The 72,089-nt window shown below is 46.1% G+C and overlaps 1 protein-coding gene across 1 annotated transcript; it reads left to right on the top strand.

Annotated features, from left to right (window-relative positions):
- Nucleotides 1-13,032: 13,032 nt before the first annotated feature.
- Nucleotides 13,033-56,660, top strand: COX6C (cytochrome c oxidase subunit 6C). The gene is made up of 4 exons (XM_069621431.1): nucleotides 13,033-13,167; nucleotides 18,820-18,950; nucleotides 43,920-44,056; nucleotides 56,562-56,660. The coding sequence occupies exons 2-3, from the start codon at nucleotides 18,837-18,839 to the stop codon at nucleotides 44,043-44,045; spliced, it is 240 nt and encodes a 79-aa protein (XP_069477532.1). The 5' UTR covers nucleotides 13,033-13,167; nucleotides 18,820-18,836; the 3' UTR covers nucleotides 44,046-44,056; nucleotides 56,562-56,660.
- Nucleotides 56,661-72,089: the final 15,429 nt, after the last annotated feature.

The following is a 72,089-nucleotide window of genomic DNA, read 5'->3' as shown; positions in this document are numbered from 1 at the left end:
GGTTGAGGTGGGGGAGCTTGGCTCATCCTCTACAGCGGTGTGAGGGAGGCAGCCCAACATGGGCTGGTATTGCCCATGTGTTTGTGCCCTTCGTGAGGGACAGATGGTAGCGGAAGCGAGTCTGCCTTTCCTCTCTCTGTGACTAGAGGTAGGAGTGGGAAGTTTTACGGAGCGGGCAGCAGAGTGCAGTACTTTGAAGTAGAAAAGTATATTGTCTGACCGCTTTCAGCTGTAGCAGCGCTGTCAGTTTCTAGTTACCGCTTGAGGAAGAGAATGCTGAGGAGTGTAGTGGAATATGTATTAGCAGTGTTGGTTGCTGCTATGACAGCCAGCTACTTGTGCAAGTAAGCCTAGTCGGAGAAAAGGGATTTTGTGGGGACTCACTGAAGTGACCACCCTCGGGCTGATCTGCTGCAAAGAGTCAAGGGGTGCTGGTAGGAGCGCCTCAGTAAGGTGCCAGTTATTTATTTATCAAAATGTGAATAAGCTTGCTCACAACGGCTCCCCATAAGGTGAAAGAGTTATTGATTTATCAAATGTGAATGATCTAGCTCACAAATGCTCCCCTTGAGTTGAAAGAGTTATTTATTTATCAAAATGTGAATGATCTAGCTCACAAAGGCTCCCCATAAGGTGACCGTTATTTATTTATCAAAATGTGAATAAGCTTGCTCACAACGGCTCCCCATAAGGTGAAAGAGTTATTTATTTATCAAGTGTGAATGATCAAGCTCATAAGTGCTCCCCATCCATGTGAAACAGTTGGTTACTTACCAGATCTATTCTAACGTGAGGGGGAGCCCTACTGGCGTAACCTTGGGCTGTGTATAACAGTATGTAACTGGGGGTGTGGTAGCCGCCGGTTTAGAGTTGGAACATATCTAAAGTGTAGTATGTAGTATAATTCTAATATAACTAGGATCGGTGTTACTAACAATCACCAGGAGCCCAACATTCAAGTGTTTTGAATAGTGCTGCTCATACAAAGAGATTCTGGGACTAGTTTGGAATAAATCACAAATCTATTTGTAGTCCCATAAGTCTCAAAAACAAGAGGTTTGCGTTTATTTACATGTGATCTGAGTAAAGGTAAAAGTCTAGTAGATTGACATCAGAGCAACTAAGTTAATATATTTGAATATGCAAACAAAAAAGATTGAAGGCAGTGTGCATATACATTTCCACATTCAAACTAAAGAGTAGTCTCAGAGTCATGTGGTACATATTATATACATAGAAAAGGACATTACTGTTGCCTAGAGAGACAAAACTTTGATCCTTTTGAGAAACAAATCAATAAACAATTAATTGTCTTGTCATTCTTATGGTCCAATGGTAGATTCCAATGAAAACAGTATGTACAAAAGCAGATTCAGTGGACACAGCAACAATATTTCAAGTGTATAAGTTCTGGAGAAAAAAGGTTGCTGTATAGTAGTGGGTTAGACATATGTATGAAAATATACTGAATCTATGTGGTCTTTAAAATCCACTGTCCTGAACAAACATCACTTGCATTGATTGATAGAAGCGTTGGAAACCTTCTTATTCCAAAAGGTGAAGTAAGAAGGTTGAGGAGCAAGTAAAATAGATGTTGCACATTAAATGGGTAATGGCCAATCCTTGGTCTACGTCGGGAAGAGAACTTCCCTGCTATTGGGCTGTGTGCAGGTTTGTAGTGGGGCCTGCTACAGAGATGTTTCGGCTTGCAGATGTGGAGCCTTCTCTGGGCCAGAAGGATGGTGGTGGCCTGCATAATGTGAAAAAAAAGCAGAACAAGGTCTACTTAATATAAGGTCTTGTAGTGTGGGATCATATAATAAGATATGTTTGGGCAAATAAGAAAATTAAAAATGCAAAACACCAGTAATCTGTGTTTTGATGCAAGAAAGGGAGACCCTCTGACCTTGAACTTGTGAAACCGGGCTGGGGGAGAAGGAATGGAAAGGCAGCGTGCAGTAGTCACGTAGTTCTTGACACCCCCCGTTGCCGTCTATTGGGAGTACTGTGTAGGTGGAGTGGTCCACGAAGGCTCTTGCTGTAGGGGGGCCATGATGTAAACTAGAAACAAGCACAATAAGGTTTGTCAGTTGGAGTGTGAGAAACCCGATATGAGGCAACTTATCTGTAACTAGTATAGTTTATACTTACTCGTGTTTTAATCACTGAGAGGGTAGGCTGGTGGATGGATCCGTGATGGACTTAAGATGTCTGCACGACTAGCGACCGAAATCAGAAGCGGCGTCTTCTCACAACTACTGGGTATTCTATTATGAGACGGAACAATACAGTGGGAGTCAGCTCAGAAGAAGAGCTGTGTGCGTGCGGCTTTACAAAAGAACATCAGTGTCGGGTTTGAGACGTGCCTATGGAGGACTCCTTATGAAAGAGACCTACCTGTAGGTATAGGAGAGAGCCGTCAGGAATGCGATTCTGCGATGGTAGCAGTGTGTAGCCGTAACCACTCCGAGTCTAGTTTGCAGAGCGGTTTAGCGTTCTACGTGTGCATGAGTGCGCGATCAATGTATATCTTGGTGCACGTAGGGGCTTCAGCTGTGCGCATGCGTGGTGGGGCAGTGCGCGTCCTGTGTTGGGTTCACTGTGAATGCCAGTAGGGAGGCTGGCACTCGGCATGGTAAGTGCACATGCGTGGGGGGAGCAGTGCAGCGTGTTGCCGTGGTCATGGCAACAAGATGGTTGTTTGGAAGTTAACGGGGGGCCTAGCCCTCCGGTCATCAGTAAAGCAAAATGCCTGCTGGATGAAGGAGAAGCCTTACGTGAAGAAGCATAGTTAGCAGGTATGCAGATGTAGTGTGCCCGTTTCTGGAGGAATAAAAGACTGGTATTTGTGTAACTACTCTAAATTGTCCTGCATACAGTAGGGGTTACCATACGTTGCCACTTGACTTTTACCTTTACTCAGATCACATGGAAATAAACACATGAAACTCTTGTTTTTGAGACTTATGGGACTACAAATAGTTTTGTGATTTATTCCAAACTAGCCCCAAAATCTCTTTGTATGAGCAGCACTATTCAAAACACTTGAATATTGGGCGCCTGGTGATTGTTAGTAACACCAATCCTAGTTATATTATAATTATACTACATACTACACTTTAGATATGTTCCAATTCTAAACCGGTGGCTACCACACCCCCAGTTACATGCTGTTATACACAGCCCAAGGTTCCGCCAGTAGGGCTCCCCCCACCTGGTGGCAGCGTATGGTAACCCCTACTGTATGCAGGACAATTTAGAGTGGTTACACCAATACAAGTCTTTTACTCCTCCAGACACGGGCACACTACATCTGCGTACCTGCTAACTATGCTTCTTCACGGAAGGCTTCTCCTTCGTCGAGCAGGCATTTTGCTTTACTGATGACCGGAGGGCTAGGTCCCCCGTTAACTTCCAAACAACCATCCTGTTGCCATGACCACAGCAACACGCTGCACTGCTCCCCCCACGCATGTGCACTTACCATGCCAAGTGCCAGCCTCCCTACTGGCATTCACAGCGGACGCAACACAAGACACGCACTGCCCCACCAAGCATGCGCACAGGTGAAGCCCCTACGTGCTCCAAAATATACACTGATTGCGCACTAATGCGCATGTAGCACGCTAAACCGCTCTGCAAACTAGACTCGGAGTGGTTACAACTACACACTGCTACCATTACAGAATCACATTCCTGACGGCTCTCTCCTGTAACTACAGGTAGGTCTCTTTCATAAGGAGTCCTCCATAGGCACTTCTCAAACCCGACACTGATGTTCTTTTGTAAAGCCCCACGCACACAGCTCTTCTTCTGAGCTGACTCGCACTGTATTGTTCTCTCATAATAGAATACCCAGTAGTTGTGAGAAGACGCCGCTTCTGATTTCAGTCGCTAGCCGTCCAGACATCTTAAGTCCACACGGATCCATCCACCAGCCTACCCTCTCAGTGATTAAAACACGAGTAAGTATAAACTATACTAGTCACAAATAAGTTGCCTCATATCGGGTTTTTCACACTCCAACTGACAAACCTTATTGTGCTTGTTTCTAGTTTACATCATGGCCCCCCTACACCAAGACCCTTCGTGGACCACTCCACCTATACAGTACTCCCAATAGTCGGCAACGGGGGTGTCAAGAACTACGTGACTACTGCACGCTGCCTTCCCATTCCTTCTCCCCCAGACCGGATTCACAAGTTCAAGGTCAGAGGGTCTCCCTTTCTTGTATCAAAACACAGATTACTGGTGTTTTGCATTTTTAATTTTCTTATTTGCCCAAACATATCTTATTATATGGTCCCACACTACAAGACCTTATATTAAGTAGACCTTTTTCTGCTTTTTGTTCACATTATGCAGGGTGCCACCATCCTTCTGGCCCAGAAGAAGGATCCACATCTGCAAGCCGAAACGTCTCTGTAGCAGGCTCCACTACACACCTGCAAACAGCCCAATAGCAGGAAAGTTCTCTTCCCGACGTAGACCAAGGATTGGCCATTACCCATTTAATGTGCAACATCTATTTTACTTGTTCCTCAACCTTCTTACTTCACCTTTTGGAATAATAAGAAGGTTTCCAGCGCTTCTGTCAATCAATGAAAGTGATGTTTGTTCAGGACAGTGGATCTTAAAGACCACATAGATTCAGTATTTTGTCATACGTCCAACCCACTAATAGACAACAATCTTTTTCTCCAGAAATTATAAACTTTGAATATTGTTGCTGTGTCTGATTTATTTGCTTTTGTAAATACTGTTTTCATGGAATCTACCATTGGACCATAAGAATTAAAGGACAATGAATTGTTTATTGATTTGTTTCTCAAAAGGATCAAAGTTCTGTCTCTCTAGGCAAAAGTAATGTCCTTTTCTATGTATATAATATGTTCCACATGACTCTGAGACTACTGTTTAGTTTGAATGTGGAAATGTATATGCACACTGTCTTCAATCTTTTTTGTTTGCATATTCAAATATGTTAACTTAGTTGCGCTCATGTCAATCTACTTGACTTTTACCTTTACTCAGATCACATGTAAATAAACACATGAACCTCTTGTTTTTGAGAATTATGGGACTACAAATAGATTTGTGATTTATTCCAAATTAGCCCCAGAATCTCTTTGTATGAGTAGCACTATTCAAAACACTTGAAAGTTGGGCTCCTGGTGATTGTTAGTAACACTGATCCTAGTTATATTAGAATTATACTAAATACTACCCTTTAGATATGTTCCAATTCTAAACCGGCGGCTACCACACCCCCAGTTACATACTGTACCAGATGTGACAGATGTTGTGCAAAGGTGTTCCCACTAAAGGGCAAACAGTTATTTAGTTATCAAATGTGAATGACCTCGCTCACAAGTGCTCCCACTGAGCTAGTTATTTATTAGTTTATCAACTGTGAATGGTTTTGTTCCCCATAAGTGACCACACAGGGATTAATTTGTAGTATAACTATTGGAGGAAAATGCATGAAGGACTTCTAAATGTTAAGACGGTACCTGAACTATGGGACATTGTAAATGAAATATTACTGGGGCATACCGAGGAGCTAATCTGTTTTCTAACACGGTTATATAAATAAGGAGTTTTACTCTTACCAAATCACATGAGGCTCTGACTGTTTATTTAACCTGGTTCAACTAAAGGACATCTAGCCCCCAGGGCTGGGCTGAAGGAAAACAAGGTAAAGGCCTAAACCATACCCACTCCCCTGGGTTCCCATTCGCACATGTGTGCGGTAAGGTGTAGTATCCCTGACTCAGGACTCCTACAGGATGCTGCTTTTCCCCCGCCATATGGAGAAATACCTTGCATATAGTACCTCTTAGTTGGTAGGAGGGTGCAGGTTCTATCCCTTGCATGGGTGTTTTCTGCCATCCTTTGAAAGCTTCTCCAGAGGGCGTGGCAGCTGCACTTGGTGCACCAAAGCTAGCAGTGGCCTTCCAGGGTCCCTGAAGGTCCTTCCTTCTTTGGTTCTGTGTACATTTTTGGTGTTCTATCAAAGCAAAAGCTGGAACCATGCTTCTTTTCATCCTAGAATTATTATGGAGGATATTCAACTTGGATCTTGCCATTTCCACTTTCGGTGCTCAGCTGGAAGCCTTCAGAACCTTATGGGTGCTGCAGTATAGGATTGGAGAATAGGAGGACTACACAGGCTTCCGTGTAGTGACATGTTGGCTCTTCCATCCTCCCACTGGGATCTCATGTTACAACAGGTGTTCCAGTTGTTAGTGATGATCATTTTGGCTTTATGTAAGAATCTCTGTGGGCGGATTTCATTGGAACATCTCTCATACAAGTCTCAGAAGAGTTTCCTTCTCGCCCCATGATCTCTTAGCTGGCGTTTACCTTGGCCATCAAACTTGCGTAGTTGGAGTCTCTTGTTTGGCTGCCTTCTAGGCTCCTTCCGCATGGACTGGAGCGGCACCCGTCACCTTGTTTCTGTCCTTAGGTTATTTTCCTCTCTTCGTGACAGGGTAATGGCTGTTCCCATATGACCTGGGTCAGGATCGGTATGTTTAGATGATTCGATCAGGACTCGAGGTAGGCATGATAGCAAATTGTGGGTGTATACAGACGCCGTTGGGTCATGTGACTCTCTCCTGTTTACCTGCGACAGGTCACACAGGGTCTAATTCTATTTTTGCAACTGTTTTCCAGTAGCTTTAATAGTCTTTCCCATTATTTGAGTTCTTCTGGACTCTCTGTCGCTGTGCTACCCAGGGTAGTCACCATGGTGAGGCTTACTTCTGAACCTCTTTTAGGGGGTCTCATGAACTGATATTTAGCGTACCACTGTGTCCTTATTGATTCATTTCAATTTCTCTCGAATGTCTGATCACCTTTTGTTTCTGTCCTCCTGAGGGCACTTTAATGTGGTATGTTGTTTTGTGCTCTACTAAATAACTTCACAGGTTGGCATCCTTTCGAGCTGATGTTTATTTCTGTGTGGCGTGCCCAGTCCCAGCACGCTATGTCCTCATTTCTTGAGGACTGGGATGAGGAAGAGGGACAGGGGCTAATGGTTGGATTACATACCAGTAATCTTCATTACCCTGAGTTTTTCTCTTCTGCGCAACAGTTCAACTTCACAACCATGCCATCCAGGAGAATTGGATCTGGACACCAGCTAAGGGATAACAGGTGGTGTTCTTTGTAGAGCAACCTTTTATCCATCCAGGGGGCAGAGGTAGGGGCCCCTGCATAGAAGTGCAAGTTATTTTTTTGGGCTACTTCACAACATTGTTGCTTGTCGAGTAGGTAGGGGCTATACATGCCAACCCTCCCGATTTAGGTGTGAGATTCCTGATTTTTGGATTTAAAAAATGCTTTTTGTTTACTTACTCCCGCCTAAAATATTTGTATCCCCAATGCAAACTTATTATGAAAATTCCTTTCTCCCGCAAACTCTCCCTCCCAAGTGCTCGATAATGTTGGCGTGTATGGGGGAGCCACCTCGATTGTTGACAATTGTATTGAGGAAGAGTAGTGTTAATGACACAGAAGATTACTGGTAAGTAATCCAGGCATTCTACACTGACGTCGTAGATGTGGTGCTGCCCCTTTAGGGGCGTACACAAGCGGTAGAGTGACGTTGCACTCCGCCACATGTGGTATTAATAAAGGGGGCGTTCCCGGCCGCAGCAGAGGGACCGGGGAGCCTGAACTGTACACACATGTGTGTGTGTGTGTTACTCTGTGTGCGGGAGGGGGCTCACGGGGGGTACCAGAAGTGACCGGAGCACTACAACAGTGGCGACGAGGTGGGACACCAGCAACCCGGGCGCAGGTGGTGCGTGGCGGTGAATTTATTTTTTTTTCTCAGTTCCCGAATGCTGCAGAGACGGTGGTGTCCATGTGGTTTGGCTGCTATTTTGCACACATGTTTGGAAGGGTCACGGCTCTGATCCAGAGTGCCTGTGCGCCCATCTGAGCATCATTTTTTGATTCCCTGATGGGGGAGCAGCTGATGCTATATATTCTTCAAGTTTTACGTGTTTTACACACTTATTCACATTGTGTGTGAGGTGAGGAGCTAGGGGAGGCCTACCATCTCTTTGTTCTAATCCCCTAGGCCCACCCAACTCAATTTGTGGGGCCACTGGTGTGGCAAGGAAGTTCCTTCTGTGCAATTCCTACCTGATCTGAACATTGCTGGACTGGAGTTTACTGGGTGCATGCCTGGTGCACTATAACACATTTTTGGACATATTAAATAATTTTGGACTTTTAAAAGAGGTGCCTGGGAGGGCATTTTGGCTGGTTGTGTGGTGGTGGAGGAGGTCATCAGAAGCATTCTGGAAATGGGTGCCTGACCAACATCATCACACTCATCATCTGTTGGCAGCAATACCAAAGGAGCAGTGCCTGATCAACATCATCACACTCATCATCTGGGTGCAGCCACACCAAAGGAGCAAACCAGAACAGACCAGTGAGTTGTGGCCCCACTGACTTTGTGTGGGGGGCCTGTGCGCTCACTGCCATGAGTGCTAACGACCAGGGTGCTGCAGCGCTTCCTGTCCCCCAAGCTCCACTGGTACTGAGACAGCAAGGGGTACTGACGCCAATGCTCGAATTTCTAGATCTCGGGTGCCCCATCCAGTCTGGGTCCGAGATGGAGGATGTGGATAGACAGACTAGACATGTACTTCAGGGCCACAGGAGAAAACTATGATGACACCAAGGTGGCGATGCTATTGTACTCGGCAGGTCTGGCAGTCCATGAGGTATTCCAGTCTCTGCAGCCTGCCAACGCCACCTATGATGCAGCCAAGGATGCACTGTGGGAGTACTTCATGCCACTGGCCAATGCTGATTATGTATGGTTCATCATGTGCAGCGCCCGCCAGAAGGATGACGAGTCATCGGACAACTTCTACGGCAAGCTGTGCTGAATGGCTCTGCCATGTGCCTCGGAAAATGCGGACACAATGATTTGAAACCAGCTGATTCAAGGGTGTTCGTCCGACAAGCTACACAGGCAGGTTCTGCATGAACGCTACCTCGCATCTTAGAACTTGGACTTTGCCACAAGGTATCTGAGGTGAGGGCGTCCAGAATGGAGGCAGCTATGCACCCGGGGAAGGTGGAAGACATGTGCGCGGTAGGCCGTGGCCAAGGCGGCAGAGGGGCGAGACGTCCAAGCGGCTATCAACGAGATTGTGGCACAAGAGTGATTGACTCCTGCATGAAATGTGGGTATAATCTCCCACGCCGCGCTGAGTGCCCAGCACAAGGGAAGTTGTGTGGCTGTTGCGGGGCATCAGATCATTATACCCGGATGTGCAGAGCTCTGATGCCGGTAGTGGTCCCAAGGGGGCCAGTAAGAGCAAGATTTTTAAGACTACAGCGCCCGCCCAACATTGCCAAATCGATCAAGTTGACGATGGTGCCCCTCAGGAGGAGGATGATGAAGAAGAAGAGGAGGAGAACATTTTCTTCATTTCAAGTGTCGGCGCACTGTGGCCCAATAACAGAAGACAGCCACGGTGTCTAGTAAAAGTGAACAAATCCACGGTCCTGGTCAATACAGGGGCATCTGTCAACGTCATGGCGTGGGTACACTATGGTGCCATGGAAGTGCTGCCAAGGCTACAGAAACCTAAAGCACGCTTCTTTACGTTTGGCGGTAAACAACCCATCCTGCTGGCTGGAGCATTTGTGGCCAATGTGGAACACGGAGGGTCGTCCATCAGGGCCCGCTTTTATGTCACAACGGTCAGTAGCAAAAGCTTGTTGAGTTGTGCCACAACGGAGGCACTGGGCATTGCGAGCTTTACCTACGTCGTCTACGTGGAGGATGTGCAGGAGCTCCTGACTAAGTACAGTCGACTGTTTCAGGGCATCGGCCGCATGGCAGGTGATCCAGTTAGGCTCCACATTGACAAGTCCATCCAACCAATCGCCCTGAAAAACCGCCGGATCCCATTCCATCTGCAGGACCTGGTAGATAAAGAGCTGGAAAGCCTGGTCGGGTTGGATATCATTGAGAAGGTTGAGGGCCTGTCACGTCATTGCCAGAAAACCTAAACAACCAGATTCTGTGCGTAAATGCGTGGACATGCGGCTCCCAAATAAGGCAATCAAGCGGGAGCGGCACATTACCCCCACAATAGACAATATTATCACTGAGCTACAAGGAACCCTCTTCTTCTCTAAATTTGACCAGAGGGCCGGATACCATCAGGTGGTGCTGCACCCTGACTAGCAATACATAACGACTCTTACCACCCACAGCGGCCTCTACCGTTACAAGCGCCTGAGCTTTGGGGTGTCGTCGGCTGCTGAAGTTTTTCAAAACATCATTTGTGGTGCCCTTACAGACTTGGATGGCGCATTAAATATAAGTGACGACATCCTGGTGTTTGTGGGGTCAGAGGCTGAGCACTTGGACAGACTGGCCAAAATGCTGGAGTGACTCCAATCTCTTGGGTTGACACTGCACAGACACAAATGTGAATTCCTGAAGAAAACGATCAAGTTCTTTGGCTTTGTGTTCAAGGAAGGGGGCCTGTCGCTTGATCCTCGGAAAGTAAAGGACATGGTGGAGGCGCAGCCCCCGGAGAACGTGTCGGAAGTCTGGAGTTTCTTAGGAATGGTCACATATTGTGGCCGGTTCATCAAGAACGTCTCGTCCCGGTCGGAGCCTTTACGGGTGCTGACTAAGAAAGATGTCGCATGGCAGTGGGGACGCCTGGAGCAGGCCGCATTTGAAGAAGTAAAGGGGGCTTTAACAGTGGAGGACACTATGGCCTTCTTTGACCCATCACTACAATCAGTTATTGTGGTCCATGGCAGCCCGTTTAGCCTAGGTGCAGTGCTCACGCAGACTGATGCCAACAATGAGGTCCGGCGGGTTGCCTATGCCAGCAAAGCGCTGTCTGAGACGGAACAATGGTACTCACAAATCGAAAGGGAGGCCCTGGCGGTCCTGTGGGGATGTCGTCATTTCTGTCTCTATGTGCTTGGAAGACCGGTAATGGTGGTCACGGACCACAAGCCCCTGCTGCCCATATTGGCGAGATCGACATCTAAGCCGCCTGCTCGAATTGAAAAGTGGATGCTGGCACTGCTCGAGTATGGTGTCTCCCTCGTATACCGGCCTCACAGCAACAATGCAGCCGACTATCTGTCCAGACATCCGCGGCGTGATCCTGAGGGACGAAATAACATCAGTGGAGAGGAGGCCGATGAGCATGTCAGACTGGTGGTGGAGGCGGCTGCTCCCAACTCAGTACCAAATCATGAGCTAGAACAGGCGGCAGCTTAGGATGCATGCTTTATCATCTTGAAGGGTTCCTGGAAGTCTGTGGTGGAGACGTTGGCTCTGAGGACCCAAGAAGTGAAGTCGGTGATGGAAGAATTATGGAGGGGTAAGGCCGAGCTGGCGTTCATCGAGTCAGGGCTGTTGCTCCGAGGTGACCGGATCGTGATCCCACAGTGTAAGGTCACAAAGGTGATTGAGCTAGCACACCAAGGGCATCAAGGAACCACCAACAGCAAAGCTCGCCTGCAACAGAAGGTGTGGTTTCCAGACCTTGAAAGGCTGGTCAAGGAGTTCATTGCGGCCTGTGTATGGTGCCAGGTGGTGTCCCCTGCTCAGAGGGAACCCATCATCGAGACCATGCCGAGAGGAACCAAGCCCTGGCAGATCGTCCACACAGACTTTGGGTCCACAGGGCGGGACACACACTTCTTGGTGGCTGTGAATGAATGGTCTAGGTATCCAGAAGTGGAATTAATCAAGTCTGTGTCCTTCGATTAGGTGGCCGTCGTAATGGAGAAGATATTCGCTACTCATGGCCTGCCCCAGATTCTGTGCTCAGACAATCGTCCACCCTTCCAAGGGGATAGTTTCGCCAAGGGGATGGCGGAGTATGGCGCCCATCACCGTAAAGTCACTCCTCAGTGGCCTCGGGTGAACGGCGAAGCAGAGCGTTTTATGAGAACACTGAACGCGGTCTTCCACATCACTCATGGCCAGGGACACAACCTGCAGAGGGCCCTATACCAATTCCTACGGGAATACTGGGCCACTCCACACTCATCTACTGGAGTGGCCCCCGATGAAGCTATGTTCAGGCGGTGTCCCAGGGGCCTTATCCCGAAAGTGGGTGAGAGAGAGTGGACCGCCATCTACAATGGTGGAAAGGGAGAGGAAGATCAGGATGGAGCAAGAAAACATCAGAAGAGGGCTCTGACCCCAGCACTTCATCCCCAGAGATGAGGTACTCATCAAGAACAGACAAGGAACGTTGTCCTTAACGTATGAGCCTGGTCCGCTGGATGTGGTGGGAGTGCATGGCTCCATGGTAACAGCATCAGATGGGACTGCCTCTGTCACCCGCAATGCCAGCTTCTTCAAAGAAAGTTGGGGAAGCCAGATCAGAGGTGTTGCAGAGAAGAGCACATCTGAGGAGGGCCCTATCCTGGAGGCGGGCCGCAGGTATCCCCAAAGGGTCGGGTGATGAGTGGGGGGGGGGGTGTGTGAGAGACTCTCTGTGTGGGAGGTGGCTCACGGTATATACTTAAAGGGGTGTTATATGATTGAAGAGAGGTGTTCTACCTACAGGAGCGAGGGAAAGAACAATTGGTTGGTTAGAGGGTTTCTGCTATGGAGGGCGCTTTCAAGGCTACACCTCAAAGGTACTGGGACGAAGAAGAGGGTGGCGGAAATAATGATACGGGTTAGCGATTGTAAGAAATTATGTATTTTTTATGTTTAGCAGGCCTTCACCAGAAATTCTGAATGATTCTAATTTCCTACGGTATTTAACTCGGCATTTTGTACGTTTTTTACCATTCCTCCACATTTTAAATAATATATATAAATTAAACTGTTAAAAAGAATAGAATTCGAGTTAATAAATAGTGTGTATTAACAGATCCAATATAATAGTATTTTCCAAAAGAAAGTTTTGAGCGGACGGTTGGTAATAGTCGTTAGAAGCTGGGTATTTTGGTCCTACTTCTATTTCCGCCAACAAATATTTCTCGTGACTTTGGTACGACTCCGAGAGTATTTTGTCCCTTCTTGGCTTCCATGACACACTGCTCGGTGTTCTTGCGCCTGCGCGGGTTCCATTCTTCCTTGATCTCATTGAGAAAGGGCACAGAGAGTCAGCGACCGCTACGAAGCTGTGAGAGGTGAGGCGACTTGTGTCATGTAAGCCCTTGATCCATGGGCTTTGTGTTGTTCGTTGATTCTAGTTAGGCGCGTGTTACACAGGGTGAGGGTCCCATCCTGTGGAGGTGGAGGCGATTTTGCTTGCGCCAGGACACTGGCCTAAGTCGTAGGTGACTGATGCTGTCACCCATGGGTGAGATATGAGAGAGGGAGTTTTACGAACAACAATGCTAGTCGACTTCTTCGACCGTAAGCGTGCGCGCATAATAGCGCGCGGGGCTCTTTACCCTCTGAACAAGCTACTGAGGCCGTTCTAATGTGCCCGTGCGTCTTTTCTGCCGTGTTTGGTCTCTCTCAAACGCATTGCGGATATGGTTGCGCTAGGGGGACAACGGGCATAACGAGAGTAATCGGTTTTGGGAGTGAGCAGCTTGCGCAAACTCGTGTTGACATGCGAATGTGCCGGTAAGGTATAGTTCCCGTGCAATGTCTCCTTTTTGCCAACCTCAAGGTCAAAGTTCGTTCTGCCTCTAGAATCCATTACGGCTCCCCGAAAAATATCATCATGCTCCAATACCATAATTTGACAGCTCTATATTTCATGACAGTAGAACACGAATTTCACACAATGTTGGTGTGGCTGTTCCACCAGGTTACTTATTGGACAGGACATTGACAGTTCTCCCCAGATAATATTTATTTTTGTGACCTCTAACTGGGACGGGGAAAGCGGAGGGAGCAAAAAAGGCGGTTGGGGAGAGGCTAGGCGGGCAGGGGGAGGGAGTAAGATGCCAGCATCTCAGTCATGAAATCTCACGTGGTCTACTGGCCCACTTGGGGGATCAGATCTGCCACCCTTTAGCATTTTGGGGGGGGGTGGTCTTTTTAACTCGGCACTCCATTCTCATTCTTGCAATGCCATTCACTTTGGTCTAAGGCTATTCCTTACAAGGGTGGAGTAGTAGGGATGGTGACTCTGCCACAATCCTATAATTCCCACTATGGTAAATCGCCTATCCTACAATTCCTAATATCAGGGTTCCCTGATGGGAGATGCAAGGGTGCTCTCGCTAAATGTACAATTTCACGCCCCTATTGTAATTCCTTATGGTCCTGTCATCCAGTCTTATATGCATAGGGTAGAACATCAAAAATACTCTTTAGGTCTGAACATTTGGAGTCAGCCTTGACTGTGGCTCTACCCATCTTCATTCTGACAAACTCGACACGGGAAAGGTAATTCACCACTAGATTTAGCCCTTTAATTGGATTTTATGTACATCTCCTGTGCAATGTTAATGCCCTCGCTGTGCTCTAGGGATGAGACCGCTTTACTTAATAACGTGGTGTTAATGCTGTAATTGAAGTCCCTTCCTTGCATGAAGCAAATTACTATATCCCTGTGATCCTGTGACCTTATGCTCCAAATCAGGTTGAGGGATTCCCTGACCATGTTTTGTCCACAATGCCTGTTCAGTCGTCACTGCTATCATTCTGTTAAACCATTTGACCAACCAGTTGGTTTGAGGGTGATCATTCTTACTAGCATACCTAGCTACTTCTGTGCCTCTTAATTGAGGTCCATGGGTTGCTTGCCATTTCAATGAGGTACCTTTCCCACCTAAAACCGTATTAGTGGTAATACTAGACTTGTTTCACCTCTTGCCATTTGGAGTAAACATCAATTGTCACAATTATGAAAGCTTTCTCTGGGCCTAACGTGTGGTAAGGACCCAAGATGGCTATGCCCAAACAGTTACAAGTGCTCCGCAACGGGAGGAATGGGGGATAACCTATATTTGCAACTTAATGCTCTTGTCTGAATTCAGACATGGCTAGCACTCTCAACATGCACTCTACTGGGAGATGTACCCACTTCCACCAGTACCTCTCATTGACTAGGTAGTTCCGGAATACCCTTCATGGGGATGAACTTCTCCCTGTACAACTTGGTGACCACACAGCAAGTGCCCTTCCAGCGACGCTTCAACTTGACCCTCACAATAGGGCGGGTGCACTACCAAGCTATTTCTTGTCTAGCCACCATTCCTGTGTTCCAACATAAAACTTTGCTCAATATGGTGTCCAATTTGTCCCTCCACTCTTCTTTGTTGGCTAAAGCATCTGGGTGCTGGGAAAGCTTGTTATGGATGTTTGCTTCAACTTCCTCGCTATTTTTTCGATGACACCCGTTTGTGTTATGTACACCAGGCACATAATAACACAATCATACTCTGCTATCTCAGATTTAATTGTGCTATTCTTGGTGTCGCCCTCGACATGCCTATAACAGTACTCCCCGCAAGTAAGAGGTTGTGGTCTGTACAGATAATGAAGGGTTTCACCCAAATATACTGCCAAATATACACCACTCCCCATACGCAAGCAACATTGTTTTTCATGCCTGAGCATCTACACTTTGTTTTGTGCAGCCCTCAAGGCGTGACAATCGTAGACACTACACTCTGGCTTTCACTGATGGTGGCAACTTTCCGAAGACCATATCCTCCTAAATTAGAAGCTTTTAAAGCGCCTCCTTTATCCTTTTCGCTGACTCCTCACACTGAGCCCTCAGTACAAACTGTCTGTTTTGAGCAATATGTAGAATGGGTGGCAAAATTAACAAATGTACTGTTTACACAGCTCTACTAAGAAAAGAGCGCCCCTCATCTTTTCTAGTGGGCATCGACTCATTACTAATGACCTTCATCGTATCCTCTTTAGGCTTGTGCCACTGATCAGATTTCCCATGTATTCTACTTCCTTTGCCCTAAACTTATAATACTTCGCTTGTTTGGTCAACCCCTTGGCCTTTAACCTACTTAGGACAGCATGCAGCCTACCATCATGTTCGTTTTAACCACTCCCACCAGGATATCATCCTAGGAAACGGGGATTCCTGGAATTTTTTAAGAGCATAGCTCATTACACTCTGGAACACCGCTGCTGCCAATGAGAGTACAAAAGGAATCCAGCATTGGTGATAGAAGCTAAAGAATGTAAAGAGTGTTTACTCTCCACTGCCAGTGGTTTTGGATGGTAGGCTGCTGGTGAGTCCAAGGTTCTTATCTTGCCCTTCTGTTGAGCTACTACACTAGGGTTCACCCACTCGTCTGACCTCTGTTGGCTTGGTGTCTTCTTGCACAAGCCATTTAAGTTCTGTTCCTTCTTTTCTGCTCTCGAGGCTTGTGACCGAACCGTCCAGCCTACATCAAATTATTTTATGTACATACAATGTATAAAACGGGTTTGTCCTTGTTGGGGTCAAGTTTATACCCTAGGATAGCTAATAGTTCCCTCCACCCTAGTACCTTAACCTCCTTTTTTTTACCACATAGATACCACATCCACCCTGTCCTTGAAGTCAACGGGGGGCTATCATGTTAATTGGTGAGCCCTCAAACCCTCCGGTGACCTTAATGCTGACCTTTCGCTTCTGTCAGCCCCATCTCTACTAGGCTCTCCGACGTCTGTTTAGAAAGCAACAGTGGAGTATACTGAACATCTTGCCACCATCATTTAGACCAGAATCTGGCTGATTTGTACCATGCAACTGGGGCATCTCACTGAAGAATGGTAGTCTGCGAATTCCAGGTGACTATTACATATTCCTCATCGGACCTTGCATCAACTTGTGCAAAAAGCAACCCTTTTCGTGTGTTGGGAGATTGCCGCAAAGTGTCCTCCTGGCTCTGCAATTGGAACACTTTTGGTTGATTGCCGCGAAGGAGCAGGAATTGTCTAGATGAACGGATCTGCCATATCGGAAGTATTTGCACTTTTCAGTCTCGTTGGGTGACCAGGATGTTCATTTGTCTTATTTTTTTTTCTTTCCCTCCTGTTTCTTCCCTCTGTCTAACTTGTGAGTGGTTAGGAATGTTGGGGACTACCTGCACCTCCTTTAGCCATCTCCTTCTTCTCCTTGATGACCTTTTGAGCAAAGTTTTGTTAGCTATGGCCATAGTCTCGAGTGTGGGGTCCATGCACACCCAGAGCCGTTCCCGGATCATGGGGTTGTTGGTGTGGATGATAATCTGCTCTCTTAATTAGTTCATCCCTTCCCATACCAGCAGCTTCATTATATGTATCTAATCTATGTGCGTGCTCTCTGCCACAAATTAACGAGAACATGTTACAACTATGGGTCTTTAAGACGCACACAGTGTCTTAAAATGGGACCCTTCACTTGGGGGGGGGGGGGGGGGATTTTGGAGCACATAAAGTTGGTGATGCGCCACAGATAAAACATTTGTGGCAGTGTGCAAACACTGTTGAAAGATCTAAAAAGAAATGGTGCAACCCCTCCTTTATTACTATATTCTTGTTGCGCAATTATGTGCAGCTCTGTGATCTCTTTGCCTGTAGAATTACTGAATCCAGTCTTCAATTTCAAATGCCCCACTTCAGTGGCAGGTGTCTAGCGAGCTAGTGTCTGGAAAAGCACAACATTACACTGCTTTCACACTGAAGTTAGCTGGTGGCACAAGACTTGAGCCTTCATTCTGTGGAGGTCAAAGATAACATAGATTTCTGTAGATCCAAGTCTAATATGGCACATGCCCAAAATGGCAGCTTACTTGCAGTTATATTTAATGAAATGATAAATTGATGGCGACTCAGTAAATAAAATTAGCCAAATTATTGTTGGATTTGAAAAACAATTGATTTCTGCCAAATCAACTGTATTTCGACACAAAATTTAATGATCTATCTGAAGTCAATCCTATAAAAGACTAGATGAGAGGGGAGATTACCCTTCACCTAGGGACATGGTCTAATAGTTACCAAGTCCAAACAAAACGTTCTGTGGCTGACGCATGTCAGGAAGATCTTACCTAGCACATAATGATCAAAATTCATGGTTTTCTAAATTGTTTATGGTTGAAGTATTTTGATACACCATTTCAGGAGTGCAACCTCTAGGTTGGTGTGGTACTCCGTCATCCCATTAGTTCTATAGTTTGTTGCATGGTAATGGTTGCAAAGCTGTATATACATTTTGTTCCTCCTGTACATTGAATTCAGCCTGGATTCGTTTATATTTCAGCATAGCATGCTAGATTTAATAATCGTATGTCATTTGTCACATTATGTGTACTCGCATGTTGGATTAGTAAACCTTGCCTGTACCTCTTGTAAAACATCTTTTCAGCTTGATGTGCTAATAGTTCCACGTTTTCAAGGATATGTTCTGTTTACTGAAAATTGAATACACCGGATGCACTTGGGGTTTGCTAGGTCATTCTAGCAAATGTATCTATGGGTCCACTTGGTACACACTTTATCCACTTCTTATGAATGGTCTTCGCAATTCAACGAGGCTCGCAACTTGTGAATGGGCCGTCCAGTATTTTCAAATTTGTCATACAATTTGTAACCTCTTGCAAGCTTTAGTTCAGTGGAGGGGTTTGTAGTCTGTTATCCTGAATAGTTACCCTTATAGTTGGCCAGTTTGATAGCACATTGAGTAGAGTGCTAGCTTCAATACCTGTTCAGGAAATTAACGTAGTAGTATAATATTGCAGTATTTCATTGTGTATTTTCACGTTCTTCTTGGGTAGAACAAAAATGATGATGTCCAGGATGCTTAATATCTCATGCTGGCAGTGTCTTTACTGTTTTACTAATTGGTCATGACCGATCCTTTTGCTTTTTTGTGTTTTTATTCATAGATCTCTATTAAATCACCATGTCTGCAGGCCTGTTAGCCAAACCGCAGATGAGGGGCCTTTTGGCCAAACGCCTTAGAGTCCACATCATTGGTGCGTTTGCTGTTTCCCTTAGTGTGGTTGCACTTTACAAGGTAAGTAGTCTCTGGTTGTAGGTCTGTGGCCAAGAGGCGCCAATCGCAGGATGTAATGAGGAATTGTGGCAAATGTGTTCATGTTGCAATGATTCACAGAAGCAACATTGCTCGTACAAATTAACAAATTTACACAGATTGGTGTTTGCAGTATGTAATGTATGCTTGAATGCCACAACGACACTTTGTTCTTTTCTTTTTTTATATAAAATGACTTTCATAACGACCGGGCGCTAGCAGTGTAGCATCTGTTGAAGCCAGAAATGAAACTGGTTATCTTATTGAGAGATGCCTAATTTACTAAATAGCTCTGCTGTCAAGTCGTGGGTGAAGTGCATGTTATGGAGATGCCTTTGAACGCCATCTTTGTAATGCTGTATATTTTACATGGGTTATACGCTTTTTGCACCCCAGATAAAGTGTTGTTTTCTCACAGTATTGTCGGTTTAAAGGATTCAGTCTAGTGTCTGGATATTGTCAGCACTTGCGCCTTTATCCTTTTTACTGCAATTTTTTAACCCCATCTCGAAAATCCCTTTTTTAAAAGCCTATTTTCATCTGCTTGTTTATTTACAAAGTGTAGGCTTGTTCCACCTCTTTTTAAAACCACATACAGAATATTACCTCTTCGTGTTGGCGTCTGAACCTTCATGAACTCTTAGTTCAGTGGCTGGATGCTGCTTTTCTGAACCATCATGCCTGGTTTCGAGCAATACACGCAATTTATTTTATTAATTTAAAAAAGGTTTTATGAGCTATCTGGCCTTGGAACAATGTTTGTGTAGAATTGGTGCTTCTGTACTGAGGGGGGGGGGGAGGGAGGTGGTCTTTCAAACCCACCATATAAAACTTAAGGAACGCACAGCCGACAAGAAGCAACACTGTTTATTACTGCTGGGCGAGCACAAACCGAACAGTGAACTGGAAGCTGACCATCTGTACATACAGTGCTATACTATGAATATAATGGTCAAGGCATTAGACACTGTTAAAGCTTGAAGGTTTGTAGTTTCTACTGTTGCCAAGAAAATCATTGGCTACGCTACATATCCCTTGAGCGAACGCATGTTAGTAAAACATGATTGGAATAGAGAAACAGTATCCCAACTCCTCACCTCCCCGTGTGGTGCTGCATCGATTATCACCCCACCCCGGCACAATTTGCAATTAGAACACCATTTGTGCTGACCACAGGAACTTTAATATACTGCCATTGGTTAGTACCATTGAGAAAAGAACACGAGAGACCCTGCTTCTGGTGGGAAGGGAGACATTCACATGGTACCTGCTAGATATTGGCCATAGCAAACTGTAGTGGACACCCTGAAGGCTAGCCACCTCCCAGGGGCAGTGAAATGTGCCGTTTGATGGGTCCTTTCCTGGGACGCCACTTTGCTCAGCTTCCCGTTCCCATAACCACCTGCCAATAAATAGGCACTCGTAGCACATGACCGATTTGCTGGCTTGGATCCACTTCCCTTCACCTCATGTGCCAGCAGGATTGTCTTGCTGCCTTGCTTTTACATCAACTAGTGTTTTTAGCTGCTTCATTCTGCCAGTGACGTGCAGCTTGGGCTCTGTCCTACTCCTACCTGGCCCGCGCACTGGCGATCATGCGTCCAGAGCAGGGCTCCCCACGACATCCCTGCTGAATGCTTTTGCTGGGTTTATTGGTGGGGGGGTGGTCCCGTGAACCAATAATACACATTCATGCATTCGTACCCCTGTGGTTTCCAACTGAGTCTTTGTTCATGGCGTGACTGCAATTTGGCTGTTTCTTCACCCTGCGAGGGTGCCCTGTTCTCTCCCCCCGACCCCACCGCCGGCTTACTTTCAAAAGTGGTAGGTGTGCCCCTCACCCACTCCCCGAAACCCCTATTGGTGCTGAATCAGCTCCTTTAATACACTTACATGCGTATTCGAAAATGCTAATGAATGAGGCAGGTGTTGGACGGTGTTCCAGACTGCACTAGGGATTTCAGCTGTTCTTGGTTTTGTGTTTTGAATCGGAATACTTTCTAGCAGGGAAGTTGTAGAAGACACTTGAACAATTGGAATTGTCACATCTTTAAAATTAAATTGTGCCTGTCTTGTTTCACTTGATTACTGGGAAGCCATAGTGTCACTGAGGCGTGAAATAGATGGCACCTGTTTGAATAGTGGAATACATTCTGCACTGAGTGAGGTCTTATATCTAAATAATGGTGGGCAAGTAGTAATTTGGGGTTCTTCCCTATTGGAAATGCAGGAGAGCTGTAGCCAATCCCAAAGTGGAATTGTCTGCCTTTAGAGGGAAAGGCAATCCGCACTTAAAGGGAAGGGTGTCCTTTCCTTTTACTCATCACTTGGGACTGATGGGCTAATGAAGAGCCCACCAGTTATGAAAGGAATTGGTGGCAATGATGAATAAAATTGCTGGAATCCTCTTCGTAGATTGCAGTGAGGGCATCTATTACATTAACCCCTTATTCCCTGTTTTACATTCCCCGTTTGACTTCCAAAAGCAAGGTCACTTGATCACTTTTGCTTGTTCCTTGCTAGTTATGAGTTGCTGTTGGGGCATGTGCATATGCATCTGATTAAGCCAACTCTAGCGTTGCGCTACCATAGGATTTCAAAATGCGCTGCCTTTTTGTCCTTGATGGGCTGAGGAATCACTGCTGTTTGATTATCGCCTGTGCGCAATTAACAGCTTGGTTTACAGCATTGCTTTCTGTGCTGCTTGGTTGGTAAGGCTTCTGTGAGGAAAATTTGATGACTGTTGGAAGTAACAACTTCTAAGCTTAGTCGTACATATTTACTCTCCTAGACCTGGTCCTCCTAATTTTTTATAGAATAGAATCCCAACCATTCCAATTAGTTTACCATTTCTAGTGTCATCCCATCTTTTGGATCCTAATAACACGTAAACATTGCATCTTTACAACCTATACACTTATTGGGAGAACCGTGTACAATATCCTACTTAGTGAGTGTGACAGCTTTGTAGTAATTATAAAAGGAGCCATCCAACAAATTCTAGGATGTTCTCATCTCAAAAGGTCGAACATTTTCTACAAAACCTTTTTTTATTTTGTAGTTGTATTATTCAAGACCAGGGGCCCCTTTTATGCAGCGTACTAAGTCACGCGGTCATGTTTGTCTTCATGCAAACATTTATTTTCTCTCTCCATCCTCATTTAACTTTTAAAAAAAGTAAATGACTCGTTAGTTCCTCCTGGATATGTCAACACTATTTCTGAGGCACATGCAATGCAAATATTGTACCATTTGCTCGTAAATGGAGTTTCTCATTATCTCTCTCATAGGAGCGCCACTGACGCACTGCTTTTAAATTATTTGCGATTTCCTAGTGCACAAATATTTTCCTGTATTCTATTCTTACCTCAAACCGCCACTGTTAAAATGGCGAGTGTGCTCGCAACGAGCCAGTGAAAGCAGAGAAACTTATCCGCAGGCTATGGGTGCTTAGACTTTTAGGCGACCGGTCTGGCATCGGACTTCATTCCTAAAACAGCTAGACAAACTTGGGTGGCTAGAGGGCACCAAGTGAAATGACTTGGAGGGTGTCTAGGGATTGAGTTTACAACACAGCTTTCTGTAACTTCTCAAAGCAAACTGCATCACAGAAACTGCGTGTGTTTGTGGGGGGAGAGGGCAGGGGAAGTGAGGCCATCTGGGGAGTGGGGCACTTGATGAGGGCAGTATTTTTTTTCAGCCGTTTTTCTGATAATCACGGCTATATTCGGGGCTACAAAGGACTACGGATAGCCGCGGGTAAGTAGTTCTGTGCCTGTTGTTTTAAAAAATATATATATTTTGACTGCTATAGTTACGTGGAGGGGTGAAAAATCACTGGCCAGCCAGGTCTCCAATCATACAGTAACCAGGACGGACCCTGCTTAGCAAGTGAGGAAGGGGCCAGCCTCCTCAGGCCATGTTGCCCGAAAGAGCCAATGTTACAAGACCACGGGCCGACCCTTTTCTTGCTTTGAAACTAAGCATGGTCAGTCCTGGTTACTGCATGGCTGGGAGAGTCCACAGTCCCGAATTATGTGTGCTTTTAGTGTTACATACCTCGTAACACCGGGCATCCACACTACTTTTTTTTAAAAAAATTTTTAAACCGTGCTACTGTCAATCCTTACTCGGAGACCAATGCCTTTTGCTGAATTGTAAAGCAGAAAGCCACAATGTACACTTCTGCCTAATCTGGTTCTATAAGGATTTATAAATTTGAGCGACACTATGGTATATGTAATTTAGTATTGTTGAAAACCAGACATGGGGGGGGGGGGGAGAGGAGGGGAAATGAGGGCAAGCAAGTCATGAGTATTTGCCCACGATGCAGCAAGAGTTTGCAATCCTGGACGCTGTTGCAGTTATTTTCCCCTAATTGCTGCTTTTCAGGGCACAAATACAGCATGTGGGTGGACAGCGTAACCTTTCTTCAGAGGGCAAACTCTACTTATTTTTTTTATTTTTTTTTTTAGGTTGGCAGGATGCTCAAATATTTGGTTATCAGGATTTTACTCGGGTTGTCATGTTCCCAGTGCAGACGTTTAATCACAAGACCACAAGCAGTTTTGTATTGGGATTTAGTTTTTCAGGGAATATTTCACGACAGATGGCTGGGTTTAAAGGGTGAGCACCTTTTATGCATTGGCAGCATAATCATTTGAACATTTCGTGTCTCGAGTTATTTTTCTGGTATTTTTTACTTTTAAAAGTCCAATGCTATTTTGTCTTGCGCACTTTCTAAGGAGTAGGTCTATTGAACTGCATTTGTATAATTTCACTTTTAAGATTATGTCCACTTCACTTAATGTGCATATAATCGTGGGTGACAGCTTTTGATTTTCCCTATGGGGGCAAAAGTACTTGGGCATAGCTTATTCTTGCAGCTGGTAATCTATTTTTTTTTCCCCTTTTTTACGCTGCTTGAATGCTTTATTTGGGGTTGTGCGATGCACACTGCTTAACCAGTCTGTGATCCTCGGCAAGTAATTTAATCGCACAGGGAATAAACTAAAAACATTGGGAGTTCTCAAAGCCTGCCAAAAAAAAAAAAAATTATATATATATATATATATATATATGTGAAAAATCAATGGTGACCCTGTCTCCCATTCGTCCAATAACGGGACTGACCCTGCTTAGCTTCAAAGGGAGGAAAATGCCAGCCTCCTCAGGCCATGGTGCCTAATCAGTGAGGCAAAGTTAGAAGACCACTTGGAGCAACATGACTGAGGGGACCGGACCCTTCCTCACTTCGAAGCTAAGCCGGGTTGGCCCCGGTTACTCCATGGATAGGAGACAGTCCAGTCTGCTGCCGTGTGTTCTGTTATGTATCTCATAACATACTAAAAACACATGGCATCCTCCTTTTTTTTTTTTTTTTTTTTTAAATGTAAACTGTGCTACTACACTTTTGCTGAATTGTATTCTGGTATTTGTAATCTGCCGGTCAAGAGAGGGTCAGTAATGGCACAATTCTACACTTTTTGCCTAACCTAGTTCAATAATTTATATATTTGAGTGACAATATGTAACGTTAACTTTTCAGTTAAAGCAGATTATTGTTCAAAGCCAGACATGAGTGTGAGGAAGGGAAATGATGAGGGAAAGTAAGTCATGAGTATTTGCCCGCAATGTGGCAAGGGTTTCTGATCGTGGATCTAATCCTGGACTCTGGTGCAGTTATTCTCCCCTGATAGTGGCTTACTTTTGTGACCTAAGAGGGTGGACCCACCACATGTGTGTTTTTTGAGGTTGGCAAGCCTGCTCAAGTATTTGGTTACCAGGATAGTACTCTTGGTTGTCATGTTCCCAGTGCAGACTCTTACCCCCAAGACCATGTGCTTGTTTTGTATTGGGATTTTGTTCAGGAAATATTTCACGACAGATTGCTGGGTTTAAATGGTGAGCACCTACTTTGCTTGCATATTTATTGGAACATTTCCTCTCAGGTTATTTTCTGGTGTTCATTACTTTATTTTATAAAGTACAATGCTCTTTTGTCTTGCGCACTTTCTTCTAAAGGGAAGGTCAAATGAACTACATTTGTATATCTCACTTTAAGATATATGTTCACTTACTGTGCCATATACTCATGGCTGCCGGCTTTTGATTTTTCGCAATGGGTGCAGGAAGTATCTGGGCATATGTTCTAGCAGCCGGTCATTTTAAAAAAAAAAAAATCCCCAGTTTCCGTGCTGCTTAAATGTGGCTAGTGGAGTCGTGCGATAGACCGGCCATAAAACAAGGGGCTTCAAGCAAGCTGCTTAAGTGTGTGGTCCATGACAAATAAAATCTCACTGCATTGTTCTCAAAGCCGAAGTCCATGGTAGTGATCTGGAAGTGTTCTAAAAATGTATGGAATAACAAAACCCCTGAGATTCAAGGAAGAAACAGTTGCAGGGACGTCAAGGTGAGAATCTAATGCAATCTAAACCCCTGAAATAAAAAATGTAGCTAAAGCCACTTTGTGCCCCCACGGTTGCACAGTCTATGACCACAATGATGACCTCACTGATCACATTACTGATAATGGAATTGGGGAGAACATAATTTGTAATTTTGCTCAAACTTTGATTACCTTAATAGCTGTGGACTTGGCCATGACAAAGGCTTGGGTCACTGGCCAGCACCAAAGCCATAGCTAGTGGTTGGTTAGTGTTAAAAATACCAATGAACATGGTTAAAAGCCATGATTAGGAGCCCATCACTATTTTAAGATATAATGTGGGAATGTTGAAAGCTATCGGTGGCCAAGGCCATAGCTAGTGTCCATTAATATGCTACAATATATAGTCTGCACAGCCAAAATCCGTGGCCACTCACTAGTATTGTGTTTGAAGACCATGGCTAGTGCCTTGTTGGTGTTTATAATATACAGTGGGCATGGCCGAAGGCCATCACTTATTGCAGTTTATTTTAAAATCTACAGTGGACATGGCCATAAGATATGCAAACTGCTCAAGGTCAAAGGCCATGGCTAGTGGCCATTTATGTGACGATATATAGTGGGTACAGACCAAGATTGTGGCCACTTGCCAGTACTGATCAGTGTATATAATCTACAGTGGACATGGTTGCAAGCTGTATCCACTGGTAAAGGCCAAAACCAATGGTTGGTAGCCTGCTAGTGTTTTAAAATATTCAGTGCACATGAGTGAAGGTTGTGACCACTGTCCATAACTGAAGGCCATGACTAGTACCCATTCATGTCTATTTTGGCATTGACACTGACAATTGCTGAAGGCCATGCTTTTAATGCCAATTACTGTTGTATTGTAATTGGTGAGGTCATCAGTGATGTGATGGGCTGTGCAACAGGGGGTGCAAAAATGTATTTGGCTGAATTTCAGGAGTTTTGTTGCGTTTCCTCACCTTACGTTTTCCCGTGTGTGTGTGTGTGTATAATATATATATATATTTCTGAGGCTTGTGGAAAATGCTTAGATAACCTGCTGTGCGTAGGCCGGAATCTAGTGGAAGCTGCAGAGTATTACAGTTCTTGTTTTGGAAACTCAACGGGATGTCGACAGGGTGTGCCTATCCCTAGTGACGTCCACTGTACCCATGATCCCTCACGCGTGTAAGTCCCTCAGATTGTTTTTTTTTTTCCCGACATTCTAGACGTACACGTATAGAAGTTTCTTTCGGCATAAAGCCATTGACTATTTAAAATTAGCAATAGTATTTCTATCGTTTCACCTGACATCTGAAACACCATGTCGGTGAAGACAGAGAAACTGCCCGTTGGAGACTACCACGACGGACCGTTCGGCCTTGGAAGGCCGCCCCGGGCCTCGGGCCAGACATTCGGGAGAGGGTGGTGGGGGGACCATTTTAGGCTGCATATACTCCTCTTCCTACACTGTTCGCCCAGCTGCTGTAAACTGTAACTATGGAAAATACACCTTTTTTAAAATTCTGCCACAAAGTGTAGTCGCAAGTTCCTGTGGTTAGACAAACACTTAGTTTGTAACTTGTGTCTTCCAAGAGACCACGTTGAAACGTCTTGTCGAGCGTGCAGGCTCTTCAAGCCAAAGACGTTAAAGGACTGCTCCACGAAACGCTGGGCCCACTAAGCCAGGCAGCTCAAGTCCATGGAGGTGAAGGGAGCCTTTAGAGATGGCAGCAACGCCATCCTTTCGGATGGCGAGGGCGTCTGAGTAGCTCCAGCTACTCAAGCGCAGGCCCCTGACCCCCGTAGGACAGGCCGGTGACCATGTTTTGGGCACTACACCCGGCGGAGGTAGAGCTACAAAAACACACACCACTAAGCACATAAGCCCAGTTCGAGACTCGACACATGGGTCGAGTGACCGACATTGATCAACACCCAGGAAAAGGTACGCTGAGTCCTGGTCCTCTGGGCATTCTCGCTCAATCGCCACATGACTGGGCCAAACAGTCGAAAGACGGCACGGGTATCGCTTGCGAAACTCTATCGTCGGTGGACAAGGCCTCAACCCTACCAGCAGCCGAAATCCGATGCTCTGCGTCGGATAAGGTGGCAGGCCCCAAGGAGTCTGTAAAACACTCTGGGCCCAAGGGGGGGAAAACGATCACAAAAAGACCACATTGGGACAAGAGCCCTCAGAAGGAAAAGTCTAAATCATCCAAGCCCATAGAAAAACCTAGAGAATCTAGGCCGAAGGTGGTACCGTCCCACATGAGGATTTAGAATCTCCCCCCCCCCTCCCTTTCAATCTGTGATAATTCCAAAGAATGGTCTCCACAGGACATTGACAGAGTGAAAAGAATGACCTTTATGGACAATTGAAGAACCCTGATTACCTTCAGAGCTCCTCCCACCGCACCTCCAATCTGTCTCTCAAGCCTCTGCCTTATCCACTCAACCCCCTTCTAAAAGGTCTCCTTCTAATGTTCCTTTACAGAGTACAGTCCTAGATCTCTGACCCTAAATCAGACCAAGAAGATCTCTCCTTTGTAGTAGAGGCATCTGACCCTAAGCTTATTGATGAGGATACATACATACATATTATGGGCAGGACCAAGAGGCTAATATGTACTCTAGAGATTCCCCTCTTAACCAAGACACTCCAGTTTTCCCCTGTCAACCCCTCCTCAATGAAGTATTAGCCAAGGCGGCTGAGCACTTCCAAATTGACACCCAGGAGGTACAGGAGAATAGAGACTTAGCAGAACAAATCCTTGGGGACCAGAAGACAGTGGCCCAGTTTAGTCAGCTACTGAAAATCAGTGCAGCGCAGAATACAGCCATCTTTAGAAGCCCCTAATCTCACATGGGCCGTAAACCCACATGTGGAAAAATGATTCAGACCCGCACCTTCAGACCATCATATATTAGAGGGCAACTGAAACCAGACTCCTTAGTTGGCACTACAACTAGAAGGAGAGCAGGCAAACCCCTTGCTTCCTCCGAGGCTCCACCTGATAGAGCACAAAAGATCTATGCCATGGGAAGAAAAGTCGCCTCCTCTGCAGCCGATCGAACCAGGATAGTGAACAATGCAACTCTCTTGGCTAGTTACAACTGCCACAAGTGGGAGGAAATTTCTGCTTTACTTTCGTCTGCCCCAGAGCCACTCAAATCCCAAATAGCACAAGTGGCTGCAGATGGGACTCTCCAATTTCGACGCAGAGGACAATGCCAGGAGAGTAATTGCCGAAGGGGCCATTATTAAAAGCCATGCGCGCCAGTCCTTTTTTTAGACCGGAAACACAGGCCACTCTAAACATGCATGCCAGTGTAACCTAACGTGCTCTTGGGTAAGGCTGTTGAAGACACACTTAAGATAGGAAAGGACACGTATGACACACTTAAATCTTTAGGTCAACTCACTAACAAGCCTTCAGGACAAAGGGGTAACAGTCATTTTCACCATTTTCAAGTCCGAAACTCCCAACGAGGATCCAGCTACAATCAAGGCCAGAATCCCTACTGGAGAAATAATCAAGGACTATCCCAGAGGACAATGCAGTGGTTGGGGCAGAGGCCCTGCTCGAGGTGGCACTCCACGTCAGAGCAAGTGACATTCTGCTTCAGGTGCCCTCCCAGGCTTATCCAGTAGGATGCATTTCCAGCTTAACCCACGCATGGGAGGGTATAACCTCAGAAAGGTGGGTGCTGTCAACAGTTGCAGGCAGATACTGTATAGAACTACTCCCAACGTCCCCACGACCACCCCCCCCCACGACACAAGATCCACTCAGAAGAGCATCAGTGTATCCTCCTCGAAGAGATAGCTACACTTCTATTAAAGGACGCCATAGAGCTACACTTCTATTAAAGGACGCCATAGAAGTCGTCCCGGCCAACCAGGTGAACAGTGGTATTTATTCAAATTCTTTCCTTGTGCCAGAGAAAGATATAACAATGCGCCCAGTATTAGATTTACGCCCTATGTCAAGTCACAAAAGTTTGCATGACTACGCTATAAGAGGTAATCCCTCTACTAAAAAGGGATTACATGGCAACACTGGATATGAAGATGCCTATTTTCATATTTCAATGTTCCCAGCGCACAGAAGATTCTTGCGATTCAAGATGGCGAACCAGCACTACCAATTCAAGGTGCTGTCCTTTGGAATAGCCTCGGCTCCAAGGGTATTCACAAAGGTACTGGCGGTGGTGGCAGCGCACCTGCGCAGGGAGGCAATCCCAGTGTACCCTTAGCTGGACGACTGGCTCGTTACTAGGAATCACTCCCTGATTTGCAGACAAAACATTCAGAGAACAATCAACCTCCTCTTTCAATTGGGCTTCATCAACAAGAAAAAGTCAAGCCTAGTGCCATAACTTTAAAACAGTTCCTAGGAGATGTCTTAAACACAGAGGAGGGTCTGGTCTTTCCATCAGAGGAAAGAGTAAAAAATGTTACTGCAAATACCACCATCAGGCCGGCTGCCAGATAAGGGTGCGCAAAGCTATGCCTTTCTGGTTCCTCAAGTGTGCCTGCGACCCATGAAGGAGTGGTTGGCGAAACGGTGGTCTCGGGCAAGTGGTCAGTGGGACGATCTAGTGGTCGTTTTGCCAACACTTGTATAAAAGCTTTGCTGGTGGACAAGAGAAAATCTTAACTAAAGGGAAACCTTTCTGTGATCCAGAGGTACAGGCGGTTGTCATGACGGATGCCTCACTGGCAGGGTGGTGGGCGCCCTCACTACCTTCACCACACAGCTCGGGGCCTGTGGTCTCACACTGCAGCTCAGAACCACATCAATCTGCTGGAACTTCTGGCAGTATTCAAAGCCCTGCGGGCATTCGAACCCCATTTAGCAAACTCTGTGCAGATCCTAATGGACAGCACTACAGGCTTGCACAGAAAATTTGGAGATGGGCACTCAAACGGAAGATGTCCTGTCGTCACATGGTTCAAGAGAACTCCACTCTCTAGCAGACTTGTTGAGCAGAGATCCCCTACCAGAGGAACACGAGTGGCGTCTACAAGGAGTCATCGTAGAACACCTCTTCTCTCAATGGGGTTTCCCAACTATAGACTTATTCGCCACAAGCAAACAGTCAATGCCCAGACTTCGCGTCCAGGTTCCCCCAGCCAGGCTCCAAGGGGGAATGCCCTATAGATGAACTGGTTAGGGAAATTTGCTTACGCCTGCCCCCCCTCCCATCCCCCATGAGGAAGTTGGTGAACAGTATGCACAAGGAACTGATGACGCTTATCCTACTTGCTCCTATGTGGGCAAGACAACCATGGTATCCACATCTGCGCAAACTGGCGATGTCCGATTCCCATAACTCCCATGCCAGTACAACCTACTCACCCAGCACGAGGGACTAACTGTGCAGCCGCACTCATGAACTTGGCAGCATGGATCCTGTAGTCGGAGTTCGGACATCTCAACCCGCCACAGAGATGCATGGATATCTTGAAAGAATCAAGGAAACGAAACACTAGACACTGTTACTTTACAAATGGAGAAGATTCGTAATTTGGTGCCAGGCTAAACGGATCAACCCCATAGTGTACGCCATCTCACATTCTAACTTGTATGCTGCGTTTGCTAGATGCAGGGTTAAATAAACTCCCTAAATTCCACCTGGTGGCTTTGTCAGCCTACACGACCTCTCATGATGGAAAGTACCGGTCATCAAAGCTTTTATGGAAAGAGTAAAGAGACTCCACCCTCCAATTTCTAACCCACCGCCAGGTTGGGACCTCAATGTGGTACTCGATAAGCTCACGGGACTGCCTTTCGAGCCTATGCACAAGTCTAGTCTCAAACACCTGACTTATGAAACTGCCTTGTTAGTGACCATCAATTCCATAAGAAGGGTTCGGTGAAATCCAAGCATTGTCAGTACAGGATCCTTTCTTTGTTGTACAGAAATACAAGCTGGTTTTACGTACTCGCCCCAGATTCTCACCTAAATTAATCTCCAAATTTCATGTAAACCAGTCAATTGAGCTACCGGCTTCCAGGAACCCAACAGCTCATCTGAGGTAAAACTCCACACACTAGATGTGAGGAGAGCAGTCCTCTACTACGTAGACCAGACCGCTAAGAAAAACAGATCAATTGTTTGTCTCCATAGCGCCAGGCAGAGAAGGTGACTGATCTCTAAGAATGCCATCTCTAGGTGGATAGTCGGATGCATCCACTGTGCTATTCCCTATCAGATAAAACGCTGCCTTTTATGCCCAGGGCTCACTCAACCAGAGGTATTGGAGCCACTCTGGCTTTCATTGCAAATGTCCCCTTATACAGTGTTTGCAAGGCAGCTACATGGAGCTCTGAACATACTTACTCAGCACTACTGCATTGGCACCCAATCAAAGACAGATACACAAGTGGGGTAAGCGGTCCGAAGACTTTTATTTGCTCATGAACCTTCTCGCATCCCACCTTCTTCCACTGCTCGCTAAGCTAGGCACAGCATGTGATCTAAGCGGATTCCACAAGCCTAAGAAGGGATACATTACTGGCTGTAATCGTATTTCGGATGCTTGTATTTGCTTAGATTCACATGCGACCCACCATTCCTCTCCTCGGAGAGAAGGCGCATGGATGCCTATGAGCTTGTCCAAGTTGTATCTGCGTGGATACAACACCTCATGTCAGAAAAATAACAATTTGAGGGACCTACACGCGAGGGATAGTATTACTGGCACGCCCCGTCTACGTCCTTTTTCGAGTTTCGAAAACAACTGTAATACTCTACAGCTTCCACTAGATGTCGGCCTATGCACAGCATGTAAATCTATGCAGATACAAGCATCAGACTTACAATTACGGTAAGTAATGTTATATATAATTTTCACGGCCGCTACTGCGGGCCGTGAGATTAAGTTGCCAAACTCATAGGAAGAGCGCTTTTCGTCGGCTTATAACTTCGCTCCCCTGGACAAATCCTAACCAAAATTTACAAAAAAAAGTATATGTTTTGCCTCTGAATTTCTTCCCCAAGTTGGGCAAGTTTTCGCGTGTGGGGCAAAGTTATAGGGGGTCCTACATTTCTTTTTTTTTAATAGGCTGGTTGGGGAAAAACTTTGCGCACGGCTACAGGCTGGACGGATTGTCACCAAATTTGCAGCAGGAGCTGGGGGCTTGGGTCAGAGTGTTTGGAAATCCGACCAGTAATTCTTTTGCAAAATACTGAAAAGCATGTGCCAAAAAAAGTAGTGGTGATCTGCTCCATGGATCCATTTCTCTGTTCGCTCAAGTGTCATTGGCTCGCGGTATGGCGTGCTGTCGGAGAAGTTTGGACGTGGTTGGCTGGAGGGAAGCGTGCTGTGTCACATTTTTTGGGAAATCGTATCGGAGGATTATGCAATGTATTGGCGGCAATAAGAGAGGGAACGAGTGATGAGAAATGGTTCATGTGACATATGTAGGCGGGTACTTTATGTGGTCATTGGAGGCAGCTGTTGTAACGGCCTCATAGCTTCTGTCACGACCTGTTTGCGGCGACCTCTTCGTGGTGAGTGGTGGCAGGGCAATTGCAGAAGGGGAGTGAATTGCACATGACATGGGTTGGGTGGGAGCACGGGTGGCTGTGCGATGCAGATGGAATCCGGTAGTTGGGCACATTGTGGCATGCATGGGTGAATGAAGGTGCGGTTAGTCTGTGGAGGGATTAGAATGTTGGGTGCATGGCAGAAGGTCGTAGGCTGTAGGGCATGCACTCAAGAGCGTAGGGCTGCAGCATACCCACCGCAGGAACGCATGTTTGACTCTGCATCCGGTCGAGGGTGGTGCTTGCATAGTGTGGTGTGGTCCAAATTGGTTGCAGTAGGGCCAGTGTGAACAGAATGTGGGTAGGTTGGCAGTGACAAAGTAGTTTGTGAATTGGAGTGGAGTACACCCATAGTATGTGAATGACAGGGGTGCTGGTGAGTTTTGTTTGTGCATTGTTAACTGTTGCAATTTGTTGCTGCATAGCTCCATGGTGCTGTAGTTGGAGATGCTGCAGTGAAGTCACGCAGTGTGGGCAATGGGTGCAGTGTTTGATTACTGTCAGTATGGTACAGGGTATGGTTGAAGGGCAGCTTATATGTGCTTGGATAGTGTGCTGTGTGCACAATGTTTGCAGTATGGGCAATGTTGTAACATTTTGTGGTTAAAGTTGGCAGTGACACACTACTTTCTGAGTGGAAGTATAGGATGTGAATGAAAGGGCGTAGGGATGCTGGAGACCGTGTAATGTATATAAGTTATGGTAACAATTGCATGTAATGCTGTGCATGTCCATTGCAGTGTTGAGGTTGGTTAGGAGTGCTGGTGCCAGTCGTGTGTATGTGCATAGTGGTAGTTGGTGGCATGCTGACATGCATGGTTGCATTACGCCGCGGGGAATGTGTGCAAGGAGCACATCCACTGGAGCAATGCAGGTTTGACAGTGCATGAGGGACAGGGTGGTGGTCTTTGGAGAATGGGTGTGGAGCACACCTGGAACAGGTGAGTTGCAGTGTATTGTGCGTTCCATGGTTGTGGTGATAGTTGCAACATGCTACAGTATTTGGTGTGCGGCAGGAGATGGTGCAGTAAGAAGTTGTGTAGTGTGGCCACGGTGTGTACATAATGTAGTATGGAAGTGGGTATGGTTGAAGTGCAGCTTATGTGGTTGGTTACTCTGCTGTGTGCAGATTTATTGAAGTAGGCCCAATGTTCTGAAGCTGTTGTGCCTAGATGGCCAGTGAGACAATTTGTGAATGGCAGTGCGTAGGGGTGGTGCAGGCTGTGGTATATTTGTGGATTCTACTAAGTGTGACATGTTTTCGTGAATGGGTGTTTTATGGAGTTGGGTATGAGTACGTACATACGTTACGTTTGTGCATAATGTTAGGTGCCCACATAGTTGCTTGCTTGAATGTATAGAGTTGTGGTGGGTGTGGAAAGGGCTGCACTGTTGTATGCATGGTCAAAGGTGTGCTGGGTGCGTCTTTGGATCTTTGTGGATGCTGCAATCGTGCATTCTTTAGCAGACGTTTCTGGTGGAGGGTCTTTGCAATCAAAACGGAACGTGTACTGAGAGTGTTTAACAGTAAATATGGAGTGGTGTATAGAAATGAGGTTTTGTATGTGATTGCTGCATGCGTGTTTGAAAATTTGACAGCACCCAATGGAGGAGTGCTGCAAAAACGACCATGCAAAGGGAAGAAGTATTGTGTGCACTTTACTGGGCCGTGGCTCTCGCTGTAGATTTGGGGGGGGGGGGGGGGCAGTGCACGTGCCACATCCTGCCATTATGAGTAGGGTGTAAATGGGAAGTGTGGGAAATAGGCAATTAGGAGTTTAGGGTGTGGTTCACAGGAAGGGGTGGTACCATTTCGTCGCAATACTGTAGTGAGGGTGGTCTAGACGGAGAGATGCACAGCTCTTATTGTCGGTGATACCTTTTTTGTGCGCCATCTGCATGGGTGGTGTGCAAAGAGGTGTTGCTGGTAATTTCGGGTTGGAAGGAGTGGCCGCTTTCTGGGCCTGTCGGGGTGACTGTAGTTTCGGCGCGATGGTTCGCCTTTGCAGATATGTGGCGTCCGTCAATGACTTTTCCGTAGTGCACTATGGAAGTCTACATTTGGGTTACATGTAGTGTGGACAATTAATCCGTCACATGAAGAGGTTGCTGTTTTTCCTACTGCTAAAATAGTTTTCTCATGCATAACACCAAGAGGAGTATGGGTCCATGATGGTGTAATTTGTCCCCAGTCAGAGGTCGGAAGGTGTGCTATAAACAGTGGCAGACTGCTGGCATGGTCTCGCCCACTGTGAGATAATGAGGTTGCAAAATATGCAGTGGTTCCGTAGAAATGGCATTTGAGTGCCATTGGCAATACTGTTTTCTTTTACACTGTGCAAGAAGCATTGACCAGAATGTGCTAAAAATTTTAGGAGAGGCAAACAAACACATATAAAGAGAAAATACAAAATAAGTTGCTTTTACGCACATAAAAAAAAATTACAAAACCCTTTATACATCTACGATGGGACACCGAATCCCCTACCCAGTTTGATATTGTTTACCCCGCCACCTACCTCCCCTTCAAGAAAATGGCATTTTGTTGTCACCAATTGGCAATGCAGTTTTGTTTGCTAGTCTACATACAAGATGCAGTGAAGTTTACTGTACTAATCTGAGCACAAGAAAACACAAAAGCTAATAAAAACCGAAAAAAAGCATCTAAAAAATAAAACCCCAGGCCCTTAAGAGCCGCCACTTAGCACAAACTCCCCCTACCCTGGTTGTATTTATTTCCCCCCCCCATGCCCGCACGAAAGCCACATCTGGGGATTTTGTGGGTGAAGGCCACGGAAATGGAACTGTGGGGTTTGTCCAATCAGATGCTTGGAGTGTGCGGCGAGAGGGACTCCTGCTTCACTCGGGCCCAGCCCTCGATGTATTTTGGTACCCGCAAGTGCCACATTCGGCTCTATGTAAATGGGACTGGTGCTCAGGGTGTGTCACCGTAAAGCACGGCAATAGGAAGGGCTCCTCCTGCTTACTGGGGCGCGGCCCTTGCGTTACTTGGAGAAAGGCACACGCTACATTCAGAGAGATCATTTTGCAATCTATTGCTTTCCTTTGGTTCTGTGTTAAATTGCCCATCAATAGTATAAAAATAATAATTTTGCCATTGCCAATGTAATCTTCCTAATGAAGCGATACAAATTGACATGTTCCTGTCATGATGCCTACCCCGGGGACCCAGACCAGGTCCAGCAACCCCAGAAGCAGGCATGAAGTTATTTTGAACAAGCCCAAAAACCCCTGCCAGGGGCTGTTTGGGTGCAGGCGCCAGGCTCCTATGTAGTGTCAGTCCTGGTGCCATAGGCACAGGCTCATAGAGTAGAGCTTAACTGATGCAGACCATGCTGCAAGCTTACCTGATGCAGACCGTGCTGCAAGAGCTTCAAGCCAAATGAGGCTTGGAAGGGACTAATTAACCTAGGGACTATTTTTTTTTTTTTAATAAACTTGGGCGGGGCTGGGGAGGAATACTTACCTGGGACGACTATGGGGGCTATTTCAACCACGCCCGAAGAGCAGCATACGCTTCGCGTTATTCTGCATCCAGCAGCGTAATGCTCACTGTGCCTACAAGTCTGCATCCAGTCTTCTGCCACACCCGCCTCGATTTTGGAGCTCCTAGAGAAAGGAGTAAAGGTTAGAACAAGAGCAATACCTTTGATCCTTACCTGAATTCCCGATCCATCGTGCCTTTGAGCTGGAAGAAAGTTATTTTATGCGCGTCGCCGCGCCTTCTGCAGCGCCGCGCTGAACTCGCCGGCCTTCGCAGCATCTTCACATTCCACCGCGTCCTCCTGCATGTTCCCGCTGCATTCCAGCACCTAAGGAGTAGACAAGAACAGCAAGGTGAGCCAAGGGAATACACAGAGGAATATTAGTTATCTCCCATAGACGTACCTGATTTTACCACCGGGGGGTACTATTCCTCTTCACGGGTCGGCGCAGCTTCCACTGCATCTTTGCCGAACCCCAGGCCCTAAGGGGAAACAAAAGGACAGCAAGGTGTAACAAAGGACTATCGAGGGGAACCCTCCTCACCACAAGACTTACCTGATTTTACCACCCAAGGTATTATTCCTCGAGACTTCATACTTTCTCTCAGCGCCTGAATAAGGGAGAAAGCAACAGGTTACATATTGACATTATTTATCGAACGGTGTTGGAAATACAAATCCTTACCAGAATATTACCGGTTACCACAAGGAAGTCTTCACTAGGGTCAAGCTGCAATCTGCAAGGAATCGGACAAGGGTGAAAGTCGGGCATTTGAACTCTTACGAACTACATACTTTTCGGAGTCAATATTGTTCTGGAACTCACCAATTCCTTCGAGCCAGTGAAGCAACTGGTTATCAACGCGCCCCTGCGCTCAATGCAGGATGGAAAGCTCATCTTTTCAAACCATCAGGTGAGACTATAAGAGGGGACATAAAAAGGCGATCTGTGGGGAGAACAGCGGGGGTGGGGGAGATTTACACTCAACTCCACGGGTGGTTAATTCCCTTTCTCCATTTGCAGAAGAATATTCCTATGGGCCAAGCAAACAAAGCTAGGTGGGCCAGTCTGTTCGTCATCTCGGCCCTACGCGTCACATTGGTGGAGACCGCAGCTGTCCAGTTCAGATCGGCGCCTCTGTGGGAGCCAGGTGAGCGTAACAGTTCCTACTGATAGTAGAGTTTGGTAACAGGACAGAATGTTAGCCATTTGGAGAACACCTCCTGTTTTGCCAGCGTTAATTCCCTGAGAGACATATTAACCACCTGTATAATGTGATTCACTTTCTCAGCTTGTGTCCCTGCCCTCCAGAGCACATCTGACACCCTTAGGGGAGTTGTTTTCAATTCTGTTCCCTCTGTCCTTCTCGTTCTTTATGATGTATATCATTCTCGTGGTCTTTCTCTGCCCTTTCCCCTACTTGATATGTTCTTTCCATTCTGATGCAATAGTCTCTCTTCGAAAATATGAGTGGATGGGGGCTCTTTCATTTTCACTAGCTGATATGTCTTTAGATGTACTGGCATTTTCTTTTTCCTGTACCTACATTGTATTTCACTTGACGCATACTTTCAAATCTTCTGACAAAAGTGTAAATCCTTCCAGGTTCATAATCTTCGAACTGTTGCTGTTTTCGATCTTTCGTTTCCTTCTCGTATTTCTGGACATTGATGTCCATTTGAGAGTTCAATTGTTTTACCATTTTCTCATCTGACCCTGAATAGACTTATCTTTTCTTTCAATGTCTTCTCTCCAGCCCTTTTAGCATATGTCACCAGAATTGCCAGTACTCTGAATAAGCAGTCGTTGGTCATGTGCCCCCATTCATTAATTTGGAGCGCTTTGGATTTTCATATAGGGATGGTTAAAATCCATAACCCTCTTGGGATATGCTTCATATCGGTGTAGTTTTGCAAGGAAGTTATAGCTTTTCCAATTTAAAAATGTTCTGCTGTATGGCTTAACCTTCTCCTTACTAGTCTAAGGCTTGTTTTGCCGGCTCTTTAATTCTTACACTGTACCCTTGCTCTCGGACTGTGTAGTATTCAAACTAATATTTCAGCTCCAAATACATACACCATACTCTGTTTACCTCATCCCCGCCGCTAAGGTCCTCTGTCTCGAGTAGCGTGATTGTCTCTCATTCAACTATCTGTGTGTTTGAGGGTTTATGGGCCGTTACAGGCTGGACATCTCCTAAGGGCGTTCAGCAGCGACCCTTCAAACCTTTCCTCAAACCTCTACTGGTAAAATGGCAGGCACACTTGCAGCGAGCCAGTGTAAGCAGAGAATCTGATCCGCCAGGTGGGGGTGCTTGGCCTTTTACGTGACCGGTTCCGCGTCTGAATTCGTTCCGAAAACCGCTAGGTAAACCTCGGTAGTACTTCAGTGCAATAATATGCTCCAAACCAAGGGCTATACTGGTGGAACAGATCACGTTTTGCCAAAACCCGAGTTTCGCCAGAATACAGAGCTTCTCTGGTTACAGGCAATTTAGACTTTTGTTTTTTGTTTTCCTTTTTCAATTAGTCATTCATTTAAAATATTAGCTCTCAGATTGTCTTTGTGCCTTTACAAGATGAACCCTTATTTATTATACAGTGCAATTTTAAACCGATCAAAACCAATCTTGTACATCACTTTAAATGCATATTTTGAATATCTTTCACTATGCATATAACATTTTTGATACTGCTGCCAATATGAAATGCTAATATGTACTAACTGTTCTGGCACCATAAATCGCACATCAATCACAACTGTGCTCTTACATACATGCCCAAGTGCAAATGCTTCTCCTTGTAGCCACATCTGGTGGTTTTAAATGCATCCGCCAGATGTAGTACATTTTGTGCGGTTGAACCTGCCACTAGCAGCCCTATAGGTGACACCCAACCGTCTGTTTTACGTTCTTGGTAACCCTGGTAGGGACTCTAGGCCAACACCTGAAAAGCCTTGATGTAAAAAAATACTGGCGATGTTGCACATTGTAAACTTTGACAGCACAAGTAATTTGAGCGAATAACATTTTTAAGAACACTGCCCGTTGTTGCTGCCTTTCCTGAAGAGTTGATTTGTTAAAAACAGACATCCATGGGGACCAGTTGTGAGCTCTACTAATTTTATTTTTCTGATTTGAAGAGCATATACGATTAGCACATTTAATCCAGAATTGTAGGCACAATGCTAGTCCTACAATAAATACCCTTTTTTTAAATTCATTTTTATTTGACTGATAATACACCAATCGATACTAATAACGACTTGTTACTGAAAAATGCTTTCACTCACGAAAGTCGGGATTGAGTACTCGCAGCTTCAGATATGTTTTGACAACAGATGCAAGTTATTTACAACTAATGTGCGAGCCAGGAATTACCAAAGGATATTTATTGCACAAGGTGAGTGCCTTTCAAGTGTTCCATTTGATTGGTTGGTTTCCTGAAGGTTCCTTGATGCATCCCCTTATTTTGCCACATGCCATATAGTTCATTCTGTAGAATTAAATCTTTGGGCTGCACAATCTGACGTGAACACTCCCAACACACCGGGTTTGTGGACAGAGAGTTGTTCTACTCACCGGGTTTGGTGTCAAACATCCTTTGCTACTGAAGTCTAGTCTTTTCTGTTCACTCTGTTGTGCGTGTAGGTATACTTTTGTTTTATTTGTATTCACTTATAACGTGCTTAATACCAGCGAGTGGTTTCGAAGCGTGTTATTGTGTTTCTAACCTGTTACGCAGTGTTGTCTTGCTTCCAAGACAACCGCGTTGTCCCTGAGCTATCCTCCTTCCGCACAAGTATTTTCCCCACTTTTCGTTTCCATAACTAGAACCGTCAGGTTATGCTGGTTTGTCTTTACTGTGCACATCACTGTAGCTGTATCAAAGCATCCAGCTTTGATCGTGTAGAAGCAACTTGTAACCCAGCCCAGGGTGACAGCTAGACTGTACGTGGCCTTTAAGGGAAACTGGGCCATGGTGAGCAGAGTGCAGAAAGTCAGGGAGACAAAGCGTACAGATTTAACTTGCAGCATATATGGGTATTGGAAATTGCTGGGAGCTATTTAGCTCCTGCTTTTAGAACCCGGTTAGCTTGAAACCTGCTGCTAACAGAAGCTACTGTGTTTGCTCCCACGGCCAACTGGTGCCTTACAAACATGCATATGTGACATTCACCCTATGTTTATTAAGTATTTGGGCCTATCTAGTTCACACTTAAACATAATGGGTAAAAAAGTTTGCATCTCGTGCGGAAGCTCGATGGTGTACTTGCTCAGGGTTCCTCGGTGAGGGGGGGGGGGGTAGCTTGTGCATGCTGACTGGGTGGTGATACCCGGGAGCTGGGTTTTAGCTCCTGTTCATCATGTATTAATTTCAGACCCCGAGAGGATTTATAAAGCATCTTTAAATTGTTCTGGGCTGGGATTGCTGTAGGGTGAATGGCCCTTCGGCAGACCCTAGCCTAAATGGACATTATGGTGCATTACATTGCTAATAATTGAACAGCCACCTGAACTTCGAATACTATTTGCATGCAGAGATGACTAGTCTAGTGACTTTCTAATAGCTGCAGTATGAAGAGGGTACAGGAGCATCAGGGATTGCAATGTCAAAATTACTGGACCAAATATTCTGTGAAGCTCATCAGAACCTGCTGACTGAGGTGCCTGAACCTGGGTTTGGCTGTGTGCAGAGTAAGTCCTAGGAGACTTAAAATAAGAGGTACACAGAGCTCTGCGAACTGTACCATATTTGCCCTTAAGAGGAGTGGTGTTGCTCTTGTATGCAGTGAATTCGCCGTCAGCCTCACTCGCCCGCTGCCCAGCCGCAGGTGCTCCTCTCTCCGGGCCCCGTTCTCGCAGTCTGCATCCGGATCGAAGGATGCAGTGAATTGGTAAACAAGCCTCTTTGAAAGAGATGAGGTTCAACATGAAAGATGAGGTTCAACCTGAAGTACAACGTTCCAAGAGGCTATCTGCCTGTTTATGCAAGTGATGTCTGGCACCTTGAAGACAAGGTTTGTGGCTCGTTCCTACTTCCTAGGTGTATTCCAGTGATGCCCAAAGAACAATGACTGCCTGGTTGTTCTTGAGGCCTCCCAGGAGCATTCTGGGGATGGTACTGGTGGTTGCGGTTGTGTGGCTCCTGGCTTTAGGTTGGGCTCTTTGGGAGTTATTCTGCAGTAGTGCAGCCTTGCCTGCCCTTCTCGTCCTCTTAGGATAACCTTACGCTGAGAAGGGTTGTAGCGTCTGCTTTTGAATGCCTACACTGGGTGATATGTCGGGGGCACACAAATCGGAACAGGGACACGTTTTAATTGGGGTGCTGCACAGTGTTATTTCATTCACCTTCTAGCGTCCCTTGTCTGCCTTGCAACAGTTCTATCTATATAATTCCACACTAGTAGAAATTGCAAGTTAGAAGTGGATTGAGAATTGTTAGTGACCACTCCAAAATGGATTTTCTTTGAATTTCAGTTGTAATGGAGTTCTGCTATTTATGATTTGGACATTGCCAAATGGATTTTAACTGAATAATGTATTTAACCTATTGGCACTTTCGCTTCCATGGCATGTCCATGATTGCATCTGCACTAACTGTTTTGCATACGAAGAATTTGTGTTGTACTTTATTTTTAATAAAGTGATACTCCCTTGATAAGTACATATGAAATTATACAGTGATGAAATACATAAGTGGTTCACACAATTACATGACTTTGCAAATAATACATGACCATATATGAAATATGTCCTAACGTGCTCGTATAACTAAACCATTGTTGTGCTTAATATCTGGGGTGGGGGGAGGGGTCGAGGGTGCTTAGAATAATTGAGGAAACTCGTGCATAAAGCTATTTGAGAACTCAACTAAAGGTACAAACAGCCTTTGGTAACAAAAGTGAAGTCTCATGGGGCGCAGAGAAGGAGGCGAGGAAAGGGGGAAATGGTGAAATGAGACTAGTGTACACAAATGATATAAATTGGGATCAGAAGCAAATTAGGCTTAAATGTTTGATCATTTCCAACAAGACGTGTTTATTAAATATTATTGTACTGGCAAACTCTTCAGAACAATTAGTATTATCTATCTGGTTATTCTTTGCTGCAAGTAACCATATTGTATAATAATCAGTAATCGCCAATTTAATTCTGGCGATTTGTTCAGTACCATGGCTCTGTAAATTCACATTAAGAACGTCATTACTTGATGATTTCACAATCGGAATAAATAATTTAATTGAAATTAATGTTCTACTGATCGTCATACACCTAACTGCCATGATTCGCATCAAATCAACTTATTTTGTAGTTGGTACGACTGTGTTTTCTAAGATGCCAAATACAAGTTCTTTAAGTTTCTTGGTTTTATTCTTTGTCAACTATTGATCTATTTAGAGAAACACAGAATTAGCTTATCGCTTCATTTATAGACTGAAAATGTTGACCTTGAATGGTTTATAGTAATAACTAGATCAACGTTAACATCTCGTTAAGTGCAGTGGAGTAATGCGATTTGACCGGAGGAAATATTCAAAATTACTGTCTGGCAGATTTCTGGAGTAGTCACCACATCTTATTTAATGGTTGGTTGAGGCATAGGTGGTGGGGGGGGGGCGCAAGTCTTCTATGTTTTAATGGCATGACCCTGAACCCGCAGACGCTGGCTTGCTATTTTGACCTTAACTGGAATTTATGATTGAGGGACAAGTCTGCAGGATCTGATATTAGTTGTGCAGACCTATCAAGCTTTTATTAAATGTCATTTGTTGTTAAAATGATTTAATTTACCTGGGCAGGGTGTTGGTGAATGTTTGCTATTGCTTGACTTAATGCGTGGCACGTTGTGTATGAAACGCACATGTACGCATTATTGTCACGTTGAGTATGACAACATCGCTGGTCTTTGGTTTTTTTGTTGGTTTTTTTTTTTGGCCTGTGTGCTCCATGCAATATGTTATACAGCTTTATGAAAGGACACGTTCCCTTGACTACCTTGGTCATGTCTGTGGATGTTGCATCATTGGGGAAATTGCGATTCAAACACAATTATAGGTCTGAATTCAATTAATTCCAGTGAGATTGTGAGCATCTTTGAACTTTGTCATTATAAAATCTGGAACCTTATACGTTCTGCATAGTGCTGATAAATATGAGAACGGGAGCATGGCTTGCTGTATGTAAAAGTTGGAAACGTTTTACCTGTTTCCATAATTGCCAAACTGGGGTTAGAACTGTCTGCACTTTTGAAACCTTAATTAAATCTGTAGATTTGGTGTACCCGAAGGTCTCAGTATGAGTTTCACATTTTTTCAAATGTAAAAAAAGTTGCAGTATCCCTTCCAGGTGACATATTACTAGATTTGTTTTGGAATTTAACGGTGTAAATATGTTCCTTGGCAGTACCTTTTCTGTGGCAAACTGCTCTTCACTTAGTTGACCAACTTTATGAAGTGTAAACCATGTGTTTATTTTTTTTCCTCTTTAGTTTTGTGTAGCAGAACCCAGGAAGCAGGCTTATGCCAACTTTTACAAAAACTATGATGCCATGAAGGAGTTCGAGCTCATGCGAGAAGCTGGTGTGTTTCAAAGCGCGCAACCAAAGGGAAAATAGGTTATCAACAGGTAATGAAACCACGTTTTACATTACTTTATAATGGTGTTTGAGTGCAGACCTAGCTTCGAAAAGCAACAGAGCGCTTTACAAAGGTATACAATACAGATACATAATAGAACGCTTACAGAGTTGTACTACAGTACAAATGCATAACGAGCACTTTTCAGAGGTAACGGATATACAGCAGGTATGGAGGGGGTAGGATACACCATAGACTTTGTGGCATTAATGTAGCCCACCATTGTTACGAAACGCAACTGGCGAAATGCATAATTGGCCCATATAGTTTCATTTATCAAGGACGCCTGTCCTAATACACCCACTCTTGATCTAGGTGTAGTCTGTGCTATCTTCTGTGAGGCTGTAGATCTGGTAGCCCCTCTAAAGGCTATCCAGCTGAGGAAACTCCCGTCTGCCCCATGGTTCTCTGAGGAGCGGAAGCTCGGGCAGTCTGAGCATAATTGGTGCTTGGCCTATGCTCGAGGAGCTCACGAGAAGGTGGTGTTTCAGCACATCACGGGTCAACACTCAGCGATCATGGGTCAACACTCAGCGATCTGGACTGCCAAACAGGTCTGTTTACGGATGAGGTTGAATCAGCACCCAGTCAGTCTAAAAACATGCTCATGGTCGTTAAATCTTTTTCTTCAACACACTTCATACCTAGCTTTCCTACTCCAAGCCTTTGTGACCCTTGAGTTTTTGTCTATCTTCAGTCTTATTAGAACGACTGCCCCCAACATGGGATCTAGTGTAGTGATTACCTCGCTAGCTCCCATGTATGGTTGCCTTTTCCTGTACTTCTTTTTTCTTTCGGAAGAAGTTTCCAGGGCAGTTAGCCAATTGAAAATCAGCCTCTCCTTGCCGATCCAATTCCCCTTACGTACTTAAGGATATTCTGCTGGACATTATTCCTTTGCTTACAACAGCAGTCAACCTCTCACGTCAATAGGGCTCTATTTGAAAAGTACTTGCAGGCCACTGTCATCCCTCTTTTCAAAAAACCCTCACTGGATGCCACCACTCTGGCTAACTATCGTCACAGTTCCCTCCTCCTGTTTCTCATTAAACGATTAGAATCACTAGTCTCTCCTCTTCTAATTTCTTTGACCCTTTCCAGTCTGGTTTCCGACCCGGTTGGGGGACCGAGGGTGTCCTGGTATCTGTGGTTGACTATCTCACCATGTTGGTTGACCGGGGCTGGAGTGGGAGCTCTGATATTGTTAGATCTTTCAGCAGCTTTTGATATGGTCTACCACTCCACCGTTTTAACCCTTATGAAGTCCGCCGGCCTCTCTTGCCTTGTCCTAACCTGGTTGTCCTCTTTTCTTACAGATGGGTCTCGATCTCTTTTGCTTCTGCCATGTAGTTCCTCTTGTGCACTTTTCTGTGGTATTGCTCAGGGAGCTGCCTTGTCCCCGATATTGTTGTTTAACCTCTATGTTCAGCCACTGAGTCTCGTCCACTCCCACAGCTTCCGGTGCTATTCCTATGCCAACAACACGGATCCTGGTCCGCTTAGATCTTGACCAATCTGAGGTGTCTGGATGGTTGCGTGATTGCCTGGCAGCTGAGGGGGAGTGGATGGGCAGAAATTGGCTAAAGCTCAACAGGGACAAGACTGAGGACCTGGCGGTAGGGTCCCCTATGGTCCACTGCTTTGGGTGTTGTGCCTGCTCCAGTGTCTTGATGAGAAATCTTTCTGCCTGCCTCACTGTCTGTGTGATCAAGTTGGTGCTCTATGTAAAACTGACCACTTCCTCTCCGGTACTTCGAGGGATTCTGCCTTTTCTCCCTGCCCGTCTGCTTCTGCTGTACTTGGTTGTATTGTAATGCCTTGTTTCTGGCACAACCTGTGGGGCTGCTTCGCTGGTTGCCGCTTTTCCAGAACCTTGCTGCTAGGGTGGCCACATCCACCTCCCACATCCCCCACTGTGCCCATATTAGTCCAGTACTCCACTACCTACCATGGCTCTCTGTTATCAAGAGGATTGACTTAAAATCCCTCTGCCTGGTACACGGAGCCTTCTAGGGACAAGGAGCTGACAACCTTCGTGTAACATTTCTACCCTTATGTCCTGGCCTGTGCTCTTCGGAATGGTCACTAACCGAGCATTTCTAGAGCGTAGTTCCACTTTTTGAGGATTGGTGAGCGGGTCTTCTCTGTTGCCGCTGCCTACTTATGAAATAAGCTACCTGTTACCCTGAGGCTTGTTGAGAATCCTCTCCAATTTGTCTTCTGAAAACTGCTTTTAGACTGCTGCTACTCGGTGTTCCGTGCACTGTCCTCGTGCCATGATGCCCTTGGGTGACGGTGTGTTGCAAATGCTGATAACCTGACATACAAAGGGGCACAGACCCTATCGGGTATTTCATCTTTGATTCCCGTTACCCCCCCCCGTCTCCCAAGCCCTGGTTCTCTCCAGGCTGGACTACTGCAACAGCCTCGTTGTCAATCTGCCTACCTCACTCTTCACACCCTCCCCTATTCCCCCCTGCAACTAATCCACAACAGCACTGCAAGGCTAACCCTTGGCCTCAAGCCCAGGAACTGTATCTCTCCAGCCCTGAATCTCCACTGGCTCCCAGTGGCTGCAAGGATCAAGTTAAGACCCTCTGCATAGTCCACAAGGCTTTCTTGGGCTGGACCCTGCACTCAACACACACCTTTTTTCTAGAGCCCTTAGCTCAGCTACCTCCAACTCTGAGGGTCAGATGCTTCTCCAGGCAGCGAGTGGGTTGTTCATCTCTCTAGTTCATCTCTGCAGGTGCCTCCTTCTGGAATGGCCACCATGCCCCTCTCAGACTTGAGCCGGACCACCTGAAGTTCCGGCAGAAGCTCAAGGCAATACTTTTTTCTGCCCTCTCGCTTCTTACTGTCAGCTCCGCTGACTGATTTGCTTGGTTCCCTTAGTCTCACTGGGTACCAGGCTCCTCCATGACCAGTCTTTCTTTGCACTCCTCGAACTCCCTCGGGGGTCAGTCGTTTTTCAAAGAAACGAGCTGCAGGTAGATCTGTCTTCGGCTGGGGCCTCCCTTTGGAACTGCCTCCCTGCCACCTTGAAACTTGGGAGAACCATCTACGGTTCCGGAAGCTCCTCCAGACCTTCCTCTTAGTTTCTGCCTTTGCCCGGCTTCTCCTGTGCTGATCTGCCTGTTCCCTCGGCACTCTGCACCTGGCCACCCTCTGCCCTTTGGGCCCAGGTACCTGCTCACCCTGCACTGCCTCCAGGCCACCCCTGGCACTGGGGCATGTATCTGTACCCATACAGTTCCCCACCCACTCTTCTCTGCACTTACACCCTCTCTGACTAACCTAGCACCTTTGCCTCTTACAGACTGCACTACCACTGTTAACACTCTATTTAATTATTGATTTACTTACTATTATTTTTTCTCTCCAATGCTCTGCACTCCCCCTCAGCCCCCCTTTTCCCTTCCCCATGCAGTTGCACGTTCTCAATGTCAGTGGGCTTAGTAAGATCGTTGTTTTTGCTTCTCCCCTGTTCCCCTCCCTTAGCCTGGTCGAGCTCTGAAACACCTGTGTACGAGCACAATATGAATAAAGTATCACATACTCTACCTCCTGCCCACTTAGGGGTTGTAACTGTAACCCCTACAGCCCCCTCCCTCCTCGCACTACCCAGAGCCACGTGTCCCGGCTGCACTTACTTGGAGCCATGCTGCCCTGATCGCACTTCCTCTGTCCTCCCATTTCCCTTGCATCCCCCCCCCATCCCTCCTTCCCCTTGCATTTCTATTGTCGCACTTGCATGATCCGAATGACACAAGTCCTAGTAGGATTGTTTGTCATGTCTTCCCTCCCTTGTGGCACTTAAACACTTGTGTACAAGCCTGTTGGGCATGCCATATCATACTCTCTCCCCATCTCTTAAAGTGAAAGGGCGCTCAAAAATGTTGTCTTAAAAGATGGGCAATAATCAATCTTTCTAAAGTAGGTGCCTATGTTAAATTTTGAACAAATAATGTTTAAACCCCTTTAATTTCAAGCACTAGGAGACATCCATTTTGTGAATGGATGAGCCTCCTGTGCTTAAGCTCTGCCCACGCGGCACTAATGAAACAAAAGCCATCTGCTGGTAGCTTTTTATCACTGCAGCTTTTGCTACATTGTTAGAGAGTAGAGATTGCAGGCAGGAAGGAAGGCTGCTGCGGTAAGTGCTTTTTGTCTTTTTCTATTTAAACCAGGGCCGTTAAATACAACCATGTTGTATTTATGACTGCAGCGGCTTTCGCTTTGAGTCTCCTGGGCTCCCCGAACCGGGGGGAGCCCAGGAGACTCAAATCGAAAGTACCAGCATTTATAAATACAACATTGAAGTATTTATAAATGCTGTAGTTTTCTTTTTTTTTTGCAGGCCCCTCCGGTACGGGGGGGGGGACTGAAATCCACTGCAATTATAAATACGTTGTTGTAAATGAGTTCCATGGTTTTCTAACCACAGCAATCATAAATACATTTTATTCATAAAAGCACTTACTGGCAGCAGCTTTCCTGCCTGCATTCTCTGCTCTCTGGCAATAAAGAAGCAAAAGCTGCTGTAATGTGGCTTTTGCTTCATTAGTGCCGCGAGGGTAGAGATTAACACAAGCGCAGGAGGCTTATCCATTTCACAAAATGGATGCCTCCTGCTGGAAATTAAAGGGGTTTAAACATTATTTGCTCAAACTTTACATCAGAACTTTCTTTAAAAAGATGTTTAGTATGTTTTTGATTATTGCCCATCTTTAAGACAATGAGCACAATTTCCCTTTTAAGCTCCACTTAATTTCATTCCACTCCTACCATCCCTTCACTCAGAACCTCCATCTCCTTAACAATTCTGGAGCATACTTTCTTGTGCCTTGAACATATTTGCAAGTGCTGGGAGCTGTTTAGCTCCTGCTAGTAGAGCCCGGTTAGCATGATGCCAACAGCTCCCAGGATCTACTTTTGAGTTTGACTCCCCAGGTCAACTGGTCCTATAATATGTCCATGTGATTGATTTTTAAATCTTGCTGTTGGGAAATTTCTTATGAGCACTAGAACACATCTAGACTACATTTAAACTATAATGGACATTAATTTTTTTTTATTTACTTACTCAATTGTTATTTCAATTTTTGCAAGATGAACATGACAAAACCTTTGTGTCTCCAAGTGATTTCATTCTTCGAATCTTGATCAGATAGTCTTTTCAATGGCTTGTCAGCCCTATTCTGTTGTCAGAATTTAATGTCCAACCAACTGCAAGCCAATATTCTGAAAAGAATTGTGCATGGCGATCACTACCTTTGTGCTATTGCCAGTCATTAAGCCAAACCACCACGACTCCTCGTCAAATTCTGAGAGTCCTTAAACAGATGTCCCATGTGGGTGAGACTCTTTATGGATGTTCCCGGGCATGAACGAATTAGGTGTCTTAAGGTTTCGACTTGGTCCTTGCTGTCACAATGGCGGCAATTGTTATGCCTTGACCTGCCTCTCACTGCCTCGGTCTCATTGGTGTTCAGTAAGTTTAGGCTTGTTCGCAGGAACGTGTGAAGCTTCTTGTTTGGAAATTTTGCCAAGTATTCCAATGTGATGTTCACTTTGTGTATTCGTTCGTGTATACTTTTAGTTTTTTGTTTTTGTTGGATTATTTTCAAATTTCTACTCAGTGTTTCTGATCTCTTGCAATAGTGCTAGGTTCTTTCCCACCCATTGGGAAAACTTTTTGCCGCTTACCAATTCCGCATGAATGATCTCGTAGATTTTTTTTTTTTTTTTTTTTTGTCGTGGAGTGCAAATCTTTCTAAACAGCATCAGACCGTTTAGGTCCACCGTTGCTTTGCGGGACACCAAGCTCAATTCTCTCCTGATGGAAACCATTGGAGTGCGGATGGTATGTTTAGCACTTTCTGCCAGAAGTATCCCTCCAGTTTTATCCAGATCGCTCCAGGAATGGCGGGCATTGCTTCTGCTTCATAGGAGATTGATGGAATTACTTTGGCTTTATAGAAGTTGATCGCCAGTTGCAGAGAAAAGCGGCCACATTTTTAGTCCATTACCTTAGTTTGTACGTTTAGGCTCTTGATTTTGGCACAGAGCATTTCCTGCATTGCTGTTCCTGAGGACTGCCGTTTAGTGTTGGTATTTGAAGCTCTTAACTTTCTCTAGTTGGGCTCATGCAATATGTCATTGACATTTGTCATTTCGTTTTGAAGTTCTCTCGATGACCATGATTTTTGTTTTGCTTGTGTTAAGTCGTTCTCCTTCAGATAAACAAGCAAGCCATCAAGTTTGCGCTGCAGACCCCCCACTGCGGTCTCAAATAAAATGTCTGCATATAGTATGAGGCTGACTTTCTCGCCTCCCATCGTTGGCGGAAAAGATCTTAAGGTTTTTCTTTGACCATAAAGTCGCCAATATATGCATTATACAAAGCTGAGGTGAGGGGGGCATCCTTGTTTGACCCCCCCCTGGCAGTATTTCGTCAGAAAGGAGTTCTGCACTATTAAGTCCTACTCGCATTGATGTTCCGGTGTACATCTCTAATGGGTTCCAGTATTGTAGCAGGACAGGTCCAATTAGTCAGCTTCGACCATGGTTTTCCTCGGTTTACCCGGTCAAATGCCTGGGTTAGGTCAACCCGAAACGCGCTCAGGCTCCCCTCCATTATTTTACCTTTTATGTGCTTAAAAGCATGTTGGCTGAGGTTCCCAAGTTCTTTAAAACCCAGATTGAAAAGGGTCCATACGCTTGTAGTAAGGACCCAAAGAGTTTACTGAGAATGTCCAGCAGGGCTATTGGATGATAATTCCCCACCAACCCCCCTCTTGTTGCTCTTTTTGTAGATTGAGAACACATTTGCTGTTTTCCATGAGTCTGGGGATTGAATGTGACGTCACACAGGTGTTTATTATCTCGGCAATAAAGTGTGCCCGGTCTTCTGGATTATTGTTCAGATCTATGTTAGAGATCCCGTCGTGTCCTGGCGCGCTTGCTTTTTATTTATTTTTTAGTTTCGACATTTTTGTTAGTGGAGGCTTTGGCATGATTTTCCAACCCGCTATGCACTAGCTCCCCACAGTTTGCGCCTACTTACTGATGCCCAAGAGCTGCTTTTAGCTCCACCTCCACAAATTCTTATTTCAACCCATGAAATGCAATACTAATTTGGACAGTCTGTTCCCAAGAGCACGGAGTGTATGGCCTTGGGAAGGTTTAAACCCATAACATGGAAAAAAGACACAAGTTGGGCAGCCTATACTGTATAGACAGAAGTAGTGCCAAGCTACATGCAGTTGGGGTCGAGGTACAGGGGCAGTAGCATGACTTCAAACAAAACTAGTCTGAGCCAACAGGGGCACTGAAGTGTTTGAATAATTAAAGGCTGCAAAATAACGACCTTTACTCCACTAAGCAACCCAATTGGGTCGCCATGAAGCCTGCAAATTGTGAAAGAAAAACCCAAAACCGTCGCTGCCATCCAGGTGAAGTTAAACTGAATCTGCCCGTAAAGAAAAGGCTACACTGAAGTAGCCATCGAAGTGAAACCCCCACACTGACGAAGACTGCTTCAGCTACTTTGTGCCAAGCTGCCATCTTGACTATTACAAACACAAACATGGGACCAGACCTTGTACTCCGAGGACAACATGGGCCTGGAGGTATGTGCAGGGGAAAAGAATCTGCCCCTAAAAGAGTGCATTGTCCACTGGTATGACTTTAGCACAAGGCATAGACTGGCTCAAGGCACTCTATGAACCAGCAAGAGTAAGCCTTTTGCGCTTTGAGGTCAGCACTGTCGACAATCTTAACTAAGATCAAAACACATTTTCAAATGCATTCCCTGAGGCGAGACTCCGAACAATGCAGAGGCCCGGTTCATGGCATCAAGAAGATGAATATCTTGAATGGAAGGAAAGGGGTTTGGGGAGAGAAGCTGTCTACAAACAGGTTAGGGACAGCCTGACCACACCCCGGGTTAAAATTCACATCCAGCAGAGAATGACACAAAGGTGGATAAGAATCTTCTACAGACATGGGGTACTAGAAGGACTTCGAGGAATACCTGGATTCTCAAGAGAACCACCACCTCCACCTTCTTCCTCCTGACTCTCTATTCTTAATTACAGAAGGAGGTGCATAAATCACACTTCCACTGCAGGATTCTCCCCTCCCCGTAAGGTAAACTAATGTACTTGTTGGGCAAGAAGTTGGCCTCTTCAGTGGCATAATGTATATGCATTGCCAACACTACACCACACATGCCAAAGTGAAACTGGCCCCAATGGGACGAAATTAATAATTGTGTAGAGGAGAGGCCAGAAGCATTATAGGCTAATCTACATAAGAGGGAACATATGTAGCAAATACTACAAATTAACAAAACAGTCCAGATTGCCTAAAGAGCTGGATGACTGGCAGCGAGAGCTGCAGTAATTAAATGGTATGCATGACTCAATCGCAGGGTTTAGACCAGAAAGCCAACCCACTTTACAAGCAAATTGGTGGCACTCTTAGAAGACCTGTGGATGAGGCTGTAGATAAAAACGCAAATCTAAAGTTGCTGGGCTCTATCAGACTGACTCTTTCCACAAGATGCTTAAGCAGCAGAAGGGGTTTGCTGCCAAAACCAATGACTTTCTGGTGTCTAACCCAACCACACTGCATACATCAGCCCTTTACAGAGCACCTAAGCAGCAACCCTAAAAGCAAAAGTTAGAGACGAGGCAGGGGTGCTCCTTCAGAGGGATGCCCACAAAATGGGGATGTCACCTTTCACACTCTCACCGCATATCTGGAAGACTCTCTATGCGGTCGGTGAACACCAAGTGGGAGTGAAGTGGGTACTGTGTAGCGTTTGCCACCAGCATAGACTAGTGACCTCAAGAAATCACTTGCCAATACCACCTCATACTGCTAGAAGTGGAGAGAAGGTTTCTTTTAAAGAATGTTACAATGGCTTAGTACCATGGCTTATCTTCAGTCCTGAGGTCAAAGTAAGTGGTAGCAGGGTAACATTATTATTATTTTACTTTTCTTTGCATGGGATTTTATTTTCAGGTGGCTTCATGGCATTTGCTGCTTCTTGCCACTGGACAACTGTTATAGGCAATTGGATTACAATAATCTCACTCCTGTGCGATACTTCTGGAGTACAAACTATTCATCCCTAGGACTCGTCAGAGGAGATGGAAGACTTTCAGTCTTGGGAGTCCAGTTGTGATAACCAAATTCTATTCATAACAGCACAGATCTAGTGGCAGGCTCCAGTTGAAGCAGATGATGTTTAGGCAAGTGTGAAGTATGGGTTCAGATCAGCGAGTAAAGGCCATTGATTTCACGAAGCCTGTATACAAATGTTGCAACTGAGAGAAATTAATGAAAAACAATGGGGACCTAATTTTTGCCTGTTCCACCCTCTTGCCTGTGAATCTGGCCCATACACTGGCACAAGAAATGCAACTTGCTCACTCCTGCATACCCTGGCCCCTGCTGGAATCACTGTTCCATTACTTTTTGGCACATTTGTAATGCTTGCCGGCCCTCCTGCTCCTGGCGCCCACCCCCACCAACCATGTATGCAGCATCGTTTGATGGAGAAGGCAATTGTCTGTGTGCCTCAGTCTGAGGATGTTCATGAACTTCTATTTTGAATATGTAGAGGCAAAGAGTTCCACGTCCACCTGTGGTTCTAGATTGATGTAATCCTGCTGCACACAGCACCACATCAGATTTGAGCGTTGCCAGTTTTCACAAGGGTCTCCTAAAGGAGTCTGTTTTGAAGGGGGGGTTCTCGTGAACAATAAAAATAGCCTATATCAAGTGTTACCAAGCAAGAACTGGCTTGCAAAATAAACTGCCTGCAAGAGTTTAAACAATCTCCCCAGTTTTCAAATGCAAATCGGAAGACCATAAGAACTCCCCAATTAAACTGCTGAGAATACAAATGAAACAAATACCAAATGACATGCGCAGGCTCCAAGGAAATCCTCTAGCCCCTTGTTCTCAACTCCTGGTGTGGATCCGGTCTGCCTTGCCATCCCACTGCCAAACTCGTCGCACCAGGGAAACCGGAAGTTGCTGGTGCTTCATATTGGCTTCTGAATTAGTTTTCACACTCCATACAGGAATACATGAATTGGACATCACTCTCTCTGCCGAATACTTAGTTCTTGAATCTATTTACAAGCTTCCTGAGAGGAGGGTGGGGTATGGCCAATTCACACAAGCTTAGTCAGCGTTCTGAGGATTGGGAATGTCTAGTGGTGGTAAGTGTCATAGCTCTAATGCTACACTAACATATCGGCAGGAGTCCCCATTTGTACCACAGACTCTTCCATGCCCGGAAGGGGAAGCACGCTTGCATCCCTGCTTGCCCAACTGTACAAGGCACATGAACTGTCCAGAAAGTCAAAATCCACATCCACGTATTGGAGCTGAAGACCGTACAGCTAGCTTTGTGAACCTACAAAACTGATCTATGACAAAGTTTACTTGTCGGAGCAGACTGCACTACAGCTTTCTATCTGAACAAACGAGGGTGTACCTGCTCCCTACAACGATTGCAAATGGCACAATTTGGCAATGTGGTACATACAGACATTTGACTACAAGCGCAACATGTTCGTTTTTTTTTAAATTTATTAAGCGGACTGTCTCAGCAGGAACATGAGTGGGAGCTAAACAAGCCACTTGCAACAGATCACCTAGGGGACACTACATAGACTTATTTGTGACAAGTAACTACACAATAAGAGCCAGGAACTTTAGAAGATGCCTTTTCATGACACCAGTGTTATGCAGGGTGCTACAGGAAAGCATGACCCTCATCCTTCCCATTTGGGTGAGACAAATATGTTCGCCTCACTTTCTACAACTGGCAGTGTACCCTCCACTCAAGCTACTCCCACAGTGGGATCTTGTTATCACAACAGACACCACATTTTTAATTTAACCCACAGCCCCTGAACTTGACAGGCTGGCTCCAGAGATCATAGTTGGGACATATTTCTAGAAAGGTGCTTGGCCATTAAGAGGCAAACCAAACACATGTGCATGCTACTTTGAGCAGTCTAAAGGGTCTACACCTCTTTCGGCAAATATTACACATCTGAGGTTTACATAGTTGGACTAGATTATAATGCAGTCAAGGCTTACACCTTGTGGCACTGGCTGCTTACACAACATCCCAACATAAACACTCATGGAGACTGGGGTGGGGGGAATCCCAGTAGCGCATGCCTTCATTGTGGGTATCAAACAGACCCACCCATGGCAAATCTAACCTTAGGGTGGGATCCTAATGTTATACAACTTTGTTACCACCTTTTTCAAACAAAATATAAAAGCTCTTTTAAAACCTTGTTTTAAGGTTGCTTTTCTAATAGCCACCACATACATTGGAAGGGTTGCGCAATAAAAGCTTTCAGTATACCAACCTTTTTCTTTCTTTACATGACACCCAAATTCATCTCAGTTCCACATCAATCAGAGCAACTTTTTCCATTACCGCACACGCTTGGTCATGATCAATAGGGATTAGGTCTAAATTCGCATGAAAGACCTGCAAACGATTTGTGGATTGCCAAGTACGTTGATAACGTTATGCGATGGCACAACCTACCATTTTAAACCTAGGGCACACTACAAGGGGAGCAGGAGCAACACTAGCCTTTAGCAATGTCCCACGTAACTCCACGTCGCTGCTGTGCAAATAGCGTCAAGTACATGCTTTTTAGCAGTGTGCTACTGTATATAGACGCACAAACGGGAGGGGGGGCGTTCAGACTCACAGGTGGAATAAGTGGTACTCCGTAATCTGTTTTTCAGCATTACCATCACACACATCTAGGTATGGTAAGCTGCAATGATGTACACAAACTGACAGTCCCAAAAATCTTAGCCTGGACGTTATAAATTAAATAAATCGCTTGGACCATTTTTAAATTGTTTGTAAAGTTTCAGTCTGAAATAACATGTCTCTCTAAACATCCCTTTATGGAGAGACCTTTCCAAAAGTAGTAGTGTATCTTTTAGTTCTATGGAATTTGAAGGACCAGAGATCTGGTGTCGAAAGTTTTGTAGGTACTCCATCCAAATTCATGCCTTTTGTAAATGGGCTGAAATTGGTGCTTTGCCACATTAGAAAGTTGAGATGTGCAAAACTGTTGATTGCACATAGGATCGAGTATAGTGCAGTAAGAAGTGACTTTAGGTGAAAATATTTAACATGATTCGAATTTGTAAACCTTGTAAACCGGACACAATATTCTCAATTGTAAATGTACAAACTTTGTCTAGTTAAATAATTATTTTGGTCTTTTTAGAAACCCCTTTTCACTCTTGCAAAACCCTCTCCCAAAGCACACTTTCCACAACGTTTAAGTGCATATATGCTCTTGGCTTCTGTTAAAATAATGTAATGTTTTGGGAACAACTGCATTTGCATGAAACTGTTATAAAGAGTTGATATTCAGTGTAGAGGTAAATCATTAAGAATTTTGATCTGTTTTATTTTGCAGGTTGATGATCTGTCTGAAGATGATTGAAAACCAACACTCTGAATTGTAAATTTCAGTGCTGGATATACTGTAACTTGATTAAATGACATGCTTGTTTAATGAACCTTGTCGTTTTTGATGGAAATGTACCTGTTCTGGGTAATCGAGGGAGAAAAAGTGGCTCTGCTCAAACTGTTCTTTGAACAACTACTCGTCATGGGCTACATTACTTTGGTAGATGTTAGCATGCTTTACCCTTCTCTAGCAATCGCCACTGCTTCACTTGGAAAAGCACTAGCCGAGTCTAAGTTCAAAGAATATGGATCTGTAATTGTCCTTGCTGATGGTTTCTTCCATTAAAGTGTCCTTTTGTTCTTTAAAAGGTAACCCCCTTCATCCCAAAGTTGAGGATCACTGAAATAACCATGTATTATTATTTTTTTAAGGCTGTAATATGACTGCTTTGAGTCAACATGCATATCCCCTTTTTGTTTTTGCGCAGCATCATTGGGGTTTCCAAAAAAGTACATTCCATGTGGAGTTAGATTTTTAAGTGTGTTGGACCATCTGGAAAGTTTTTTCGAAATTTCATTCTTAGACCAATTGTGTGCATTCTCTTGGGACACTTAGTTTTGGCTGCACACCATTATATCTTCTATTTTATGCTGTTCACACATTTCTGAGTCAACAGAGCCTGAGTGAATGGTGCATAATGTTGGCTGATTGGTTGCATAGCCCGTTGAGCATGGAAGCCCATGATCTGTGGCATCCATGTTTTTGGGTTAACAGCATTTGTGGAAAAAAGTGTGCCTTCATGCTCTTTGGCCCACAAGAGATATGTGCAGGGCTTGACGAGACTCGTTCCTTTAGCGTTTGGATTGACCTGATGTCATTCCTCCTTTGGAATAAATGTGTTCTGGTAGTTGGCCTGCGTGGCCTAGTTCTTATTAGTACAAGTTTGGTCATCTGTGGGTTATCTAGGATTGGTTTCAGTAGCATAGGGGTCATCTGGCTTTGGACCCTCAGCAATTACATGGTGTAGTTTATTTGTGTTCAGTAAGTGGGTTCAATAGGTCACAGTTGGTTTGGGTATTCTCTGACTTTTATGAAGTCTGTTTATCTGTGGTCTGAGGTTTATAGGTCTCTGGGCTGGTCAAGAAAAGTGTTGTGGCCGCTAAAATGAAAGGGATTGAGATAGGAGATTACATAGTGTTAGTGCTGCAGTTGGTGTTGGGGATTTATGGAGTGAGTGAAGTGGCAACCTGTGAAGGGGTGGAAACTCGTATAGGGATACGTTTTGGCTGGTGATGACTGTATAGGAAATGACAAAGGTGAGGAACTGGAGTAGTGCGTATGGCTAAGAGGCAAGGAAATAAGTCATTGGGAATTACATGTGAAGGGCTGAGTAAAAGATGGGGGAGGGGGGTATTGGGCCTTATAATGATGTGTTATTTATATAGCGCCTTAATCCAAAGCCCTTTACAGATTACATATTTACATACAATATCACCCAACTGAAATTGGTACTCATTTATCGACCTCAGAAGGATGAAAGGCTGAGTTGGCCTTGTTGGGATTTGAACCTGTGACCTGCAGATGGCGCTCAGATCGCAGCAGCGATCGCTCAACCCACTCAGCTATCTTACCGGTTATGGTAGAGTTGGCAGTGGATAACAGTAAGAGCAACAGTTTGGCTCTATGCTGTGGGGTGACTTGACTGGAGCTGTAGTTTGGTACGATGAGGTCTGTGCAGGTGGTGAAACCAGTTGGATCAGAAGGTTGGGCACATCTGTGGGGCTGTGGTTGGTGAGCTGAAAGGTGGTCTGGGTGATTGTCTGGTAAGTTATGGGAAGAGGTGGTTTCTTCCATCAGGCAGAGCCGGTGACTGCAGGCCCCCAGACAAAGGATTTTCAAACTTAAGTGGCCTCTCCACTGTGTACCTGATACACTTACTATGTTCTGAATTTGTGGTAAACTAACGCCTGCCGCTCTCTTCCTGTCTGCTTGCGCTTGTCCTGTCTTCCCCCCACCCACTCCCTCTTATTCTACGGTGCTCTCTATCTCACCAATCTTTTCTAACTGCTTCTCCATTGACTATCCTGCTCTCCTCACTAAATCTGGTAGGAAAAAGATTAAAAAGGACATCCTGGTCTCCAACCCAGGCCTCCCTATCGCTGACACCTACACTAGTGCCTCCTCCAAGGAAACTCTCAGACATCCTCTTTTTCGTGCCTTCTCCCGACCTATGGACCCTTCATATGGTCTCTGTGCTCTCTCCTTTCTCCTCTTCTCCCATTAATGGTGGCACCCGTTGGGATGTCCTCTTGGCTTCCTTCCACTCCTCTAAGGCCATCATTAATGTCTATGCTAATGGGACCGTCTTGGTCCAAGGCCCTCAGGCCAACCTTCACCTCTTCGATAGACGCTTCCCACGCCTCATCAACTTCCTTTCCTCTCCTGCTGTGCCCCCTCCTCTGTCCTCGACTAACTTGCCTCTTCCCCCCCCTCTCGTGCTCCTTCTTCACCTCTGCAGGGCGTACCTCTGATCTGTACCCCTCCCTGGAAGTCCTTCAAAGATGGCAAACTTCTCCACATTGCCACTCTTAACTCTCGCTCTGCCGTCAAACATTCCTCTAATATCTGCCGCCTTCTTGAGGAACTTGACCTTGACGTACTCGGTCTCACTGAGACATGGTTCACGGCCAGCTCTGTCACCAGCTTTGACACTCCTACCCGACGGTTACAAGATCCTCTCTGTGCCCAGGCCCAACCGTGCGGGGGGGAGGTGTGGCCCTTATCTTCCCTGAGTGGATTCCTGCCACTGTTACTCCCATGCAGACCTACTCCTCTTTTGAATGTCTTGTCTGCCGACTCTCTCTCCTAGCCATTCCCTTACCGTGGCTACTATCTATCGGCCACCTGGTCAAATTTCCTCCTTCCTCTCTGAGTGGGCGGACCTCTCCTCAACCACTCAACTCCCCTTTCTTGGAGACTTCAACATCCACCTGGATGCCTCCTGTCCCCCCTCTGGACTCTTTCGCAACCTCTGCGACTCTCTCACTCTCTATTCTCTCGTCTGGGCCGACTCATTCTGCAGGGCACACTCTTGATGCCCTGATCTCCTCTGACCTTCCCCTCTCTGTCCCTCTCTCCACTCCCCTGGAGTGATCACTTTCTCTTCTCCTCCTCCCACCTCACCCTCCCTACCCCACAGGCAAAGCCACCCCCATCACTGCCTCCTTCCTTCTCGGTCATCCGACCCATGAAGCGCGTGTCAGTTGAGGCTTTCGCTGCCACCTTCTTGCCCCCTCCTCCCCCTCCGGCTGACTCCCACCCTGACACAGCCCTCTCCACTCTGCTATATCTGATACTCTTGATATCCTTGCCCCTGCCATGAGAATCCGCCTGAAGCCCAAAGCCAAATGTAACTCCTGGTATGACTCGGATCTCGTCACCCTTAAACGCAAGTGCAGGGTGGCAGAGAGGAAATGGCGTGCTTCATGTTCATCCTCTGACAAACTGGCCTGTCGCCTGCTCCAAAGGCAATACCGGCTCTCCGTTCTCACCAAGAAGAGAGCCCTTATCCAAGCCCGCATCTCTGCGGCATCTAACAATTCGGCCGAACTCTTTAAAATCTGCAAGGAGCTGGCCAACCCTGCTGCAGTCTCTACCTCTCCTGTCCCCTCCCAGGACCTCTGCACGGCACTGGCCTCTCATTTCATTTAAAAAACTCAGGACATCCTGTCCTCGCTCTCCTCCTATAACCTCCCCCCTCTATTCCCTGCCCTTCCTCTGGCTCTTCTGCAGCCACCCCTCCTCCTCTTCTTCTCTTCCTTCCCCTTTTTTCTGCTGATGAGGTTTCAAGACAAGTCCGATCTATGAAAGTCTCGTCAAAACAGGTCCACCCCTGTTCCTCCAAAACTATCAAGGACCACATTGACTCCTTGGCTCCTGCCCTTGCTGACTTCTGCAATCACTCCTTCGCCTCTGGAGTCTTCCCATCCCCTCTCAAGCACTCCCTTGTGCACCCCCTTCTTAAGAAACCCTCTTCCGACCCTTCCTGCCCAACTAACTATCGCCCAATCTCTATCACTCCCTTCCTGGGAAAGCTCCTGGAGAAACTGGCCATCTCCCAGCTTAATCTCCATGCTGAATGTGTTGGTAGTCTTCATGACCATCAGTCTGGCTTCAGAGCTGCCAGAAGCACGGAAACTGCTCTCTTGAACATCCGTAAGGACCTGCTCTCGAACCTTGACTCTAACATTCCATGTGTTCTCATTTTGCTTGATCTCTCTCTTCTGCCTTTGATACTGTCAACCATACCATCCTGCTCAACCGTCTCCGTGATAACCTCGGTATCACTGGTCAGGCTCTGACGTAGCTGACCTCTTTCCTCTCAAATCGACCCTCCCAGGTCCAACTGGGGTCCTTCCTCTGACATCTTCTCTACCTGTGGTGTCCCCCAGGGATCTAACCTCTCTCCCTGGCTGTTCAACCAGTATCTGGCACTTCTCGCCCACCACATCGCCGCTCTCTGCCCCTACTTTCAGTGCTATGCGGATGATACCCAACTCATTTTCAGGCTATCCTCGGCCTCCTCTTCTCCTTCCCTCATCTCTGACTGTCTTTCTGCTATCCAGGAATGGTGTGCCGCCAACGACCTCTGCCTTAATGCCAGTAAGACTGAGATTCTACTCATCGGCACTCCCACTCCCTCCTTCCCTGCTGCTCTCTGGCCGGCCTCTCTGGGCCCTCTTCCTGCTCCTACCTGCAAGGCAAAAAACCTTGGTCATCTTCGACTCCACACTCTCCTTCTCTCCTCGCATATCCGACGTATCTAAGAAGTCACACTACCAGCTACACCTCCTCAGAGGTATCCTTACTTTCCTCTCCTTCCCCCAGAAGCTCACTGTCTCTAGAGCCCTGGTTCTCTCTAAGCTGGACTACTGTAACAGCCTCTATCTTAATCTGCCCGCCTCTACTCTCCGCCCTTTGCAACTCATCCAGAACAGGACTGCAAGACTTGTCCTTGGCCTCAAGCCCAAGGACCGTATCTCTCCAGGACTGAAATCACTACACTGGCTCCCAGTGACTGCGAGGATCAAGTTCAAAACCCTCTGCATTGTCCACAAGGCCGTCTGGGGCCTTGGGCCAAAATACCTTCAACTCTCTCTTCCTAAATATCTTCCTTCTCGAGCTCTTCGCTCATCCGCCTCCAACTCCCTCAGGGTCAGCCGCTTCTCCAACGAGTTGGGGGCAGATCTCTTTCCACTGCAGGGGCTTCCCTCTGGAACAGCCTTCCTACCTCCCTGAAACTTGAGGAGAACCACCTCTGGTTCCGGAAGCACCTCAAAACCTTCCTCTTTGCCTCCGCTTTCTCTCCCCCCTCTCCCCTGCTAATACTACTGAAACTCCACTGAATCTGCAACTGGGCCATTCACCGTTCGCGGCCCAGCCACTCTCCCCTGCACTGCCTCCACGGCAACCCCTGCACTACGGGACTGTCTGTATCCATACAGCCCCCCTTCCCAGCACTTGTCTGCACTTACCTCGCACTTGCCACCAGCTGGCCCTTGTTATTTATCCTGTATGCTAATAACCCTGTACTGCACTTTCCCCTCTCCCTTTTACCTTCCCCTCTACCCTTGCACTTGCGCGATCTGAATGACACCTGGCCTAGTAAGATCGTTGTCTGTCTCCCCTTGTTCCACCCCCCCAAGCCCCCCCCCCCCCCGCCTCGTCGCGCCTTGAAACACTTGTGTATAGGCGCGTTACAAATGCCTTATCATATCACTTCTGTGGGTGGTGAGAAGCAGATTTGTGGCTCTGTAGCCCTACAGCAAAGTGGTGATCCTGCCACTCTGGAGTATTTGACGGTTTAGAATCAAACAAAATAGGATGCAATGGACACTTTGCAGCATGGGGCTCTCTTTTCACCCCAGATACCTCCATGGATGTTCTAATTGTTGCATTCAGCAGACTAGAACTGTGATAAGAGCTCCGATACTAGCAGTCTGCCAAGAAGCTTGAAGGTAAAAGAACATTTGTTTAAATCCCTATGGGTTACAAAAAATGTTTATGGGTTAATATTTTTACTTGCCCATAAATACTGCTGTTGCCAATGGAACCTCAAACTTTGGGGAACAAAATATTCCCATTTTAAATCTTATCTTGCCTTTGTGTGATATATTGAGTTATGGGGGAGAGGTGGGTGTTGATTTAGGCCTGTATGATGGGTTATGTTAAGTGTGGATCACAGGACACATCAAGTGTCCTTCTCACTGTGGGGGTCTGGCCTTAAATATGACTGGAGTTTCTTTGAGGAGGTGGGGGCTTTGGTGCATGTTGTGATCTGTAGCTTGGGGTACGTGGTGTACAGTTGAATTGAGTGGTTGGGGCTGTTGTCGCCAGTATTTGAAATAAGATTTTCAGGCGTGAGTATTTCACTACCAGATTTTTATGTTCGGTGGGGAAATACAATTTCTAGAATAGTTTTCTCCTTTGTAAGACAATGAAATGTATGTGGTATCCATCAAACTTCTGCATTTTCAACATAGTTTTCACTTTATGCACAAGCAAAATAGTTCCCGTTGATGTGGTGGCTGGGGTCCAATAACCTTTTCAAAAGTAAAGGGCTGGCCCCTAGTTTTTTGTTTATGGGGGGCTTTCACTTATAAATGGGGAAGCTACATGTATCAAGAACAAGTGAAATGAAAAGCTACACCTCCCTCAGATCTCCAGTTCAAGTCAAACCTCTATTTCCAGTGCATATGCACTACGCCTTCATGTTCATTTTGGTACTAACAAGATCATTTTATTTCTACTTGTTAAACGCTTTCCAAACATAGTAATACTATTTGATGCAAACATATTGTGACAAACATTAAGGCATTTAACAACATATTTCTCATATGATATAAGCTAGGCTTATTTTCCTCTCATTTGCGATTAGTGTTTAATAGTGCTTTCAATGCAATCAACATATCGGATTCAATTTCAACATTTTGTAGTGTTTTTCACTGTATAAAGTGACTGCTCCACAACCAAAGATGTTTTTGTGTAGTGGGAAAAGTTTGTGTCACTATTCACTTTCTAGTCCAGTGATTATGGTTGCAGAACAAAGCTAAAGGCACCTAGTGGCTACATGCAGAGGTACTTGGTTGCCACTATTCAATGTGTTGCTTAGATGTTCTTTTTTTGATGGACGCGTCAACATGGGCTGTTTCGGCCCTTTTGGTAATGGTATGTACATCTAGGCGACCATACCACTTATTGTTCTATAATAGGTTTGCATCAGGACGGACGTGGTTCAAAGTACGAGAGGGGTCGATATTCTAACCCCTTTTTATTTTTAAATGTATGATCTCTGGCAGTTGCGCAGATCCTGGGGAACCATGCTAAAGGGTGAGTAAAGCCTAATGGCTGTTGAAATGTGCTCTAGTATTGGCTTCTGGAGCAGTCTAATCAAACAGGTTACTTGACAAGGTTTTGTCCTCCGGTGCTGCTAGCTGTGCGGTCTCAATGGGGTCCAACAACCTACATTTGTGTTGAGCACTTCCTGGGTGTAAACAGATGTGCAATTATTTATTCCTATTCAGAGCTCGCAAAATCATGTATACCACTAGCATAGGGGACTTTTTAGCAGTGACCAGTACCATACCTTATGGTCAAGTGTTACAGACAGTGCATACAAACATTTCCAAAGTATCTGCCCTTTGCATCAGGTTAATCCCAAATACCTTTAAAGTCTGTCGCATTCTGCCTTTGATTTGAAGCCTGTGGGTGAATGTTGTCTTGTGGAATGAGGTCTGGAGCAGCTCTGAGCTGGATGTTTACTGAGAACCAAGTGCCTGCCTGGGGGTTAGCCTGCTTCTGCTTTCCGTAATAACGCCCCAAGAGGCGTGGTTGCAGAGATCTGCAAGTAGTTGGCACAAAATGTGGCCTAGATCTGGTGCGGTACAAAAAGAAACCGCTATGTTAATATACTCCACATCAGAACCCCAAAGGCCACACTGGAAATTGGTGGATTAAGGTTTTGGCTATGTGATCCAGGCCTGCAAGGGATTTTGTAAATGTGGCTTATTATAGCATTGATTTGGCATCGTTTATTTTGGAAACCTATTCCATAAAACGTTAAATAATTTCAGACCATGAATGCTCTAAAAACAAACCTGATTTTAAAAGGGTACGAGATAGGCAAACGAATAGAAATGTTTGCAACATAGCACTTCCGTGCAAAATGAAGAAGTGTCCATCCTATTACTGGGGCTGCAACCTTCACCAAAAAGTACATGGCAGGTTGACATGGGGGTAAAACTTAAATTTCTTCAATATTGGGTAGCTGTTCTTTTCTGTATTTGATAAACCGGACACAAGAACAGAAAATGCAAAGCTACCAAAGAAGCAGTATTTCAATGTATGTCTATTTGGAGTGTATAAGTGGAACCAGAGACAGTAACCGGCTTGGTAGCGCAAGGTCTGGTGTTGAGAAGATGAGCACTGTGAGGGATTTGAAAAATTAACTGATTTCTTAACAGTATTATCTAATCTCCTTCTGTTGGTGGTGAAGGGTCTGGGAAAGGCCACAGCCCAGGGGGTGGGGGGGCCTGGACAGTTAGGATGGATGTGTCCATGGAGGGGGACGGATTGCTGGGAACAGCTGACAGTAAAGGTGGCACCAACCCAAGTGGCTGAGAGTAACCAAGTGTCTGCAGCAAGCACTGAAACACACTAGAGAGTCTCCTGTGGTGAATGAGAACCCAGAGAAGATGCTTGCTGAGCTTCTATTTGGAGCTACTGCACTATAGTGAGAATGTGAAATATAAAGTGATAATGCAACATCGATACACTTTTTTTTTTGGTTGTGCATGGCTGAGAAGTCAAATCACAAGTTAGGAGCTGGGGAGAAGCAGCAGCTGTTGTGGCCACAACACACCTTGGTCCTGCCTGGAGCGGAGACGGACAACTTGTCTGTTAGTGCATGGTACAAATATCCTTTAACATTATCACCACCGGAGTGGTCCCCCCCCCCCTGCCCGGCGGCTCGGAGGGAGGGAGGGAGGGAGAGTAAGTGGGAATAAGCTGGAAAAGTGCAAGAGGGCAGTGATTTGCTGTTGGCAGCCTCAGCCCGGTGGGTCCGTTGGCTGGGCTTGTGGTGTTTTACGGTCGTCGTGTGCTGTTCAAGTCTATGTGCGGTTTGATTTGTTGTAGTGTAGTTTTGTGCGGATTGCTGTGTTTTAGGCTTGTGGTTGTGTTTAGAGTTTGAGAGGTGTATGCAGAGGGATGAAATTGTTAGTGGATTGGTTAGTTGGCCTTTCTGTCCTTGCAATTATGTCTAGGTGTGATGCTTGCTATCATTCACTATGCCATCTGAGTGTGTGGCGCTTGCTAATTTCAAACATCTGTCTAGATGTGAGGAAGGCTAGTGAACATGATTCCATTGGGGGTGTTGCACTTGTCATCGTTCAGTTTCATCTAAGTGTGGTACATGCTAACATTAAAACTCCTGTCTACAGGTGATGCAGGCTAATCTTGACAGTTCTCTATAGTTGTGGCACTAGTTAACATTGGCTAGTGTGTAATGCAATACAACATTTACAGTCAGGCCAAAAATGGAGTTGGGCTGGTGATGACAAATCTCTCTAAGCATGCATGGTGTAATTCTATGGCAGTCTGCACTTTGGAGAGGTAAGGTAGAGTGGCAAGGGCTTTCTGGAGTAGAGTAATTGCTCTACTCCCCACCCATGCCACACTTAGTTTTGTTGGTGTCTGTTGGCTGCTGGCTTCTTTTGCAGACTGTTCAGCCTATGCCATAGCTCCCCCGGAATTCTAGAGTAGCGGCGTGCGGAGAGCCAGGGGGCGGCCGTGCCTGCTGAGTCAAATCACACAAGTTAGGAGCTGGGGAGAAGCAGCAGCTGTTGTGGCCACAACACACCTTGGCTCCTGCACTGGAGCGGAGACAGGCAACTTGTACAATGAAGCTAGACAGTGTGACACTGGCCACATCCTGGTTGTGTGGGAGAGTTAGCCCTGTGCTGCACCCAGCTAACATCCAAGGCTATCCAATACTCTGCAGCCTGCCATGCCCCACAAAGCACAGATGGTACTGAATGCTAAGGCTTACTCCACAAGTAATTTATAATGTGCCTTTCGAATGGATTGTGTCCTCCAACGTATTCCATATCTTTGACATGTAATGTCCACAGCTGTGCTGCTTCAGAAATTATTCGGCAGAGGGCGTTGATGGTGTCACGTAGATGTCCCTTGAAGGCCTCTGTCGGGGGTGATGCTATAAGAAGGGTGCATGGCGCCTGTAGCCTCAGGTCTGTTTTTTCTGCAAACGTGTTTGCTTTGAGAACTTGGCGCGCCTTATGTTATCAACTTTGATAATGTCTTTCTTTGACCCCCTTGGTCGGGCTTTAATACATGCAGGGACTGTAAGTCCAAGATGTCCATCATGGACCTGCACCGTATCTGCTTGTGGTGTCTGGGTGAGAGCCATGACACTGATGACTGCGCGAAGTGCCAGTTGTTGACTGCCAAGGCCTTCTGGGAGTGTAACGGGAAGTTGCAGATAGGTTGGGTATCCAAACCCCATAAATACAAGAATTCTGGTTTTTCCACTGACGACTTGAGTGGTGACTCTTCCCTGTCAGAAGGACTCCAGGGTATCCTGGTCCCAGAGTGGTTCTCGCACAGTGACACTCCCGGAAGCAGTGTCACTGTTCGCCTTCCCCGTCGAATGATGGCTCTGGGAGGAAAGTGGCTTGCCCCACTAAATATACTCCGGAGGAGTGGGAGGCATTCAGGGAGAAAATGTTGGAGATTCTTCAATCTCGGGGCACTGCCCCGTCAGTGCCTTTTGGTTGAAGCTGGGGGGGAAGAGTGGTCTCAGTCAGAGGTTTGTGCACCTTTGGGCTTGGTGGTCAGTGCCATAAGCATCTGGAACCGCCAAGGTCCTGTTTGGACAAGGCTCAGATTGCCAGAGACGTGCCAAGGTCCTTGTTGCCGGGGAGACCATTGAAGCCTGGGAAGGTGTTGACCCTGTTGGTGCTGTGCCCATTGAGTGCGGCTGTTGGAGCTTTGCCGTTGACCGTGCTCTCCACGCCATTTTCGGTGTCGAAGCTGTCAGCACCATTGGGGCATATAAATCTGAATTTGACAGTGGAGGCCCCTAGAGCTGTAGATCCTCCGAGAAAGGCTTTGGTTAAGACTGTGAGGCCCCCCGGGGGACTCCAGGTCTACTCCTGTACATAGGAGGGAGTTCTTTCACTCTCCAAGATATTTGAGGATTGGTCTGATGTGGAGCTGGAGTCTTTTGGTGCTCCTTGTGACACTCCTGCAGCTCCTTACATGGTCTTTTCGGGGAGCAGTCCGCTGGAGGATCTGAGGCAATCTTTACATGATGCCAGTGGCCTGGACACATCTCCTGAGATGGAGTTTGACAGGCCTGAGCCTGGGGCTCATGCTGAATCCTCCTATAGGAGGCTGATGTCAAGGGTTACGTAGTACCTAGGGTGGTCTGGCCCTCAAGTTGAATTTGGTCAGGATGACCTGACTGACATTTTAGATCAGGGTCTGTTCATTGTCCCAGTGTTGCCTTTTCACATGGTGTTACAGAAAAGGGTGGCTGCTACTTCCTGGAGTCTCTTCCGGTGGTCAACAAGTTGCTGACTAAGAAATGCCACCCAGCCAGTAGTGACCCCAGCTACCTAGCCACACACCCCACTCCGGAGACTTTGGTGGTTTAGGGGGCCATGGCCCCCTCAAGGCAGGCGGTGTACCCTACCATCCCTGTGGATAGGGCTGACAAATGCTTCGATGGAGGGGCACGAAATGTATTTTCGGCTGGGACTATGGCCCTTAAATCACCTGTGCCTTGGCCACATTTTTGCACACTCTGTGGAATTGTCGCTCTGGTGGCTGAACATATTCCCGAAAGGGATGGGCTCCTTGCTATTGTGCAGGATGGCAAGGATACCTTGTGTGAATCCCTTCAGTCTGGTTTGGACACGGCAGATAGTGTTAGCCGGTCCATGGCTGTGAGCACTGTGATAATGCAGGTTTGCGTGGTTGTGGAAGCTGGGCTCTGCACCGACATGCAGGCCCGTTTTCTCAACATGCCCTTTGACGGCTCATTTGTTTGGCAGCAAGGCTGACTAGAGCCTTGAGAGGTTGCAGACCTCCAAACCAGCTGCAAAATCTTTGGACGCAGCTGTGCGTCAACCTCTGCCTTTTCGTCCTAGGTGACAGCAGTGGAGGGGTTCCTTTCATTACTACTCTTTTGGTAGAGCGAGATGAACGGCCAGTCAAAGGGGGACACCGTAAAACTATCCATGGTGCATGGGGAAGAGGTGCCAAAGCGGCTCGGGCAGCTGCCTCTTTGCCTTCAAATGCTGCTTGCAGCTGCTCCAAAGCAGCTGAGAGGCCAGGTCCCATTGTTTGCTGGTTGGGGGCCGACTGTCTCAGCATCTCGAGTGGCGAGCCATTGTTTCAGATCCGTGGGTTCTGGAAACAATAGCTCACGGCTCTCGTCTACCCTTCAGAAATCGGCCTCACGGCAATCCACCAGGGAAACTCTTTGCCGATTCTGGATCAGCTCCATGTGCAGGAAGTCTTGACCCTGCTAGAGAAAGGCGCTATAGAACTAATGCCTGTGGCGGAGAGGAACAAGGGCTAGTATTCACCATATTTTTTGGTTCCCAAGAAAGATGCAGGACTGGGACACATTTGGACTTGCATCACTTGAACAACTGCCTCAGGAAGGACAAGTACAAACTGGTCACTATTGCTCAGGTCCTTTGACTTAAGGATTGGTTGGTGTCATTGGACCTACAGGATGCTTATTTACATGTGCCGATCCATCCAAAGCACAGAAAATACTGGAGGTTAGCTGTTGGAAACTTTCAGTCTTGGGTCCTGCCATTTGGGTTGACCTCTGCCTGCGGGTCTTCACCAAGCTTGTGGTTGCAGTGTATGTCTAGAGAGAGGTTCACGTCCATCCCTACCTGGACGACTGGCTGATCAGAGCGCATTCTCCCGACCAAGCCTTGATCATCTGTCTCACCTGCCACTCCCTTCACAAGCTGGGCCTTTCCGCAACTTCAAGAAGTCGCATATGACACCTTCCCAACAGCTCCAGTACATCGGGGCTGTGTTGGACACATCCTTGGGGAAGTGCTTGCTGCCCAGGGTGAGGGCTTATCACATTGTCCAGATGGTGGCCAAAATGTCAACATGCCCGAGTTCTCCCGGCTTTCGAATTCTTAAGGTTGCTCGGCATCCTGCATGTTTCTGGGGCTGGAGGCCAGACTGCGGATGAGATCCCTTCAATGGGCCCTCAAGTCGCAGTGGTCCCAATTCTCAGGCAAAAATGTCAGGTCTCCTTCCGATTCTGCTCAAGGTCACTGGATCTTCTGGGGGGGGGGGGGGGGGCAGCAAAGGGAATCTGATGAAGGGAGAGCCGTTTTGGCAACTGTGGCCGGAGGTGATGGTAGTGACGGATGCTTCCCTCACATGATTTTTGGGGTGGGGCTAGGGGGGGCCCCTCACGCCAATGACTTGACTGCCAGCGGTCGTTGGGACTCCAGAGTCTGGACTTCACATCAATCTTTTGGAGCTGAGAGCCATCGGGCTATCCCTGAAGGCTTTTCTGCCGTTTGTGCATGGGAAGAGTGTCCTGATCATGGTGGACAACATAGAGGCCATGCATTACCTCAACAAAAAGGGGAGTGTAGGGGTGCTCACGTGCTGCAGGGAGACGATGCAGCTCTGGTTCTGGGCAATACAGCAGGGAATCTCACTCTCTGCAGTTCATCTGGCCGGAGAGGAGAATGTGGTGGCTGATCCTCTGAGCAGGCAGAGCACGGTCTCCCACGAGTCGGAGTTGGCTCAGGAAGGCCTTCAGGAGATCTTCGCCCTTTAGGGAACCCCTCAATTGGATCTGTTCGCGACCAGTGCCAACCGGAAGTGTGAGACATATTGCTCAAAAGAATTTCCTCTGAGAGGAGCTTTAGGGGATGCGTTTGTTAGGGATTGGTCATTCCCGCTTCTGTATGTTTCCTCTGGTCCCTGTCATTCCTCAAGTTCTAAGAAGGTGGTTTGGGTCCCACATGATCCTAATTGCTCTGGATTGGGCCAGGAGAGCGTGGTACCTGACCCTTCTAGAAATGTCCATCTGTCCTCCACGTCGTCTTCCCCCCACAGAGAGGATATTCTCTCATGCGCTGGGGGGGAGGTGCCAAGACTTCAACCTTAATGCTTGGTTTCTGAAAAGTTGCGATATAAGGATTTGGGACCTCCTGGATGAAGTGATAAGTGTTGCTTTCGGCCAGGTGCCTGGCAACCAAATCCCGTTGGTGTAAGTTTTGTGACTGGTGCAGAGGACACAATGTCGATCCTTTTCAGTGTTCCATTCTGATGGTTCTGTCTTGCGTTGGCCCACAAGGGCCTTCAAGCTGGTACCATTAAAGGTTACCTTGCAGTGCTTGTCGGAAGAATGTTCTTATTTTAAGATTCCTTTGATTACCCAGTTTCTGAAAGGGCTCTCTAATGTGTTCCTGCCGTCCCGTTTTCAGGTGCTGGTTTGGGATCTGAATCTAGTCTTGAAATTCTTGATGGGTGCTCCGTTTGACCCTTTGCACTCTTGTCCTTTGAGACTGTTGACCTTCAAAACAGTTTTCTTGATTACAGTTACATCTGCTCAGAGTTGAGCAAGATACAGGCACTTTTGTCTAAGCCACCCTTTATGGTGTTCCAAAGGGATAGGGTTGTACTGAGGGTACGTCTGTCCTTTCTACCTAAGGTAGTGTCCGAGTTTCATTTGAGCCAGAAGGTGGTACTTCCTGCTTTCTATCCTCCTCAACCTGGTAAGGAATAGGATGAGATTCCATAGGTTGGACCCTAGGAAAGCTTTGAGCGTTTATATTTCTAGGGTGTCCAGGGTCAGAGTGGACGATTAACTTTTTGTGGGATACACTGGACACCGATTGGGCCACCAAACAGACCTTGTCCAGGTGGATGATCCTCACCATTGCTGAATGTTACAGATTGGCTGGCAAGGACCCTCCTGAGGGTTTGCGAGCTCACTCCACCAGAGGCGTGGCTACATCCACAGCCCTACAATGGGGAGTTCCTGTTAAAAATATTGGTGATGCTGCAATGTGGTCTTCCATCCACACCTCGTCGAGCATTACTCCCTGGATACTTTCTATGGTCAAGATAAGACTTTGGTAAAGCAGTGCTCTAGTCTGCCATCTGATTTGGTGAAGCAGTGCTCTAGTCTGCCATCTGATTTGGTAAAGCAGTGCTCTAGTCTGCCATCTGATTGGGTGTATCCAAATTCTTCTCCCTCCTCCGTTCACGGATACTGCTTTGGGAGTCTGTCAAAGATGTGAATATGATGGAGGACACAATCCATTCAAAGAATAAGTTACTTACCAACTGGTAATGTTCTTTCGACTGGATGTTCCTCCAGCATATTCCACATCGCCCTCCCAGCCTACCACTCTGAAGAATTTCGCATGCTATTGCAGTTTATGTTCCCACAAG

The sequence above is a fragment of the Ambystoma mexicanum genome, chromosome 5q (genome assembly GCF_040938575.1).
Source record: "Ambystoma mexicanum isolate Mex_15411 chromosome 5q, UKY_AmexF1_1, whole genome shotgun sequence".
In the NCBI taxonomy this organism is placed as follows: Eukaryota; Metazoa; Chordata; class Amphibia; order Caudata; family Ambystomatidae; genus Ambystoma; species Ambystoma mexicanum.
This window is presented reverse-complemented; position numbering and strand designations above follow the sequence as displayed.

Bases quoted from the DNA above. Each gene is read 5' to 3' on its own strand.
- COX6C (XM_069621431.1), top strand. From the start codon at position 18,837: ATGTCTGCAGGCCTGTTAGCCAAACCGCAGATGAGGGGCCTTTTGGCC. The intron at 18,951-43,919 runs GTAAGTAGTCTC...TTTCCTCTTTAG, and splicing joins GTGTGGTTGCACTTTACAAG to TTTTGTGTAGCAGAACCCAG.